Source organism: Dendronephthya gigantea, unplaced genomic scaffold, assembly GCF_004324835.1.
Source record: "Dendronephthya gigantea isolate DGI-Jeju-01 unplaced genomic scaffold, DenGig_1.0 000011F, whole genome shotgun sequence".
Lineage (NCBI taxonomy): Eukaryota > Metazoa > Cnidaria > Anthozoa > Malacalcyonacea > Nephtheidae > Dendronephthya > Dendronephthya gigantea.
In genome coordinates, this window is record NW_021163021.1 from 2,796,012 (window position 1) to 2,868,100 (window position 72,089).

The 72,089-nt window shown below is 37.3% G+C and overlaps 1 protein-coding gene and 3 pseudogenes across 1 annotated transcript; 2 read left to right on the forward strand and 2 right to left on the reverse strand.

The window, feature by feature from the left end:
• Positions 1-10,958: 10,958 nt before the first annotated feature.
• LOC114518706 lies at positions 10,959-14,676 on the forward strand. Its single transcript, XM_028538708.1, has 2 exons — positions 10,959-11,025; positions 12,575-14,676. The coding sequence occupies exons 1-2, from the start codon at positions 10,959-10,961 to the stop codon at positions 14,674-14,676; spliced, it is 2,169 nt and encodes a 722-aa protein (XP_028394509.1).
• An 856-nt stretch (positions 14,677-15,532) lies between these two features.
• Positions 15,533-26,296, forward strand: LOC114518707 (annotated as a pseudogene).
• A 17,194-nt stretch (positions 26,297-43,490) lies between these two features.
• Positions 43,491-44,908, reverse strand: LOC114518708 (annotated as a pseudogene).
• A 21,311-nt stretch (positions 44,909-66,219) lies between these two features.
• On the reverse strand, positions 66,220-67,016 carry LOC114518709 (annotated as a pseudogene).
• Positions 67,017-72,089: the final 5,073 nt, after the last annotated feature.

Consider the following 72,089-nt stretch of genomic DNA (forward strand, 5'->3'; position numbering starts at 1 on the left):
ACTAGTCAACATACTACATACATACTCATACTATCAATATTATCATTATCATACCTTTACTTTCTCTGTTGTCAATGCAGCTTCTTCGGCAGCTTTTTTAATTGCATCAGAGCAGGTTGTTGATACCATTCCTGCGTTGTAATGCCTCTCAAGAATATCAATTTGCGCTTTTGACAGTTTTGAATAATTTCTCGGTCTGTTGCTCATATCGATAGTCGATAATATTTAATGAGCTATATGCAAATTACTAAATCAAACTGACCAAGATCAGGCCTTGAAGGAATTCCCCAAAGAAATCAGAAAAGCACGCGAGACGAAACGCTGAAATAGCTCATCATTTCCCCAATATCCACTTTAGTCCATTATGTACCCTACACAGGTGACTCAAGTAACAATCTGGCATGGGTATGTCCCGCGTTCTAAAATTTAGAATACTGGCTATATACCCATTTAGAACGGGCGAAACGGGTGCTGAGTGACTGTCTAACTCTTCTGACTAATATTTCTCATTTAGTTTCAACGAAGCAAGTGATATCACGTTTGAGCCTGGTAATCTTCCAAATGAAGCTCTCGTATCAGGTATGCATTGTATACAGTGATACCATGGATGATTGAAGAACTTTAAAAGAGTGCTGATATCCTTGTTGATACAGTGTTTGATTTTATTGTAATGATTCACACTGTGGCCTTACAAATGGCTTTTCCATTTGATCTGATATTTGCTTTATAATGACTTTAAAAACCCAGGATTGTGTATGAGACTATATTTCTCTCATTTACAGTCAGTACATTTATGTTACAAAATATCAAAATATGAATGTGTGTCAGTGTAAAGATGGCTGTAAACAGCTGTGGTATACCACGCTTGTATTTATGAATACAGTAGTTCACTTTGTGATGGGGGATAATGAAAATCAATCAAACAAGCAATACAGGAATTTAATTACTTAGTTATAGAATCAATAAGAAAACATTTTTACCTTGAACTTATACCCCAATTAACATTTATTGTTTTCAGCACAAATAAATTTCTGCATTTATGTTCTTACTGGATAATCTGATATTTAATATTTATTAAGTTAAATAGAATCTTATAATTTAGATGAAAAAACTCTGCTTACCGCAGTTATTAGATGCAAGAGATTATTGGATTCTCTTGTTATTACCAAGAAAGTATATACCTGGGAAGAACAAATGACAGTTTTTCATGAAGACTGGGCCAATGCAAGACACATAATATTTAATTGTGTTATTTCTGGTGAACATTTACAACCAGAGAAATGTCCCTTTTGCCTTGTGAAAGATGCACATATACGTACAATGTCACCAGTGTGGTCTATCATTTATTCTTTGTGAAGTTTGTGATGAGAAAATACATTCTGGTTCAGCTTTTCATGACCAAGAAATTTGGAATGGGAAATTTTTTGACTTGGCCTCACCAATGGAAAAATGGGATAATTGTTCAAAGATTGAATCAGGTTTATATATGCATTCTTTCACTTTATGTGCAACCTTAACTCATCCATGATGAACACCCTTACGAAGCAGGCACTAACAGTACTGTATGACATGAATTGCTTTTACATATTGTAGTTTTATTATGTTTGTTTGTTTGTTCAGAGAGAATATTGCCTTTTGAAAATGAAAACTGCTCTTCATGTAAGACACCAGAATCTTTGATATTTACCTCCAAAAAGGAAACTGTAGCTGTCATAACCACTATATATCTTAGATATGTATGTTAACCCAAGTGGAAGTGCAAACCCTTGGCAAGTAAAATTGTCTGGTGTTAGGATGATGAAGTGGCACCAATTTCGGTAAGCTGACAGCAATCCACAATCATAGCAACATGCCGGGTCTACATTTTACCAGAATTCATTCCTAACTAGAAAATCCCTAAAACGCCTAATGATGTGAACTTTTAGCTAAACAAAGGAACCAACAACACGTTTTAGGTTCACACTCCAAGTTGCATTATAACCGACTGGATAAGGATTTAGGTAACCATTTGTTTGGAGTGTGGGATGCCAGTTTAGCCAATTAGCTGTTCATTGATAAAAAAATACTAAAAATACAAGGAGAAATACAATCGACCCAAAGACCTTTTCAGCTGAACCTATCAATAACCCACAATTTCTTACTTACTAATCGCATCTCGAGATTTTAAAGTTGCCTGAAGTTTCCAGTCCGTATATTCTTGGGTTAAGGGCAGTAAAGAAGAAAGGCGTTGATCACTGTATTAACCAATTACACTGCAGCATTCAACACTTTGGGAAGATAACATTAGGAGACTACTCGGATATGGACATGAATTAAGGTCATCTCTTTTGGAACAATAACAGCGACAATAGTGACGAAGCAGATGATGATGTAAATGATGAGGAAGTCGATTTGGTTGATGATAATATCAATGTTGATAACACGTTTATCATATGAACATTTGGATAATTTATGACTTCTATGACCTTCAAAATATATATGCAATAATATACCACTTCACAGTGGAGTCACTTCAGTTATAGCTGACGTGGGAAAAGATACAATGTAGCTATAATAACGGGCCGTCTTTAAGTGGTGGGGGGGGGGGGGTTATTTATATTGAAGTAGTTTCTATTGAAAGTGATTATTTTAACAACCTATTAACATGGATATATGAACATTAGCTGCCTACGTTCCGGCGTCCCTGTATATATTGGTTACTGAGTTTCATCTCTCATGCTAGGTTTGGTAGGTTAACAAATTTGGGATATTATTACATATATTATATATATATCAAACGACCCTAAATTTTTTTTTCCAATTTTTAATAATTATGAAGATATTTTTGAGGTAAAATTTGTTATCGTCTTCTCAGAATACAATGACCGCACTGAACATGGTGAAAAACGACCCTAAAATTGTTTTTTTTTTCAATTTTTAATGATTATGAAAATATTTTGGGGGTAAAAATGGTTGAGGGCGGGGTTGTGCTACGTTGATTCTGAGATATTTGTAGAAGCGAAATGGTTAATAGTCTAATAAAAAATAATAAAAATGCAAAAATTTCCAATTTTTGGGTCGTTTTTCACCATGTTCAGTGCAGTCATTGTAATCTGAGAAGACGATAACAAATTTTACCCCGAAAATATTTTCATAATCATTAAGAATTGAAAAAAAAATTTAGGGTTGTTTTTCACCATGTTTAGTGCGGTCATTGTAATCTGAGAAGACAATAACAAATTTTACCCCCAAAATTTTTTCATAATCATTAAAAATTAAAAAGAAAAATTCTAGGCTCGTTTTTCACCATGTTCAGTGCGGTCATTGTATTCTAAGAAGACGATGACAAATTTTACCCCCAAAATATTCTTATAATCATTGAAAATTGAAAAAAAACAATTTTAGGGTCGTTTTTCACCATGTTCAGTGCGGTCATTATATTCTGAGAAGACGATGACAAATTTTACAATTTATTTTTTTATATAAGTGCACGGATATATTTATATATGACTATATATATATCAACTTAAAATAGTAGTTTATCTTAAAGGGGGATGGCAATAAAAATATCTACTTTAAAGGAACTTCATGATATATATGTAATAATATCCCAAATTTGTTAACTTACCAAACCTAGCATGAGAGATGAAACTCAGTAACCAATATGTACAGGGACGCCGGAACGTGGGCGGCTAATGTTCATATATCCATGTTAATAGGTTGTTAAAATAATCACTTTCAATAGAAACTACTTCAATATAAATAACCCCCCCCCCACCCCTTAAAGACGGCCCGTTATTATAGCTACATTGTATCTTTTGCCACATCAGCTATAACTGAAGTGACTCCACTGTGAAGTGGCATATTATTGCATATATATTTTGAAGGTCATAGAAATCATAAATTATCCAAATGTTCATATGATAAACGTGTTATCAACATTAATATTATCATCAACCAAATCGACTATCGACTTCCTCATCATCTACATCATCATCTGCTTCGTCACTATCGTCGCTGTTATTGTTCCAAAAGAGATGACTTTAATTCATGTCCATATCCGAGTAGTCTCCCAATGTTATCTTCCCAAAGTGTTGAACGCCGCAGTGTAATTGGTTAATACAGTGATCAACGCCTTTCTTCTTTACTGCCCTTAACCCAAGAATATACGGACTGGAAACTTCAGCAACTTTAAAATCTCGAGATGCGATTAGTAAGTAAGAAATTGTGGGTTATTGATAGGTTCAGCTGAAAAGGTCTTTAGGTCGATTGTATTTCTCCTTGTATTTTTAGTAGTTTCTTATCATTGAACAGCTAATTGGCTAAACTGGCATCCCACACTCCAAACAAATGGTTACCTAAATCCTTATCCAATCGGAAATGAAAAAATGGTTCAAGTAAAGTTAGAGGTTTCCAGTGGCGATACAGTTTGTCAGGTCTGCTTGTATAAAATAAAGGAATACATCTCCAATTATGGTACAGAAAACGGTAGGAATCACAGTAACATCCAAGATGATCCACCTTTGCAGCTATCCAGAAGTAACATCCAAGATGATCCACCTTTGCAGCTAGCCAGCAATAACATCAAAAGTGACCCACCTTTGCAGCTATGCAGCAATAACATCCAAGGTGATTGACCCTCCCAGCACTAGTGAACTAGTGCCTCTACAAAACGAAAAATTAAACATGAAGCAAAGGAGCTGCTGAATGACCTGGTTATTTCGAAAGGAGATGGACAGAAACTGTTTCACGATGTTTGCGATAAAATACTCATAGGCAACAGACCAAGTAAGAGGTTGTCTGACGTCGTCGATGGTCTCGTAAAAGCGTATGAAAAAGAGCCTTCTAGACCAGCTGGAAAGACCAGAATTTTAAGTAGTGTTGCCCACTCATTCTCTAACAAAGAACTTAAAGACAAATTCTATAATGACTATAAAATAATGCAAGCACATAGACAAGCCAGTGAATATAGACCTGGGGCGACGCTACCAAAGAGCAATAAGTTTGTAACAAAATACAAAGTTTTGTTTGAAGACATTGTGTTTCCTAAACTTTATCCATTATCCTAATAATACAGAACTTTCTTCTCATAGAATGGCTTCTTGTGACAGGATTTCAGATTTGATAGGTGGAGGTAAACAACCTGTTCATTGCCTGAAGGATGGCAAACACCATCTTTATGAGAAATATAAGGAAGAATGCTCTAAGCAAGGATCCAGGCCAATAAGTGAAACTAGATTCTTGGAAGGACTCAAAGCCGGTAATTTTAAAGAAATGGTTGAAATGGCAGGACTATGCAACATCTGCGATGATGTAGGTGCTCGCAATTTCGAAAGTTTTAACACACTCCTTTTGAATATTGAAGAAGAAAAGGCATCGCTTCAAATGGCAGTCTAATGGCAGCCAAACTGGATGCAAGCAGTCTGGTTTGTAGCAGGGAACTAACATTAAAATGTAATTTTCAGGCAAATCCTTGACCATGTGGTTTGTCTTGACATTCCAAACTTTTAAGAAGTAGTTATACTCTTTAGGGTGTTCTTCTTGTAATTGCTTCTTCTTCTTTTTAGACCCCCCCAAAAAAATTAATAACCGGGCACGCCTTTCTTGTCGTTTCTTGCAGAGTTCATCAGTACTGCCCCTCGTCAGATGAATAGGTTTGCCACCACAAGGAGCTCCATTGACGCTATTTGTATACACAGTTATTGCAGATTCAAGATTCTGACACAGCTTTTCATTATTCAGTTCTCCATCAACAATGTTTAACCCATTGATTGTAGATGGTATATATACATTAGAATGTCCTAAGGCAAGACATTCATTTTGTAATTCAACCTTGTTGAGATAACTTCCACCAGCAAATCTTGTTGTTACTATAGTACAAATTATACCATGGTTAATATGTCATTCAGTCCACATAAACTGCACTTCATGGACGGATGGCCCTTCATCTGTGGCACCATCTACTCTGATACAGTCAATCATGACTTTTTAACATCTCCAAATCACTGGCATGTTGAGCTGGCTTCTTGTGATGTACTTTGTGAGCTTTGACTACTCCTATGCAAGTTTCTGGTGTAGTTTCTGTCTCGAAAAAAATAAACGATGTTGTTTGCAGAGTTGCAGTGTATTTATTTAGAAAGTCAGTCGCTGTAGTCAGCTTGGGATTTCCAGCTTCTGCAAGTATCTTGTGTTGCTTATGTGTAAAGGTAGAGTCTAATCGAAATCCAGCAGCATCATCCCTATTTAAAATTACTTTATCTCTTCCATCTTTAAGATGCAGAAAATCTAATTCTTTGTAAAATGCACAGCTCTAATGAGCATCAACATTAAGTTTCACTGAAAATCCTTTCCTTGCACGCTTCGAAACAATCCTAGCTGCACCAAAATATCGTTTTGCAGAAAGTTTTCCCTTATTCTTAACACAGCACAGTTGAACTATATAGTACCATAACCAAATTGAACCCCATACTTCTCTTGCAAGTGTGCTTGAATACGTTTGTATGTCAGCTTTGGCCCACTTTTCACATTTCCACTGAACGTCAACACACCAGTTCTTCTCCAGGAATCTGCCCCAATCCAATTCTCGCGGGCGAATTTTTCAATATCTTTTCCAATATTGGGATACTTTAAGACCGTTCTGGATACACGATTGGGAACTTTCCTCTTGAGTAAGTAACGGCGGGCAATTTCTTTAGCAATAGGGCGCTTTTTGTATTCTTTAAGAATAATTTCTTGTTTATGAATTTTATTCTGCAGTTGAGCGGAATCTGCCGTAACTTCTTCCAAATGAACCCAGTCTTCTGGGTTGTCGCTTTCTGACTCAGTGACAACTTCCTGATCTTCTCTGCTGGCTCCTTTTCTGACAGCAAGGAATGCTTGATATGATTGGTCTGCACAATTTTTCTCAATGTCAGTTAGATCACTGTTGTGAATGAATCTGATAAGACCTTCAAGAAGTTCCTTTAAACTTTCTTCAGACAGGTTGTTAATGTTAAGTTTCAATTCTTCAACAAATGAAAGCCAGTTCATTTTATTTTCTTTAAGCATTATTATCAAAGCAGATTGACGTGGTATTGTGGTTGATTGTGTAGTACTTTCTGCTTGTTCCTGCATAACATATGATGATATATTTTGCCCTTCTAAAGATTGTTTATCCTTACCAGTACTTCTTTCCACTGAATGTTCATCGCTGGCATCACCACTTATCCAAACACATGATTTGTCTTCACTACTGGTCTGTGACGAGCTAGCAGTAAAATCATACCCCATACTAACATTTTTCGCTTCCGCTATCTTATTTACAGCTCTTTTAATCTCTTGATACTCTTCTATTGCTTCATAAACCATGGCTTTTTCCTTATTTAGATCGGAAATACCTATTGCTTTTGCCTTGTTTGCTGACTTTCCTTGACCACATGCTACTCTGATTAATCTTCTATCCTTTTCATTGCTTGCTAACTCACACATTCATTGTAAACTGTCTTTGTCTACTCCAGACGACAATTTTTTTTGAGGAATATATTTAGAAACACACTGAACAAGTTTTCTAAAGTCAATATTATCAACAAATTCGCTTACAAAGAACTGATTAAATGAACGAAAAATTATAACAGGAAATTGAAGTAGACGTCAAATAGCTTTGTCTGATTTGTACACAGTTCCAAAAAACTGTCTGTATAATACTGATAGTGGAACAATGCCCTTTTTGCCTATTTCATTCGCAGCCATAACAACAGGTTTACACTTAACACAAATTCGATCACCATGAATATCGCTACAGTGTGTTTTCACTGCCATAACAAATTCAGCTAAAGACATGTCCTTAATACATGTTATATACAGATCATCGTTTACTTTTCGCCCTTCTGTGAGATTCTGCTTAACATATTTCATGTATTTTTCAAGACATTCATCTGAGTTTAGGTGACATTCATTTGTGTCCCCCAAAGCTGATAAATCTACATCTTTGGGGCTTCTGGAAAATCCTGGACAGATTCTGCACTGGTGGTTGCACTCTGTGGTGCTGCAACAGTAGAACTGTAGATCATACCAGCATTTGCGTTTTGCCTTACCAAAGGTGGAATGGAAGGGTCATTTTCAGTGCTATGACTGCTATCACTGCTAATATAAACATCTGTGCTCCCAGGTGATTCATTGGTATTTACACTAGGAACTTCATGACGCCTTTTCTTTGATATCTTCTTCTTGGATTTAGCTTTGTTGAGCTCTTTCAACTCTTTTTCAAGCATAGTTTTCTCTCGATTTTTCTCAAGGATACTTGCCAGAACCATAGACAGTTGATCTTGATGACTTCTTTACATACTGATATCCAGATACATCCACTTTCTTCCGGGCCTCTTCAAATAATTTTCCTTTATTTAACAGAAGACTTGCATCATCCTGGCATCACTAAAAAGCAGCAGCATTAACTCCTATTTGATAATTCATTGGATTGACATATGTGAAAATTTTTCCTCTTTCCTGCAACTCAGCTGAACTTAACTGAACAAGTGTTTTCCCATGCTTATTGTCTTCCTATATTAAAATTAAAAGTACAGATCTAGGAAATGTATAATAAAATTACAATTTTACATTTATACAGATATGATGATGGATATTTTCGACGAGGGGTTACAAAATTTCAAAAGTCAATGAAGAAGGGGTTATGTAGATCCCTGACCTGAAGCAGGAGAATGTACCCTATCAGAAAATATTTGGCCTCTTAGCCTTGGGAACGTACACATGATAGAACAGAATATTCTATGAATGATGAAAATTTGAAGTAAGAACTAATAAACTTTTGATTTGTCAATGGATTATGTCCCTTGGTCAAGATGGTCAAAAGCCCAATCACCACCATGGTTGGCACCAAGCTGAGAAACCCTAAAAATATAGAGCCCCTTAGCCTTGCAATATGTTGTGCACCTGTAACATGAAGATCTATTTCAGAACCATCCTTGAAAACTGTCAAACTCTGCAGTCACCCCACCCCCTCTCCCTTTTGCAAGCGAAGGAGGGTGTGCACCCCTGCATCAAAAATATATCCCAGACAGAAGATATATAAAATACTAAAAATACCCTGCAAACTGAACAAAATATTGGGTCATAGTGATTTTTGTCATAAAAAATAATAACTGGTTGAAGTGAAAGTCTCCTCGTGGCAACTCTGTATTTTTTCCTGCTCAGCTGACTCAGAGACAAAATGTGGGATAGTTCCTTCGGCACAATTCTTTAGAATTTCATCATCATCGATCTCAGTTCCGTCAGACATGCAAATTTTCACGTTTCTCACATCAGCCATCCCAAGTTTTTCTTTGCATGTTCATACAATGTTTTAAAAAAACTATGTCAACAACTAATAACATTTATTATTTATATTACACTAGTAAATAGAGCAATACAGTCATGAGGAGATGCGGTTCAATATGTATGTTTATTTATGAAAAATTATTTAAACATCATATGTATATATGTAAATTAAAATGTTGTATACTCAACGTACCTTTTTTTAATAAATCTTCCAGGCTATCAGCAACAACAGCCTTTTTCTGACTGTTGCCCCAACCTTTAAGAAATATTTCGCAAATACACAATGGATTTCGATTACTTAAAAATATACACATTGAATTCGAAGGAGAAATTTACAATAGCCTATAATAGCGATAACATGATGTAAAGGGTATAACCGCTGACCACATCTTAGAATTGAACAATAATTCCCCTGGGTATTCTCCGAGAGGAAGGGCTTGTTTGTTGTAAAAGTTGCGATTTCCCCGGTGATCAAGGGCCAATTTTGAAATCAATCCCTGTGCAAAGTCCCCTCATTTCAAGTGGTCAGCCCGAGGGCCCCCCTCCAGGGATGGCTGATGACACATGCATCACCCATATTAAAGTAATGAGCCCTTTCCTCTTGTTAAACTTTCCTCAATGGTTGACCTAAGTTTCATGAATTCAGGGTACATATGATATGAGACCCGATATAAAGTACATGGAATAGTCAAAATACAAATAACTAAATTTATATTACCTTCAATAGTCTTGTTGCAACACAAGCTATTGCCTTAGAAAAAAGTCAAATGAAACTGAATTGAAATGTAAAATTCATTTCCCTTTTGATCATTGTTCTCAGACAAAATTAGAATTTGAAAAAATTCATACTTCAGCTAATTACGAACGTTACAGAGCAAAAATTGTCACTGAACGAAATGACTCCAGGTTAAATAACCCCTAACACCTTCAACTCCAAGGATGCAGAGCAAACTGTGATATTCAAGTTGTTATTGATCACTATGCATGTGTTGAATATCTTACAAAATATGCAGCTAAAGGTGAATCATGGTCACCTTTATTGAAAACGGCATTTAATTCTATTGTGCAAAATGTAGACAGTAAGAACAAGATTATGATGCTCAGGAGACAATGCATTATTCACTCTCTTTAAAGCTTCATAGTTCATCATTTTAAGTCATTCATACCAGTTAGTTTAAATGGTTCACATAGAGTACACGCCACACTGCAAGTATTGAGAAAGGTGAATCATGCACAGATTACTCAATCCTTGATGTGTATGCTAATTGCCAACAATATAACTATTCACAAAATAAGAAGAACCTGCTGAAGAACCTTCTTGTTGTGTTTCTTTCCACACCCAGGATTTATAGTGATTGTAAAGTATATTTTATAAAACTCTATCAAAATAAAAATCATTCACAGTGCCCACTGTTCTTATTGCTGCCGCGCGCCAGCGTGGCAGCACACTATTCTTGACATGGCTTAGCGACCTGGCGAACTATATATTGTCGAAATCTCTATTTGTGTCTGTTAACATTTCGGGGGGGAGTTTTTACAGAATGAGGGGGAGCGCACTGAGTTGCCAAGCAAGATCTTGTGCCCGCGGTACATTTCATTCCATGTGCTTAGATTAGAAGTCGGAAGTCTAAATAGAAGAAAATATTTAAGAAACTGAAAAACAAAACGATATGGCTGATTTACATATTGCTGGTAATTTTCATCAAGGCAGTGAACATTTTAGTGTTCAATCTAGAGGTAAGCAATGTGCTTTCATGAGCTTATCGGCAGTTTTAACAGCAGAAAATATCCCAATTTCAGATTGGTCAATAATAACTTTAAATAATGTCTTATTGCAAGCTGACAAAATGTATTTAAAAGCTCTCAACAGTGGCTTAATTGTTTTAGACCCAGGTATCGAATTTTTGTCTGTAGATAACTTACCAAAAGTTGTTGGTGTTTCATGTTGTGGGAGCATGTTTTCATACGAAATCGAACTGCCGGTGGTAGCAGAAGATGTTAATTTACCCATTGTGGTAGAGCCCATTGAGGCACACAATAACACTCAACTACCTATGAGGGTAGAACACACAGAACTACCCATTGTGGTAGAGCCCTTTGAGGCACACAATAACACTCAACTACCTATGAGGGTAGAACACACTGAACTACCCATTGTGGTAGAGCCGTTTGAGGCACACAATAACACTCAACTACCTATGAGGGTAGAACACACTGAACTACCCATTGTAGTAGAGCCCTTTGAGGCACACAATAACACCCAACTACCTATGAGGGTAGAACACACTGAAATACCGATTGTGGTAGAAAACACTGAGCTACCCATGGTGGTAGAATCTATGGATAAAAACCTTATTTGGTTTATTAATTATGAACAGGAGCTTCAGGGTCTTGTTATAACTGACAATGTTGAGTCTCATTACTATACTCTTCATTCGGCACTTTTGAATACATTCATTAGTCATAGTTCTGCTATTTTAATTTTAGAGGGCTATATGATGGCAATAATAAAGCAATCAAACTTTTTCTATATATTTGATTCTCATGCCAGAGACAGAAATGGCATGCCTGATCCTAATGGCACTGCAGTTGTCATTAAGTTTGATAATGTTCTAGATTTGGAACAATTTTTGTATTCTCTTTCGACAAAACTACATGTCAATTTATTTGAAATAGTACCTGTGTATGTAACAAAAACTAATGTAAGCCCAAGCAAGGCTAAAGATTGTAGAAAAAGAAAACAGTCAAAAGCAATCAGGCTCAAAAAAGTGAGTGAGTCTATGAAAAGAAAGCGGTCAAAGGAAACTGACAGTGCTAAACAGATCAGGCTTGAGAAAGATAGACAAGCCAAAAAACAAAAGCGTGGAAAAAAAGTGTCACAGCCTGCAAATGAAATTGATCAAGAAAATTATTTAAAAAATTTTGACAACACAAAGTATGGTGGTATTGAAGAGCAATGTTGGGCTAAAGCTAACATCAACAAGTTTTGTAAATCTATGCAATATACTGTTTTTTAATGTACAATTTGTCAGGAGGCATGGCCCCTGAAAGCTAAACCATGGACACCTTATGTGTGTTCAAGATGCTCTAGAGATAAAAAGTATCCTAGAAAATTTTCATCTGAAAATTCCATGATACCTTCATCTGTCCCAGATGAACTGCAAAACTTGACTCAAGTTGAGGAAATGTTAATTGCTCGTGCTTTGCCAATAATGAGTGTATATTAAACCTGGTGGGCAAAGGGGGTATTAAAGGCATTGTATTAACCTGCCTCAAAATGTCACAGAACTTGCAAAATCTTTGCCAAGATATCCCAAGCATTTGGCAGTAATTATTGTCAAAGTTAAAGGCAAGGACAACACATTTCAAGATGTCAGAGTAAGAAAACAAAAAGTCTACAGTGCTTTAGTTTGGCTAGTGAATAATAATCCACATTATTCTGAAATACTAATTAATGATCACGCATTGCATTCACTGCCTGAAAATGGTGTACCACCAGAACTTATGACTGTTGAGACTAATGATGATATTGTCTCAGACAATGACAGTTTTCCAGATATGGGTCCCCCAACTGATAATCCTTCTGAGGATATTATTTACAATGAGTCAACAGAGATGAGTAGTTTTTTACCTGTTGGTGAACAACAACAACAGGAAATTGAAGCTGTTAGAAATAAGCTCTGTGGAAATGAGCCAATGTCCTGGCCTACAGTTGATAATGAACCAATAAATGAGTATCAAGTGCCTTATTTAGCAACAATGGCTTTCCCAACATTATTTCCTGATGGAAAAGGTGATTGTACCAATCAAGAACTCCTGAGAGATGTTCCTCTTCTGGAAAAAATAAAACATCTTCTAAAGTTTGCTGAAATTATTGATGGTAAATGGGTATACCGTTTTGCAAATCACCCTAGGTTTCCTTATTGGGCCTTCAATATGATTCAAAGAAAACGAATTTTGCAGCAAAGTGGGATATTCCTGAAACAAAATCCAGGTGAAGCACATCTCACTATAGATGAACTGCGTGAAATGGCTGCCAGTAACAGTGCTAATGTTTTTATGTCTAAAGTTTCCAGATATGTTGGAAATATTGCAGGTACAAATGCTTACTGGAATAAAGTGCAAGAGGAACTTAAAGCTATAATAACAAATGTTGGACCACCAACATTATTTTTTACTTTTTCCTCAGCAGATATGCATTGGCCTGAGTTGCATGCATTATTTAATGCTGATAGAGACTGTGAAAATTCTAATATTTCCAGTGAATCAAGGCGACAAAATGTCATTAACAATCCTCATCTTGTGGACTGGTTTTTCACACAGAGACTAGAAAGCTTTGTTAAACACTGGCTTTATGAAACACTTGGTGCAAAGTGGCACTTGTTCAGATATGAGTATCAAGGTAGAGGTAGTATCCATTGTCATGGTACTGCTAAATTAAATAATGACCCAGATTTGTGTCAATTAACTCAGACTGCTTTGAAAGGTTTCTTAGCACAAAAATTTAGAGAAGAAAATGATTGCTTTGACACAACAGAACTAGACCAGGATATTGAGGCTGGTCAGAAAGCTGCTGAGACAGTATGCCGGTATGTTGATTGGTTGTTATCAACTGTAAAGCCAAATCCACCAGATGAGGACATGTGGATAAGACCTGAGGTTCATCCATGTCAACGACGTCATAAAGACATCTCTGAACATGAAAAACAGTCAGATTATGTAGATCTTTTAAACATGGTTCAAAGACACACTCGTTGCAGTACAAGTTATTGTCTGAGAAAAAAGTCAAATGAAACAGATTTAAAATGTCGATTTCATTTTCCCTTTGAGCATTGTCCAAAGACAAAGCTAGAATTTGAAAAAATTCACACTAAAGATAATGATGATCATTACAGAGCTAAAGTTGTTACTGAACGAAATGATGGCAGGTTAAATAATCAACAACTGCAACTCCAAGGATGGAGAGCCAATTGCGATATTCAAGTTGTCATCGATCACTATGCTTGTGTTGAGTATCTGACAAAATATGCTGCTAAGGGTGAAATAAGATCGCTTTTATTAAACCAAGCATTCAATTCTGTTGTTCAAAATATAGATGTTAATAGCGAGTCTCATCGAGCTATTAAAAAAATAGTTATGAAGTCTCCCGGTGAAAGGGATTATGCAGCCCAGGAGACAATGCATCATTTATTGTCACTAAAACTTCATAGCTCATCATTTAATGTTATCCCAATAAGTTTAAATGGTTCACGCAGAGTACGTGAAAATGTTGAAGAAGATGAATCATGTACTGATCATTCACTTCTTGACGTATATGCTAATCGTCATGAGTATAATAATTCACGAGACGTTGTGAACATGAAATTCGTCCAGTTTGCTACGACGTAAAAAAAGTTGTAAAAAATCAACTGACAAAATTGCCAGAGAATGTCATACCAAGAATATTTCCTACGTACTCTCCAAATCCAAAAGGTAAAAATTTCGGTCTTTATTGCAAATACCAACTTTTGAGCTATAAACCTTGGAGAAGTTCTCAGAATAACGCATGGGGTGATCAAGAGGACCCTACTGACGAAACTTTTGTCAACACTTGGCAAGAATTCTTGCAATCACCTTATGGGCAACACAATGTCCCTGATTGGTTTGACAAGTTACAAGCTGTCATTCAAGTCAACAATCAGAAGCTGAATCTTCTGAACAACCAGAAACAATTCGAGAGGAGTGGATGATTCTATCAGATCTTAACACACCATTTGACACATCAGAGGAAACGCCAGAGTCAATGTATGACTGGCATGTTGACAGAGGTAATTATTCTGAACAAAAAATCCATGAAATGCCTTCATGGTTAAAAACAAACAAGAAAGAATTCAGTATGGATGAGCAATATGATGATGTTGATATTGACACTTTTAGTGAAATGCAAAAACTTGCTTACGACATTGTGAATTCTCATTTCAATAATACATCATTACATAAAGAGCCATTGTGTCTGATTATAAATGGCGTTGCAGGAACTGGTAAGAGTTATCTTATTAATGGCATTCGAAATTTGTTACAAAGGAAGTGTGCAATTACTGCTACAACTGGAAAAGCAGCGTATAATATACGAGGAATGACGGTTCATTCTTTATCGAAATTACCTGTAGGATCGCAAGGTAAAAAAGATCTAACAGGGCAAAGCTTGTGCAGATTGCAGGAGAATCTGACTGATATTGATTACATCATCATTGATGAGTATTCTATGCTTGGTCAAGTTACTTTTGGTTGGATAGACAAACGTTGCCAACAAGCAACTGGTCTTATGACAAAGTATTTGGAGGAAACTCGTTAATTTTAACTGGCGATCCAGGTCAGTTGCCACCAGTAGCAGACAAACCTCTTTATCATGCTAAACCATCCAGTGCTGTTGGTGAACAAGGTTTTCAAGCATATCAAATGTTTGAGAAAGTTGTTAAACTCACAGTAAATCAACGAGTTCAAGGTGTGACATCTGAACAAATCATTTTTAGAGAGTTATTGTTACGACTTCGCAAAGGCGAATTAACAATTGATGATTGGAAATTACTCCTAACCCGTCAACCATCAAAAGTCACAAATATAAAGAATTTGAAGACGCTACTAGACTTTCTACAGCAATGAACAAGTTGCCAACTACAATCATGAGCAACTTTCAAAACTAGTCATGATTGCCCGTGTCAATGCTCGTCATTCATCAGAAATGGCAAAAAAAATTTCATCTGATGACATGTCAGGCTTAGAACCAGTTGTTTTTCTGACAAAAGGTGCCAGAGTCATGTTAACTATGAATTTGTGGTCAAGTGTTGGGCTCTGCAATGGTGCTACTGGAATAGTTGTTGATATTATCTATCACAACAACCATCAACCACCTGACTTGCCTATTGCAGTCATTATTGAGTTTGAAAACTATAGAGGTCCTGCTTTTAATGTGGACAAACCATCTTGCATTCCAATATGTCCAATCACCGTCTCATCACAGTCAGAAACTGGTTTTCATGAACAGCAACAGTTGCCTCTAAGACTCGCCTGGGCTCTAACAATACACAAGAGCCAAGGACTTACTCTTCCAAGAGCTTGGATAGATATTGGAAAATCAGAAAGAACTGCTGGAGTTTCATATGTTGCTATAAGCAGAGTGAAATCACTTTCATCTTGCGTCATTGAACCCATGACATATGAACGATTAACAAGCTTGAAATCATCAGCTAATTTACAATACAGGCTTGAGGAGGAGGACCGCTTAGATCGTTTAGCACAGACTACCAATAGCAGTGCGTTTTAAATTGACAAAAAATATAGTTTGAAATTAGACATGGGATTCTGTTAAAGGTCCCATTACTTTCTTGTGTACTGTATATTAGCTTTATTTTCTGTTGTAAATTATTTCCATATTATTTGAAGAATGTCATTTATTGTCACTGTATGTATGAAAATATGCTCATCAACATGTTGTTTGGTAAGTTTAGTTTTTACTTTGTTTCTGTACTTCACTACACACTTCTGCGACATTCGTTGGGCTAGCTAGGGTATTGTAGTGAGTCTAGTGACTATTGTATTAAAAAAATCATGTTCTTTTCTTTTGTATAGATGCCTACTTCTGGATAAAAATAAAGAGCAACTGGATTAGCAAATACAATGGCATAACTGGACAAATATAAAAATATTGGAATATACAATATATACTGCTCAAACAATTGGATAACAGTCAATAATGAAAACATTTTGAAGCTGTCATTTATCATTTCAACATCATTCATTCAGGAAAATCAAGAAATGTCATTTTTGCAAGGGAAACTGAAAGAATAATAGAGTAACACAAGAAGAGATGTGTATGTAACAAAATTAACTTTTTAAACTCAATTAGAAGACACAATGGCATTTCTGGATTCTGGTTTTTGCCAAAAATATTGGAATTTAACCTTTTTCAACAATGTGATTGCACTGAATAAGAAGAGCACGATGAAACTGCTATAGCTACAACAATGATGTCTGCTCATGCAGAAAAGTGAAGAAACATGATTTTTCACGGAAAAAGTGTAATATAGTTATACAGAAGGAGAGGTGAACTACACTGTTACAGTGTTACCTGTGCTATCAGTGGACAACTAAACCAGGTTCATTTACTGTCATGGACCTGGTAGTTCCAAATGTCATTTAATTTGTTTTTCCAGTGTTTTGCTACAAAAATATGAATGAACAATTCATCAAGTAATCTTAAGGAACTAATGGTATAATTGTACAGCCATGTCAATATACTTAATGTCATCAGATCAATTTAGAACTGTTTTTCAAGCACTTATAGTTGAACATTGAACAAATTTCATACATACACAGTGTTGTCAGATAAATTCATGTAAATAGAGTTCTGTATTTTGCTGTGTTGTGATGTTGTGTGTCTGATATTAAATAAAATGTACTATGTGATGTGCTGTGTAGTGTTAACTAATATGTGATGTCATGTGACGTGATGTGATGTATCTGTAGTGTTGCCTTTCCAAGCCTATTAATGACTTAATGTAAAATTATACTTATTAATTTCCGTAAAATCAATTTTGACTAATTAATTATTTGTTAGACAGTGTGTCTTTGTCTATAACTTTATAGGTTCTTTTTCTTGGAAATACCGCTGTAAATACAGCTAGATTCATCCTTAAATAAACGACTGAGCAAATCAGTACAATTTTATTCAATACTGTTTATATATACAACTATTTATAAGTCTATTATTTACAATTTGCAAAAAAACCTTAGTAATTAAACTGTTAAATATTTTCAGCAACACAACAGTGACAACACTCGTCACAGTTTTCTGATAAATTCAGACAGAAGTATCTTTTGTTGAACAATCAATTTCTAGAATCCTATTATCCATATAATTTATTGCTGCAAATGTCGATTTGATGTTTTCGATGTGGGCTTGATTCACTGGTTTGATTTGACTTTTTGAATTTTGATAGAGCGCTAAACAATAACTGAAAAGTTACACATATGGTAGGTAGTATTGCGGGCGCTCCACAGCTCGTGCTTTCTTTTTTCTCTGAGTTTGGACTTGGAGTGGGTACATTTTAAATCAAAGGTAAGTAAAAAAGTTTAACTTTGTTTTCCTACGGAAGGACCATTCGAAAATCACGTATGTGAGAATGTCTCCTGAATAAAGATTGCTATCATTCAACATTTTAGAAACGATTCTCGTGGAAAACAATGCTCATTATTTAATTTTCTAATATATAATTCTGTCGATAACGTTTTGTTACTTGGAGCCGAGCACAGAACTTTTATCAGTAATCAACTTTAATACCAAGTGTACTTGGATGTACTGGTGTATAATTTTTACATTTTTCAGAAACTGATGTACTAAAGTATTTTAAATCACCACCTTTATTTAAACTATAAAGTTTCCTTTTATATTTTTTTAAGATTCAAATTTAACAAGGATGACCAGCCAAGATCAATGTAAGCAAACTATAAACAAAGCTAAGCAAATGATGACATTTAACTTAATAGTAATTTCTGGTCTCCTTTACTTTTTCTAGCTTCAGTTAAAGATGCTAATGGACTTTCTTGCTATCTCCATGCAGTCTTACCAGTAAAAGTATCTGCCTCGGGTACTTGCAAATATTTCAATATGACTTTGCAAACGTCTGATGGTTCTATGAATGCTGTGTGTTTCTCTCCTGAAAAAAGATCAGTTTTGCAGAAATTCCAAACTGAAAAAAAGTCCTGTTAAGATCACGACATTCAGAACCAGTTCAAAATATGGTAAGGAAGATGTTGTAATTGATAAAGCCACAAAGATAACACTAGCCTGCGCACAGACGTAATGTACACGTAAAATACGTTTGTGAATACTTGACCAATTGCTTGTGCGGAATAATTAGAGTAAGTATGTTATTTATGCGCGAACATTTACAAAATGGCGGACGTAACTCCCGCGCGCTAGTATTCATGAAGTTCAAAGCGATTCATGTAAATGTATGGTTAAGTAAGATCATACATTATTAATGTTATTCATAAGATGGTCTGCATATTTTGTCATAATGTAATTGAAAAAGCAAACAACCGCTTGCTTGTAGATGGAAAGGCTAAGTTTAATGTGAGATCTTCACTGGAAAAATTGCCATTTGAAGTTGAAATTGGTTCATCTCCGTACATATGTAGACCTTGCGTGGATAAACTAAAAAAACTGGAAAATCTTAAAAGGCAAGTTCAAGACAATTTAGAAACTTTGAAAAACATTCATAATTCCGGTGAGTGCGTCGCAAAAGGTTTGGGGAAATCGCAATGCCCAGAACGAACCGAAGATGTTGAACTGCTTCATCCCGATGTCGCAAAACGACCACGTATAGAAGCCCCCAATATCGTGTCGTTATCCCCAGTGTCTGGAAAAGGTGTCTGTTCGTCAACAGTTTTGCTACCAACCTTAGCTTCTCCCCTGGCCCAACCAATTGATCAATCTACGCCTAAGAAATCTTTCCCAGAATCAACAGTCCATGCTAAAACTCCAAATACAAGCACTGTTGTTACAGTAAGGGTGCAATGGGCCAGTCGAAACAGAGAACAGAGCTTACCTGAAGATCTCCAGTCACTTGGTAAAATGTTAGTACGTGGTACTTATAAGCAGATTGCAAACGCTGCTTGGAATAGCCCTATACTTCGCAAGCATCTGCAGATCCTGGCAGTGAAATGTGTAGACAATGAGTGTCATGGCTTATGTTCAAAGAAGAACCCTAGCTGTTTAAGATCACCCAGTAAAGATCAGCTTCTTGTATTCTCATTTGAAAAGCTTGAGAAAGAACTAGAGCAAAGAGCACCATTTACCAAAGCTATATTACATGCATCATGTGTCAATAGAAGAAATCATGACAAAAGGGCTCAATGGGTACCTTCCCTTGGTATGGCTGCAGCAATTTTAATGAGGATATTCTTCTATCATTCAAGCTGGTCGGTATGTCCTATATATGCATTCATTGTGATTCTCAGTTCGAATCAACTCATTTTTGAGGATGCAATTCCTGAATACCCATTGATCATATATCCCTAAGTTATAACTTTTCATCTGAAACCCTTACAAAGTAATTAAATTTTAATTTGTATCATTATCTATTTACTAGCCATTGATGCAAAGATTAAAGTACTTACGTCTGGTTGTGTCACACACTCACTTATACAAAAAGTTAGAAGAATATGGTCATGATTACAACAAATCAGTGTTAGATGTTAAGAAAGATGAATGTGATTGGCTCAACTCACAACAGTCCACCCCAAATGTATCACATGAAAAAGATGCTGAGTCTGAAGAGTCAACATCCAGTGATGACTCTTCAGCTGAAAGTGAATCCAATCAATCCGATGGATTCAAAGCTACAGCCAGCAGTAAGCAGCTTTTTGAACACACTGAACGTAGCAGTCAAAAGATTACTATTGACAACATTGATTATCGGCAGGAAGTGCATCATATGACAGAGGAACGCCAAACATTAGACAAACATTATTTGACTGTTTGTGTTACAAAGAATCGTGTCAATGGCAATCATTTAGGATCACAGCAAGATGTTGCTAATTTGAATGTTATGGAAAATGGAAAATGCATTCCAAATCATATGGAGCAAATTCAGCAAAGAGAGAACTACATTAAACTGACAGAGCGAATTGTTGTGAAAAATCTTGAATGTTTGGAACCATTCAAAGATGTTGTAGTGCATCATATCCCACATATGTATAGTAAAGAAATGAGGGAACCTACTGATTCTGTAAGTATCCTTCAAATGCAAATTGTTAAAGTGTGTTTAATGTGATGTGCTACCAGTGTTAATAAGCGTGCATGCAATGATATATGTATGCCTTATGGAAATTTAATATAGTAGTTTATTCATAATCAACAAACATTTCCTATTCAGACATTCATGGGCATCTTGTACCATAATGAAAATGATGCTGAGGGTATGACATCCATATTAAAAGAGCTCCATAAATATGTTCCATTTTCTGGGAAAGGTGTCAATCGAAGGTATGCTGATCAAGCTATAGTGGGTGACCAACTTACAGTAGAAAGAGGTGTTAACATTCATAATACTCTCAGAAATGGATTCAACCCTAAAGAGAGATTGGAAGGAATGCACTTTGAGTTTGCTGATTGGCATGGAACAAACAAAGCTTTAGGTGTAAGTTGAAGGTCTTAGAGCTCAATTATATACAATTTGCATATGCTCTATTTTGAATAGTTCTATATTGAATGCTCTATTTTGAATAGTTCTATAAAATTATCTTTAAATAAAATATCTATGTGTAGTAATAACAGTGTGGCAAAGTCTCACAGTCTACATGCAAGTTTGGCCCCAAAAACCTAATTATAAAACCCCCCAAAAATCTCCAGGTATGTAATTATCTGAACTTGGCAGCTCTGTAATATGCACTATTAACTTTATGCTTTTGCTCCAAAAGTAAACATTAACATTGAAATATTTGGTTTAGGTTGTATTTTCTCATCTCTACAGTACTGCCTCATCCAATGACAAATGCACCTTATACAGTGATAGGAACCTAATAAATAGAAGGAATGTGAAGGCAGATGTAGAATCGAATGTCAATGCCTGTCGCAGGTTTTTCCAGTTGGAAGTTGAAGCAAGATTGGTAACTGCTGCACTCATTGAACTCCAAATTGACAGTGTGCATGCAACACCAGATTCAGACAGGTTACCAGACACCAAGAACTGGTCCAAAGAAGAGAAGAGACAACTGCTGAGAAAACTGGCAACAAGTATTGTGGACAATTATGTACTTGATAAAGCTAAGTACGACGGATTCATAACTGCCTGCAATGAAATGCAAACCAAATTATCGCAACCAAGAACAGATGTGACAAGTGATGGACGTTTCAAGTGTCGACATCCTGGATGCAAGTCCAGCTTTGCTCACGATGGCCAAGCCAGGCTAAACCACGAGTCACGCCATGATCCACCGGTTGTGGTAAAGCATCAAGTGCAGTCTGAGATGTATTTTGAAGACAAGCCTGGAGAATCAGATGACATGTTAAACTATCAGAGGGCACTGATGGAATATGGGATGCTGGTTGCAAATTTGCAAGATGCTATTTGTGAAGGTAGGTACCCGTACAAATACATTTTAACAAACATATGTTAAGAGTCTGTCAAACCAAGTAAACCATTAAAAATATGCCTTCATATTTTCAATCTCAGGAGATGGATTGAGAGTGGTAAGATGTTGGAAGTTCCTCCTGTTGTATTTCAAACATGACCAAGCTAGCTCAAAATACTCCCTTGAAATACTCTACATGATGTTTCAAATCTATGCCATTTTATGCCCACGTTCAGCCCACCAACTTGTTTGGAATAGATCTGTGAAAACAAAGAGAGGTGGCAGCAATATTCCTCTTGACCTAAACCTGGAATTTATAAACCGAGTTGTCAAAGAAGCAATTAAAAAACTTGGACCAAATGCAAGCAAGCGTTCTATTGATAGAATTTGCCATAGTATGACAGTAACAAGAAATCTGATGGGAAATTTTGATGCAGCTGTCAAGTTATACAAAAGGTCTGGAAAGCATGAGGCACCATCTCACAAAAATGATTTAGAAAAAATTGTGGGTGAACTTTTGCAACAACGAGCACTAGTGAAAATGCCTGGGCGATCATATAACTATTACGGTGGTGTCAAGTCTAGTATGCTATCAGGATTTGATCTGCAAAAAATGTTTAAGTGGATAAATCAACACAAGGATTGTGTTGCAGAGGCGTGCCCGATAAATGTATGAAGAAACCATGACACAAGGCTTAATACAATTGTTACTACTAAAATCTAAAATCTATTACCAGTAACTTTGAAATGTCATCATGGAAAATGGTGCTATGTGTCCTTTGAAGCTTGTTTCACAGTATTGGTTAATTAGTCAATTAATGAAATATCTATATTTACTAATTAATTGCTAAGTTTTCGTAAAAACTACTATTATTCAATGATACTTCATCTGATTCCAGAGTCTCATCCATCAACATGCTTTCATCGTTGGAATCAATTATTGAAAATAATGATGAATCTTCATAAATTTCCTCCCAGTCCATGTCCTCAATAATTTCTGCATGAATGGATTCATCTAACTCACTGACTTCTGGGATGTCATCAATGTCACCAAATACTTCATTAATGGCTTTCAAAATCCGTACGGCATGAGAATGGCGCCATACCTCTACATATTTCATTATGTCGGAGATTGAAAATATTCTATGACAGTTTTGTAGTATACCTAATACTTGCAGCCTTCCAAATTCAAGGAGAGAAGTGGGCAACACTACTGCATTATATACCTTTTCCATATGTTCCTGTATCAATTCATCTTGGAAGGATTTAAGTTTCACTTTCAAACAATCTTTTTGCTCCTGATTCACTAGTCTTGTTTGCTGACAGGAATCATTGGGGTCAGTTTTTGTTTCAGGTATCTTGATACCTGACTTTTTACAATCTTCTTCACCACAATTACACTGTTCAGCACATTTGTCACAGCATGAATGCTTACCTGTTATTTGGGTATCAACTGAATATCCAAATGATTTCATCATCAACACCCTTCTGCAGCCTGTTTCTGTGTGAAGAAGTTCCTTCATATCTTGGGTGCAATGGCATGATAAAAGAGCATTAAAAAGAACGATACACTCACTATGAGTTCCAGCACGTCCACTCTCCTGAATGTAACTTTCAATGTTTTTTGATAGACCAAAGTGAATTATTCTCTTGACTTGCTTACAATCAATGCCCATCCCAAATGCTATAGTAGCTATAAGAACTCTTATATGACCTTTGCCATCAGACATGTTCTTTGAAATATGCTTTTTGACTGTCTTGGGTGTTCCAGCATGATACATTTCCACTAGTCGATTTTTGCAATTTGGCAAAGCATCCTTGTAGAAGGATTGTTGCAGGTTTGTCTCAAACACTCTATACAAAATTCCACATTGCTTACGTGTTTGGCAATAAATAACTGTTCGCTCAGCAGATTCTTGTTGACTTTTGACGTTCTCGATGACTTCAGAAAAAATTGTTCCTAATGGAATATCTTTATCCATGTATTGCATGTAATACTTCAAGTTTGCTCGATCTGGAGACTTGGCCACCACCAATGTACCACTACTTAACTTCAAACAGTTGTAAATTATGCTTTTAGTTGCTTTGCTGGCTGATGCAGTGGCCACAAATAATTTCACATCATCTGGGATAAGCGATCTTAACTCTCCAAGATTACCATACCATTTTCAAAATGGCAGATCACACATATTCCCACCAGGAATTCCCCTTGAGAAAAAAACAAATAATACAATAGGAAACCTGCACAAGAATAAGAAATGAAAAATGCAGTGGCAAAGGCAGCCTTACTATTTATCCCTGCTTTGTTAATTTATAATGATATACACATTTCAATAACAAATTATTCCTAAAGATTTGAATGTGTTAAAGAATTAGCATAGCCGGACTAAAATAGTTGGGCTGGCTGCGCCACTGGAAAAATTGGTGTTAATATTACATACCACTGACTAATGCAGTGCGCTTCATCTACAGCCACACACACCAAAGAAGACCTGAACTTCTTACTTGCGAACAACCCTCTCCATGTTGTTGAGAGGAAGCACTCGGGTGAACCATAAAACATGGGTATATCTGCCATCAATTATATCGGTGACTACTTTATTGTTATGCTCTGTAGTTAAACTGATCGCAGGAACGTTCATGTCGTTGAGATAACGAATTTGATCATCCATGAACGATTTCAGCGGTGAAATAACCACAACAATACTGGTCCCTTTACTTCTTCGAAGCAAGACATCAGCTACTATTGGAACGGACTGGAAGATAAGAGACTTGCCATACGAAGTGGGAAGGTTCACAAATACATCTCGGATAGAAAAGAACTTTTTCAAAGCATCAATTTGTTCTTCATACAATGAATTTAAATTAAAAACGTTTAAAACACTCTGAATAGCTTTATCCCAAATTTCTTCTCCGTAAGCCGCCATGTTTTCATTGATTGTCATCCAATCAAAGACAGTTTTATAAGGTTGTATGATAATAGCCAATGGGAGTTCGTTATAGGAAATTGAAATAACACTGACTTCACTGAACATGATTAGTTAAAAGTATTCACAGACGTATTTTACGTGTACATTACGTCTGTGCGCAGGCTAAGATAACACCAGTTGAAAAAAACATTGGATTTGAACATAGAGATCTGGCTCCTTCGTTTGTTACATCTCTGGCATCATTAAACCAAGTTTCAGCAGAACAATTGGTCACAGTGAAGGCAAAGGTTGCGAAAGTAAGCGGAAGCAAAAAAATTTCAAGCCAAAGGATTTCCAGTGGCCACCTGAAAAAACAAGAAATTGTGATTGCTGACCCAACCACCTCGATGAAACTTATCTTGTGGGAGCAGTTTATCGACTGCCTCGAAGCCGACCAAACATACATGTTAAAGAATCTTCGATTAAAACAAAATGGTACAACCAAGTATTTGAACACTCCCAAATCAGATACATTTTCTTTTGAGAAGGTCGAAGAATTTACCGAACCTGTCATTGAATATGTCCAAACATTGTCCACCATCGACGTCTGTGTCAGCTTATTAGGAGTAGAGTCCATTTCCGCCTACTATGCTTGTCGTAAATGTGGAAAAAAGACTTCTTCAAAAAACGAAGGTGTGCTCCAATGTGAGACCTGTCATATGGTTCAAAAAAGTGGTTTTGCCAGTAAGCTATGGTTTTTGCGACTTCTCTTCGAGAATGTGAAAAAACCAAGCGATACCATCAGCTTGTCAATTTTCAATGATAACTTGACAAGAATTGTTGACTACCTGCCAGAGGAGGTGGATTTAACTACAATTTCCCCTGAACAATTGTCTAATGCTCTACTTTCTATGCAGCAAGTTCAAATCACATATGATATTGTAACAAGAAAGGTTATTGATGTCAAAGAAATTAACATTTAATTAACATTTTGATAGACATCATTATCTTGTTTTGAACATTTTATTGTTAATATTTGCTATTGACATTTAATTGTCAGTTGTTTTAGTTGCGTGAGGGACAACCTTGTTGTTAGTGGCAATATAAAATATTACATTGTCAGTTGTTTTAGTTGCGTGAGGGACAACCTTGTTGCTAGTGGCAATATAAAATATTACATTGTCAGTTGTTTTAGTTCCGTGAGGGACAACCTTGTTGTAAGTGGCAATATAAAATATTACATTGTCAGTTCTTTTAGTTGCATGAGGGACAACCTTGTTGTTAGTGGCAATATAAAATATTACATTGTCAGTTGTTTTAGTAGTTTGCATTAAATTTTATTGGTTAAGATTTGCGCAAGCAGTGTTGTGATGTTGTGAAATGCGAGGCAGCATTTTCTTGCGATAGTAACTTCTAGTAGCTAACCATAATTTTACATGCTAAATATGTTAAATATGCTAAATCATTACAACTTCCTTTAAAAAACAAAAAAAAAACTCATTGATTCCTGAAGTTCTACGGTTCTAATTTTTTTTTAATATATTTTAAGTTATCTAATTCAGACTATGTGTTATTAAAGTTATTCAGTATAACATATGTATGAAGTTAAACTTTTATTCATCAGGAGGTTTTTAATCTTGATGGTCTCTTTATTATTCTTCCTCTTGATGTTCTTCTAACTCGGGATTTGTGCACACTTAAGATTGGATTTGATCAGGATTTACTTGTACGTCAACATTTTCCAAGTTTTCAGGGAGGAGGGTGTTTCATTGGTGAGGGAATTTCATTGCCTAAACTGTCCTCTGCTACAGGATCAGGTTCTTCTGACTTCAGAAGTTTTCTCCTATATTCACCAGCATCATCAGTCCGGACACTATACGATCTCGGTGTGTCTTCCTCATAAGTAACTACACCAGGTTTCCATAAAGTCTGATTTGTCCCAAGTAAATAGATCTGTTGCCACCACTTCTCAAGGCACGGTTGGTTGGTATGGGCTCTTTAGTATTTTCCTTTCTATGCTCCAGGCATATGGTACACTTTGATACCATTTCAGCTATTTGCTTGCTGATCAAAGGCCAATAAAGAGCCTCTTGAGCTCTTCGCTTCGATTTCTCGATTCCCATGTGACCATAAATGTATTCTCTGTAACATTTCTTTTCTCATCACTAATGGTACAACTATGCGGTTTTCTTTGAATATAATCCCATTCATTACCGACAGTTCATCACGAATGTTCCAATAGGGTAGTACTAACAACAGTACTCTCTCTCTCTGATCTGGCTATCCATTTTGAACAACATCCATTAGTACTCTCAATTCTTAATAATTTTTCATTGCTTCTCTTATTTCTTCTAGTTTGCTTACTGAAGCTGGTAGGGTTGAACTTACGAGATGTAAGTGAAGATTGATTTCTTTCTCCATTTCTTTGTCAGTTTCAGGTAATGGAGCTCTCAGCAACATATCTGGTAGTGCCATTTCTTTAGCTGGTTTATATACAATAGTGTAGTTGTACCTCTGTATTCTTAGGAGTAATCTCTGCAAACGGGGCGGGGCTGATGCCAACAATTTCTTAGCTATCATCTCCAGAGGCTTATGATTCGACTCAACTATGACATCTTTTCCATAGACATATTGATGGAATCGATCAAGACTAAATTGCATGGCCAGAAGTTCTTTCTCTATCTGGGCGTATCTTGATTCACTGGATAGCCTTCCTGCAACAACACTGCACCCAAGCCTGTCGGTGACGTGTCGCAGCTAATGATACATCAAAAAACTTTAGTACTGGACCTTCATTTGTAGTGAGAGTGTCCTTAATTTCCTGTAAGGCTTTCTGTTGCTCGAAGGACCACTTGAATTCATTCTCTTTCTTCAACAACAATCCAATTCGTTTAGTAAGGATTGCTAAATTTGGAATAAACTTTCCTATGTAGTTCACAGTTTCAAGAAGCCTCTCAGAACAATTACTCAGAACAACAAATCCATAAAATGCCAACATGGATTAAAACAATAAAAGAAGAGTACACTGTTGATGAGTAGTATGATGTTGTAGACATAAATAGTTTTAGTGAAATGCAAAAACTTGCTTTTGACATTGTTAAGTCTCATTTTGATGATATATCACTTGAAAAAGAGCCATTATGTCTTATTATAAATGGTGTTTCACGAACTGGTAAAAGTTATCTTATCAATGCTATTAGAAATCTTTTGCAAAGTAAATGTGCTGTAACTGCTACTACAGGTAAAGCAGCTTATAACATTAAAGGTATATAACAGTGCACTCCCTCTTAAAGTTACCTGTAGGTACAACTTCAGAAAGGTGAGTCAACAGTCAATGACTGGAAATTACTTCTGACATGCCAACCATCCAATATCACCAATTTATCCAACTTTGAAGATGCTACTAGACTTTTTTATTGTAATGAACAAGTTGCAAATTACAATAACAAACAATTAACAAAACTTGAGCTTCCAATTGCTGATCTTAATGTTCACCATTTCTCTGCATTCACCAAAAAGCTGTCTTCAGTTGATATGTCTGGTTTAGAACTTCTTGTATTTTTAGCAAAAGGTGCTGGGGTCATGTTAACCATGAATTTGTGGTAAAATATTGGCCTCTGTAATGGAGCTACTGGAACAGTTGTTGATATCGTCTATCAAAACAATCATCAACCACCTGACTTGCCTATTGCCATCATTATTGATTTTAAGGGGCTGATTACATGGGTCATTTTCAACCCCTGGGTTGAATTCAGCCCTGTTGACCGGGATGAAATTTCAGCCCTGCAAAACTATTAATATCCTATAAAATACAATGCGCGATTACATGACAAATTTTCAGCCCCGGGGTTAAATTCAGCCCTGGGGTTGAAATTTCATCCCTGCCTGAGCTACCCGAGCTGAAATCTCAACCCTGGGGTGAAACTAGCCCCGGGGCTAAAAATTTGTCATGTAATTGTTTCAACCCAGGGCTGATGTTATTCGAACATGCGTAGTAGTGCCATTTACGCACGTGACTGAAACAAAATGGAGTCAACCATACATGACGATTTAATCAAAGCAGACGAAGCTGAACAAGAAAAAGAAACAGAAAGCGTCATTGTTTCTTGCGGAAAGAGGTTTCGTTGGGATAACAATAAAGTTGATACGCTAATACGATGCTTGGCGAATTATAAAACTCAAATGGAGTTCAAGAATTGTGATTTCAACGCCGATAAAGTTAAACAATACGAAGCTGTAAGATTTGAGATGGCTACGATTTATAACAGTGATCCTTCACAATTTGGTCCGCCATCGGCTGTTACTAGCCCATTAATCAATCAAAGTGATGATTCACTTAGTCAAGACGAAAAATTGGAGAAACTAAAGCTACGAAAGCAGCAGGAGCAAGAAAAGAAACTCATAAAGAAGGGGTACCAACGCATTTATGAAAAGTTAAAAGAGATTCGACAGAATTTCTCTGTTGCAGTGACAACTGGACATCGTAGTGGTAGCGGCAAGATCATACTTGAATTCTATGATCAGCTGGTACAGATATGGGGTGGTCCTTCTGCCACTCAACCATTGTCTTTTGGAACATGCAACGAGGAAGTGAACATCTCTGAAAACCTGCTTGATGAACAGGATTTTTTTAACGATCATAACAATGACCCTGTATCCGATTCTGTTACTCCTCTTTCACACAGTGTAGATGCTGGGATGGCCACAGCAGACCAAATTGAGCGAAACGATACAGCCAATTGTTCTAAACTGAAGCGAAGAACTTTATATTTGAGTTTATGTTATGCTGCATTGCATATGTTACATTATGTTATATAACTTATGTTACATTGCTATTTTTTTATAATGCTCACAAGGAAGGATAAAATTTTACAACACAAATATATATTGTGTATTTAAACTAATGTAAACTAGTTTGGTAAAACAGTCTTTTCTGTGATGGGTACAGTCTGTATTTACATTATTATATGAATGTGAGCTTAAACCTTTTAAACATGTTAAACTCTGATTGGTCAAATATCCCTAATTTAGACTGAGAGTTTGTGTATAAAAAGTCAGGACATTTTGTGTTGGCATGCCTAAGCAGTGTCTGGATTGATTGTTGTTGATTTCAATGAGATTGACCTTCAATGCTTAATTTTTTCAGTAATAATTATCTGGTAAATTGTGTGTAATATATTCTGTTACAATTGTTCGAACAAGTTCCCCTTCCAAGTTATTGTACAAATACACTTGATCTGGCATATTTGGCACTTCATCATGCACATGTTGTTGCATCTGAGAGTGAATTTCATCCTGATCCAACAAATCACCTTTATTCCTTTCACAGTAATTGTGTAAAACGAAGCAACTATATATAACAGTTGGTATGGAATCAAATTTCAAATCCACTTTTCGACTTAAAAATCCCCAGCGGGCCTTCAACCTCCCAAAGGCACATTCGATCGGGTTCCTGGCTGATCGAAGCATGTTATTAAATATCACTTGACCATTATTCGAGCAAGACTGATACTCCTTCAAACAGAATTGAGTGAGGGGGTATGCAGGGTTTCCAATAAGGTAGTTAGGTACACCATTCTGAGGTGTGAGGTTTGTGGTAGTTAGCTGTCCACTATTAAGTTTTTTGCAAACAGATGAGTTCACAAAAACTTTTGCATCATGCACCGAGCCTGGCCATCTGCATTCCACGTCCATGAAATTACTGTTGCTGTCACACACAGCTTGGACATTCAGAGAAAAAAATTGTTTATAGTTGAAGAAATCTTGCAAATTTTGCGGTGGGCGTTTGAGTGCAATATGCGTCCCGTCAATGGCGCCGAAAGCCTGTATCATGCCAAATTTCAGTTCGAATTCTGAAGCCTTTTGCCTCATTTCATCCTTATTCCTCGGTAAATAGATATATTTCAGTCCCAACACCCTGTTTATGGCTGAACATACCTCTGTTATCACTTTTGTAACCGTACATTGGTGGATACCAAATGTATTTGCCGTCATCCACAATGAGCCCGTGTCTTTAAGGTAGTACAAAGTGACCGCTACTTTTTTATCAGTTGGAAGGAATCTGTAGTTTGGGGTGTTTGGCCTAATCACTGGGTCCAATTCGGTTACTAATTTGAAAAAGCATTCTTTGCTCATTCTAAACATTTTTTCCAAGTTCCGGGTGGGATATTTTCACCTGCTAAATTTTTCCACCACTGGTCTGTTTTTTTCCATTTACCACCCATGTCGTTCTCGGTTTCCGATGTAGTCTACGAAGCATGAGATGCTTCCTCCTTGCAACCCATTTATTTTTCTTTGAGCACAAATAAGCGCTAAGCAGCAACGTCCACTTCTGTTGTAAACGCTTATACGCTATGATCATAGCATAACATTGCAATATCAACGTTATCATTACCCCAAATTGAAAAAAACAAGCATCACGATTCTTCTAAAATTTTCACTGGCCATGTTTACGAATTTCCCACGGTTTTTTATTATTCGCGGGCATTTTCAAACCCAAGGCTGAAGTTTTCAGCCCCGGGGTTGAAATTATTCATGTAATCCAAAAAATTTTCATCTCAGTCAACAAGGCTGAATTCATCCCCAGGGTTGAAAATGACCCATGTAATCAGCCCCTAAGAACTATAGAGGTCTCTTTTTAATGTGAACAAACCATCTTGTGTTCCAATATGTCCAATCACAGTCACGTCTCAGTCAGAAACTGCTTTTCATGAGCGGCTACAGTTGCCTCTAAGACTTACATGGGCTCTAACAATACACAAGAGCCAAGGACTAACTCTTCCAAAAGCTTGGATAGATATTGGCAAATCAGAAGGAACAACTGGAGTTTTTTATGTTGGTATAAGCAGAGTAAAGTCGCTTTCATCTTGTGTCATTGAGCTTATGACATATGAACATATAACGAGCTTGAAGTCATCATCTAATTTACAATACAGGCTTGAGGAAGAAAACCGCCTAGATCATTTAGCACAGACTACCAATAGCAGTGCATTATAAATTGGCAAAGTATAGTTTAATGGGATTCTGGTATAGTCCCATTTCACTTTATCCGCTGAGCTAAAATTTTATCCTGTATGTGTATCTTGAATATATTAATTGTATATTATTTTATCAAAAACATATTTATTGTATGTCAAAAAAATCATCAACATGGTAAGTTATTCTTTATCTTCTTTCTGTGCTCCTACCTCCCCTACCACATTCTATGACCTAGGACTATTGTGGTGTGTTCCAAAAATTATGTTATTTTGTCTTGTAGGTTTCTAGTGTTGAATATAAAACAGAGCAGCTGACTCAGCAAACACAATGAATTGCTGGAGAATGCTCTTCATCACAATAACATTGGAATTTCACCTGTTCAAAAAATTGGATTACAGTCAATAATGAAAATACTGAATGAACCTGCCACAGAACTATGATGAGCAGTCATGTTTGGAAAATAACTCCTTCCATAAAGTGGAGTTTTTTAAACCATGATTTTGGGCTAAAAAAGTAAAGTAATACAGGAAGAGACAGCTACAGTACACTGCTACCTTTTGGTATTGACTAGTGCACTACTGAACCAACTGACTACTGAGTCCTATAAGTAAAATCGTATATCAAGTACAATAATTATAAAGTAGACTCTCAGGTCCAAGCTATCAAAGTAAATCAAGTCCTCAATAAATCAGACTGGATGGGAATGAGATAACCATTTGCACAAGTGTTCATCTTTATCTCTCTCTAATTGTTCCTTTAGGAGTTCAAGACGATGTTCTGCCTTGTCTTGTTGTTCGGCATATCTAGCAGGGTTTGCTTCCAGGGTAATGCTATTTTGTAATTTACCCTTTCTAGTCTGGCAAAGCAACTCATGATATACAAGGAGTGTTGGTCTTCTCATGACAAAGTGGGCAAATTGCAGTAGTTTCAAGATTGCTCTTCTAAGCTGGTGTCTTCTGTACTCATTAAGTTGGTAGTGTGTGGTGTGGTACATGATTTCCCAAGTGGAACATTAATGACCCATCCAAAATTGTTCTGGTTCCATACAGGCCGCCATCTTGACTCCTAATTTTGATCGGTTCTAGCACGTTGTGAGTAACCCAACCTCAACATCTATTTTATCCAACTAGAAGTTCAATAAATGTGCCCACTGAGATGCATGGTTTCTTGTTGTCACAGGCAACTCTAGCGTTGAGAATACTGTCCTTATGGATATGTGGTTCTCATTTCGTAAATCGGAGAGTTCCAGTCTCACAATAGAGCTTTGTGTTTTGCTGTTTGCTTTTCCCAGGGTTGTCAACGAAAGGTTCTTCGGCTCACCTTCAATATTTAGCTATTTTATTAGATTTTCTGAGCAGAATGAGATATTGGATCCTCCAGTGAGAAACACATATGTCTGAACGACTTTATCGCTTCCGGCTGCTCTGACCTTTACTGGTACGATTATCAGTCCAATAGGAATCTTGTGGCGATGCCGCTTTGCTTTGGTGTTTACAGGACTATTTTATTCTGAATCTCTAACCCCCCTTTCTGACTCTTCATTCTTTCGCATTGTGCATTCTGCTTCCTGGTTGTTTGAGCCCTTGTAGAAGTGTGGAATATACTTCCATGCAACTGTTTACTTTGTTGCTGTGAAATTACTTCTTTTATTGTCTGTGTCTTGGGCGATTTTGCTGGTTGCTTCATTTTGATTCTTTGGGATCATCGCTAAAGCTACTGAAAATTGGATGAGCAGCTGCTCTAGCTATATTTGCAATGAGACTGGATATGTCATCAATTGCTATTTCTCTTTCTTTGTTCTCTTTCTAATTTTCCTAATTATCATTCCTAATAATTTTTGAAAGTATCGGATTGGTTTTGATACCACCTTCACAGCAGAGTCAATTTCCTCCGCCTCCGGAAAAGTGGTACGAAATGTATCAGATTGCACATCGCACATACTTAACACAGGTAGTACAGCTGTTTCCCCAACGTTTTTTACAGCGCCCTCATAGACTTATTCGAAAAAGAGCAGGAGGCCCTTTGCAAGTTACACAGAAACAAGGCTAAGTCTGATTTTATCCTGTAAAATTTCAAAATTATTTGGGGTTTTTAAATTTTGGTTGTACCTGTTAGACCCCAGAGGCAAAAATTTGGAGCCATTTTCAATTCGAAGTTACGCAAATAAACATGAATTTCAGTAGAATATTTTCTTGCTATGATGATTGGCATCACAAATTTTATGCAAATTCAAATAGAGATCTTTATGCTTTAACCACATATTTTTTTGTCAGAGAAGGCTGCTCGCAAAAAAATTGACAACAACAAACCTTGTTAGCAAATAAAAAAGGCTACATACAAACTCTTTGACACACTCTAACGAAAAGGCTGTACTTCGCTATCCTTCCAAAAAGTATCTTTCTCATTGGTTTTGTTTTGTTGGTGGCCATTTTGAACAAGAGAGCAGCCTCTAAGTGAATCCTTGCCAATCCCGTACCCTGTGAACAAAGCACATTTTTGACACTGGATTTGATACAAAATCCAATATGAAATGTATCCGGTACAGTGTGAAAGACACCTTTATTTGTATTTTTTAAGATATACGCACTGGTGCCAGGCCTTTGATGCATCACACATAGTTCGGACGACTATATTGGTGCTTTCCCGCCCATGTTTTACAGTGCCCAGGTCTATATAGACCAAGAAGACAGCCATCAATTGTAATCATGTTTCAATTTGTTTTGTCCCTACTTGTTCATCAAACAAAAAGGAGAACCGAATCATTTCTCATAGGTTTCTTAGGTATTATACCTAAGTAAAAGGTCTATATTCTTCTGTTATAATTTTCTTATTACTCCGATAATGGAGTTCGGTAATAATTAGCCTACTTTTTGCATATGTTTAAGGTGGCTCCCTAGAGTTTTGTAAAAATTCTAGATAGTAGGTTTGTTGTGGCAAATTAAGCACCAATATTGCAGACTAAAGATCAATAATACTTTTGATTATATTGTGGAATACGTTAGAGATGAGAATCTGTTGACAGATTAACTATGAAGGCTGTTGCTATGGAAACAATGAGGTTTCAGCATGGGCGCTAATTATAATTTAATTGCAATTATTTTGTGAATCCTTCGGTGATTTTTTTTATTTTACACCGAATGCTTTGCAGGTCATTTAGTAAATGACCGGACAATTTTAAAAGAAAGTTATTGATAGGATATTTTTTTAATTGCGTAAGACCATATTTTCCCCCTTTAATTTTTTTTGTATCAATAACTTTTTCTTAAAATTGTCCTGTCAATTACTAACCATCTGGAAAAATGTTCAGTGGAAAAAGAAGACATTTCACCGAAGAGTTTGTGAAATAATCGTAATTTAATGATAATTGGTGGCCATATTGAAACGTCATTGTTCCCATGGCAACAGCTTCTATAATTGGCCAATCAATATTTTCTTATTTCAAACATGGTACTCAATACGTTAAAGCTAATTTTAATCTATAGTTTACAATGTTGGTTCTTAATTCTGCATCATCAAACCTGCACTTAAAAAATTCTCAAAACCCTAAGGAGTCACCTTAAGTATGTGTTATTTCTCAAAATATCCTGTTTAATTAGTGTACAACTAAATACACTCAATAAGGAATGATGAACAAGTTACTGTTGCTGCACATAGCAGTGATCCACCAAGCATTATCTGCGATGAAAACCTGGAAACTCATTCAGATTATTCAGACAGGTAAAATTCTTTAACTGTTGTTTTTTGTCATCATCTAAAGTGGACACTTAGTCAAACATTGACTGTAACGTAAGTTCAGTTGTTGATCAATTATACATTATCGAATATGTAATTATATCTTTTTCATACTTCTCTAATGTGTTTACTATGCAGGTGTGATTGCAACAATCCTGTAACAACTCCAAGAATTCCAAAAACCAATCATGAGATGATGTGCACTTGACATTCTGGACAAAAATACAGTAACAGAAGGGAAGACGTCAGAGGTATTTGTTTCAAGGGCCACGCTTTTTGATGACGCCAAGAAAGACTAGGATGAAAGAAACATTGTCCGAGTTATTGAAACAGGAAATGGGTTTACACAGTGCTGAAGGGCAAAGGAAACAGGGATTCCCTGATGCTAAGTGGACAGCCAGATGTGACAAACTGACTGCTGATGATTCGCATTTTCTTCTAGAGTTTGACAAATTAAAAAGCAGGCGTTGGACTTGTTCTAGGAGATGCAGATTTTGTTATACACCCATTCCAAGTTATATGTCCTATTTGTGCGCAGATAATTGTGCTCAGTACAATGAACCAGCTAAGAGCATTGATTCAACATTTACAAGAGAAACACTGTGCTATAGCAGCAGATATCATATTACACTTGAAAGCCTGGATGAATAACCACTTTGTCAGTCACTAGCTAATGGAAAAACAGGCCAAATTGTCATCCAGCATTATCTCGCCAGCAACAGTCTTGTCAAATTCACGGTCAGGGCCGCAGTTCTGACCCGTGACATTCTCCAAGGGCATTTACATAATTAGACTGATGATGAAAGCATACACTAATATACTTCGATTAGTATTTAAATTATGGTTTATCTCAATATTTTTATGAAACTAAAAATGGTTGCTTGCATGTTTTTAGCTGTTGTCATTTTGTCGCCCTGCTCATACGATTAAAGAGAAAATATTCCTATGAGAAATATAATGTACTAGCTACAACACTTAAAACATTAGTCATAAATTGTTGTTCATATTTGTTATTATATGCTGTGTTTTCCTCTGTTAACCTGGGCCTTCATCAGTGCTATTATTTTTTTGAACAATAACTTTTTTGTAACAGTTTGTGTTAACACAGAAAACACGCTAAGTGGGCACGTTATCGTTCGCCAAAATGGTTGCAAGTTTAAAATCTTTTTAAAACCTTTCGCACTTATGAAGACCTGGGTTATAGGACCGAAAACTCCGCACCAATAAATATAGGGGGCTTTTCTACAAATTGATGTTTTATACATGCTGATGTTTTATATAGCTGTTGCAAAAATTCATAGATTCCTAAAAATTTGTAAAAAAAACCTAACTTAAAAATAGGCAAGCAACGCACGTTTCAAAACATGGTGACTCTTCTCCTATCTTCATATGAGGCCTGTTTCATACGTGGAAAACAGAGTTTAATTGTGTATTAAATTTGTTGTCTGTTGTTCAACCTTATAATGGTTTCGTTTCAAAAGACAAATTTAATTAATGCAATTTATTTTGAGGTTCGTAGTCATAGACGACCTTAAAGTAAAAATGATGTTGTATAAAACAAAGATGCACTATAAACATTGTATTCATCTGACGATGTTGAATAAAATCATTGGTTAGCCCTAATCCAAAATCTAAATCTACCTAATCTAATCTGAAGGAAATAAATTCATTTTTACCATTTACTGTATAAACAAGGAGGTGTTTACTCCTTTGTATTGGTTTAAGTTAGGAATGCATCTTTTAAGACCTGGTTTTCATATGTCATAATTCATTGGCAATGACTTTTGTCAGTACTCATTGATGCCTAAAATGCTTTCTCTATCAAAGAAAATTATATACTTCATTGATCATCAACAATAGATTGTAGAGCATTGCTGATGAATTACCACATATGAAAACCAGGCTTAAAGGAAATTAGAGAGGTTAGGGTAACTTGAGAGAATAAAGTGCAAAGCCACTTCTGCTTACTTCAAGCAAATTACCATAACTTTAGGCATTTAAGGCCACTTTAGGTGATTTAAGGTGACTTTAGGCAACTTTAGAACCCGGAGTAGGTCTGAAGAAGACAATAAAGAACAGGAGATAAATGCATGTATATATATTATACAGACATTTACTTGTATAGTGAAAATGTTAGTTTACGTTTAAAGATAGAAAGTACTTTTTTTATAGTTTTTTTAAGTACCATATAATCGCATTTTTTATATTGTGTGGGAAGATTATTCCAAAAATCAATTCCCTTAATTCCTGTAGCTTGTTCTATATAGCATTTTTTTTGTACTTATATCTTTACTATTCAAGAAATAACTTGTGAAAATTTGTGGTAAATTTTGCACATGGAAATATCTCACCATGAAAAGACTTGTTAAATAACATTTAATATGTATATATTCAAAATTTGTAATTTTTGGAAAACTGGTTTGGTGTGTTCAAAATAACTTTTAAAAGTCATTAGCCGTAATATCTTTTTTTTTGAATCTTCATTAATTTTCGAATACTCAATTTTTAGGTGTGACCCCAAATGAGGTTTTCATAAGTTTGATATGGATAAACTAGTGAATAATAAATTAGCTTTAGGAAATTCAGTAATGTAAAATTTTTGAAATCATAGCAGTGCATTTCACCATTTTCTTTCTTACCAAAAGGTTAGAAACTTGTCAATGATAACTCCAAGAAATGTAGTGTTTTTTCTTGTTTTTTTTTGCATTGATAGATAGTTTATTGACATTTAGCAAATATGTAATTTTGTCCAGTTCTGCCTGGATGATCTAACTAAGAGTTTTTATACAAGTATGGCCATAAAGTATGTTACTGTCAAATAATATAATTGAAATGAATTCACTGCAATTTTCAATATCATTAATACATAACAGAAACAATAATGGCCCTAATACACAATGGCCCTAATACCCCCTTAAGCACAGATCCACAAGGCTTTGCTTAAGCCGAACTTCTTGAGGGCCATGTTTTAGCAACACCACTAAAGTGTAATGTTCAAGTTTGCATATCAGAATCTTGTGATTAATTGTATCAAAAGCCTTTGACAAGTCAAGAAAAATGCCAACAGTAAATTTTTCTTCTTCAATTTCTTTAGTAATTTATCAGTAAAGTCAAGTATTGCTTTAGTAATTTTATTAGTAAAGTCAAGTCAAGTAATATATTGTTCTTATTAATAAATTTCATTAATCTTACAATTAGGTTTTTAAGTAATTTATCAAAACAATTTAGTACAGATATTGGTCTGTAGTTTTCAAATCTGTTTTCTTCATTGCTCTTAAAAATTGGGGTTACTAATGTGATAACTCATCTGGGATAATACCATTTGAAAACTTTAGGTTAAAGGGAAATGGCAATATATATATTTTTTACTTCAAAATAAAGCCCACCCTATAACATATTAAAAATCAGTAAAAGTTTAGTCTTCAGACAATTGCATCTTCAGAAAATCGCGATTGTTTATACTGGTGTAATGCGCCCTCATCCGCCATCTTTGATTAAATTTCGAACAAATTAGAGTTATTCTGAAGTGTCTGTGTGACGTCACAACCTGGGTTGTTGTTTTCGCCTAATATATACGTTTCAATATGGCTAGTAAAGAAAGCGTCAAAACTACTGAAATAAAAGACAGCAAAGTGCAGATTATTGAACCGTACATATTTGAGTCGAATAAAGGGGATGAAGGCATGGATAGTGACGTTTCGAGTGAAGATTCTGTGTCAGAAGAGGATGAATTTGACAAAGAATTCAAAGCGGCCAATGCTTGGCGTTGTACTACCCTCGACTGGTGTAAGTGCGGTAAATGTACGATAATGGAGAAGACTATTGAAAGCTTCTGCTGCCACAAGAAAGTATTGGAGTACAATGAATACGACGATAAACATACAACGGCACAAAATAAAGAATTAAGTTGTATAACAAGCCTGTCTTCGTTTGTGCAAAATATGCTATTGAAGGACGTCCTTGATATTAATGTGTTGCAATATTTAGAAGAGAATTGGCCGCTTGGCGATGATCAGTTGGAACAAACGCATAAACTATATTGTCTTGTTTCTTACAGAAGGTGCTCGAGATGGGTTTTTACTATTTTGGGAAAAAAGGTGCGCAGAGTTTTCCCATTGCGTGTGTATATACTTGCGTCCGAAAAGAATTTGCTTCCCTGACTGGTTTACACACTCACTTCAAGTTCGCAAAGTAAATACTGACCGTGGTCATGCAAGTTAGATTATTCTATGTTACAACAGGTTACATGGATACCTTTATATACAATATCTACATGTTTGAACAGATGTCTGTTTTACATTGGCAACCTGGCGAACATTTGCTCCCAAGTGCTTTACAAGCACACCTCACAGTAGCACATTTTCCAGAACATCTGCAGACGGATTAATTTTCAACTCGATACGCTGGTTTGGAAAATCTGCTATACCTCCTGGCAACAACAGATGCCTTGGATTCTGCTTCATTACCACACAGGTATTTGTCTACTAGGGTCATGGGTTCTTTAGGTAAAACAGCATCAGCATGCTTTTGTGCTGCCTTTATGGTGCGGTATTTTTCTCGCAGTTTGAGAGTTTCAAGCTGGACTGCTTCTATATATTCTAATTAAATAACATTTAGAACAGAAACTTATGAGTGAAATAGATGTACTGTTGGATGTTGTGACAAACACTCACTGCAGTATATACTGTAATATAATTTTTTATTTTGTTATCATTAATAAAACTTACTGTATGTTGCTTCTTCTTTTATTTTTCTGGCAATTGATTTTTCCCCTTTGTGAACCTTTGGGTAAATGACTGCCCACCGGTCTTCCCCCTGTTGTGTCTTGGCCTGTTTCCTTTGTGAATTTTCGTTGTAATGCATATTGGAACAAAACAACCTGAAATAAAATAAAATGATCCACTTATTGTGATTTACTATTCACACAAAGTACATACTGTATGTCCACCGGTCTTCCCCCTGTTGTGTCTTGGCCTGTTTCCTTTGTGAATTTTCGTTGTAATGCATATTGGAACAAAACAACCTGAAATAAAATAAAATGATCCACTTATTGTGATTTACTATTCACACAAAGTACATACAGTATGTCTTCTTGAAATTGGCACATTGGTTGTCCAGTGCATGTTTTGCTTCCAATGAGGATGTTTGGTGGTAGTCTGAAAGCTTTCGAATTGCAGTTACCAGTCTGGGTCAGGTTAAAATTTCTTTTAATTTTTTGTGTGCTGCAGAACCTAAAAAATAGTAATTTTGGAAGTGGGCATATACGAATGAGCCTGTGTACAAAGTCATGTTAATTATACAGGGGCCGGTTGTATCAACGGCGTTTAAGCTAAACGGTGTTTAGCTGCTATCCAGCGTATAAATTTGTTATCCGGCGGATAGTTAAACGGTGCATAAAATTGCGTTGTACAAAGCCCGTTTAGCGTCGTGTTTAACTATCCGCTGGATAAATCAGATATAACCAGAGTAAACCGGTTTTTTCCGCCCGTAGTAAGGGCGGGAAAAACGGAAAATGGACAGCAAACGCGCAAGAAAGCCAAATTTTTCTTCGGCTGAATGTGCATTAATTTTGCAATTGGCCGAAGAAAATATAGGAACAATTCGTGAAAAATTCTCGTCAACCCTAACGAATCAAAGAAAGAAAGCCGTTTGGCAAAACATTTCCGACAAGGTCAATTCTCTTGGCGTAGCGAAAAGGAGCTCGTCCGACGTATGGGAGAAATGGAGGGCTATGAGAAATGAGGCGCGAAAAGATTTTTGCCGAGACAAAAATGCTATGGAAAGACCGGGGAGGAAGGCCGCCAGCCCCGCCGAAAGCAACGAGTTTGCGAATCCAAGACCTTTTTGGGGACGAACCTGGGTTCTCAGGGATTGTAGGTGGCATTGAGTCAGGTAAGTGCCAGTGTCATGCGCAAAAAAAATTCTGTAAATATTTTAAAATAAATATGGCAACAGATTTCGCGACTCGCAAGCCATATCGTCGATTCGTCGTTGTTTTTTTTGTGCTTTATGGCTTTGTTTCATATTAAATTGTTTTCAAAGTAGTGATACCTGACCTTATGGAAATTACATAGTTACAATGGAACCATATCCTTTGTTTGGCAGGCTGACAGGCTACTTAATATAAATACACAATACAATACTATTTGAAAGATAAGTATATTAACGCTTCAGTTAATAAAATAGTTGTTGCGGTTTTCTTCACTAATATTGCAACATTCAGGCAGTGCTTAGTGGGTTCTTTCTAAAGATTGTCATCATTCAGTCATACTTTCATGTAATCTCAAATACTTCAAAATGTATAAAAAGCACAAAGTATTTTGTTGCAAAATGTTTCGTTCAGTTTATCACCCTTGTAATGTTTGTATTAATACTAGTAAGCTTAGCTGACACCCTGGGATGATTGCATTTACAACATTTAAATGCTTAGCCTTTTGCCTTATACCACTGATGCAGCCCTAAACAGCTTAATATTTGCATTTTAACTGAAAAATTATACACTAATATTGAAGACTATGCAACCTAAAACTTACAGTATATGTATTTTATAGAAACTTGTGTTACAACATCCCAGCCTGAATGTGCAATGAGCCATTCTGTTATTGAGTCCGATAGTATAATATCTGACTCAATAACGGAAATACTTGAAGCAACAGCACAGCCAACAACATCAGAGCTGTCTGAGCCATCGCAAGAGATATGTGATTTATCTCCTCCACCCAAACCAGTGAAACCACCGGCTGCAAAGAAACGCAAGGTTTCTACACAGGACATCCAGCAAATGCAACTGGAGGTCCTGACCATAGAGAAGAAGAAAATTGAGATGGAGGTAGAGAACATGCAACTCATGAATCAGAAGTTAAGGCTTGAGATTCAAGAGCTTTTGGCAAGGAGTCGACCTGTTATTACCATTGTTGACAACAATTAGAATATTGCACAGCACTACTTTCTGTTGTCTTCGAAATTTTTAGAGTATAGTGACTGGCCTAACATTTTTTTGGGGGAGCAAACCTTGCCCAGATAAGGAAACAATTGTAAACATTACCATGCAAACAACAGAAAGTGGTGCTTTATTTCATTTGAACTATTCTTTGTAAAAAATAATTTCATTTTAATATTTTAAGTTTACAATGTATGTAAAATTGTATAAAATATGTACATATAATGTTGAAACATGTGATACAACTTTTGCCAAAAATGGCAAAGTTTGCAAACTGAAAGGTTTTGGTTCATGGCAGCCTGCAAGATAAGACTAACTTAATTCTTGACATTTTGAGCTAATTAGGCCCTTCATAGGGATCGAGCTGCCTTAGCTGGAAATGTCAAGAAGTTTGTTTTATCTTGCAGGTTGCCATGAACCAAAACCTTTCAGTTTGTATAAATAACACATGAAAATAAATAACAGTATTTCATATAATTAATGTAAATGCAAATTGTTCAATATTTTAAATTATTAATTGTTGCAATTCATTCAAAGTAAGTGTGTGCAATGTGTTCTCTCACTGCTTGCCCTGTCTCGATCCCCACGAATTCATCATCCTCATCTTCATTCCAGTGCCTGTCATCCTCAACTTCAGGCAATGGCTCATTGTGGTCGATAGCAATGTTGTGCAGAATACAACACGCAGCAACAATGGTACACACCCTTTCTGGACTCATTCGAACTTCCGAATGCAGAACATGAAAACGTCGTTTTAGAATACCAAACACTCGTTCAATGAGGGATCTGGTTACTTTTAATGCTCGGTTGAATCTTCTTTGGGGTTGGGTTTGAGGTTCGGCGTAGGGGGTCATAAGGTATGGTAGGCAAGCATACCCACTGTCTCCAATCAAGACACCATTTTCAAAATTTGTGCCCTCTAACCGATGGTGGATGTTAGATGACCGGAAGATGTGGCTATCATGTGTCGATCCTGGCCATTTTGCAACAATGTTGGTGAATTTCCCTATTAAAATTAAAAAAAATAGTTAGCATTAAGCTGTTAATTAATTGAGCAGTAATGATATAAGCGTGTTGTCCATTGAAGATTTTTCCTTGACGTATAATATTTTAATGTGACCATGCAATGACTGATTTGATTCATTTCATGTCATGATAACAATATAACATGATTTTCCCTGATTATTTCCTGCACGTATATACACCCGGAACAAACACCCGGCTTACTTTAATATTCTATTATATTTATTGACAATAACAAAGCTATTGAGCATGCGTGGCCTATTAATATTTACGCTTGCGGCCTGCGGCATTTTTAAAATTATGGTGATAAAAGAGTGTAAAAGTTTTACGTAGATGTAGTACCTTTGTGGTCACAAATTCCTTGTACATTTATGCTGTGATATTGTTTGCGATTCACGAAATCCCACTCGTTGACTGTTGGCGCAATGATTCGGATATGGGACGCATCAATGACACCGATTGCACACGGAAAGTTTGCGATCTCGTACAGACCCTGCTTCACGATGTCTCGTTGTTATTGGGTCTCTGGAAACTTCACAAACTCGTGAAGCCTCCGAGAAAGAGCCACCGTCACTCGCCGGATAATTCTACACACTGTAGATTTATCCAAGCCTGCTAGCGTGTCTCCGGTAACTTGTTGGAAGCTACCACATGCCAAGAATCGTAGTGTTATTAGCACCTGATTTATCGCGGAAACTAACTGGCTACGGTTTGTTGTTGGACGTATTTCGTCTTCAACTAGATGAGTAATGTACCTAATGGTTTGTCGACCGAAGCGATAGCGTCGCTGTAACTCGTTGTCGCTGTAGTACATCAACACATCGTCTATTTCACGCCTGAAAATTCTATCGGCTCGTCTATTAACTCTTGGAAGAGCATAAAAATGAACGCCAGGTAACCTGTACGCCATTTTGTTAAGAAAATAACTATTTATCCGCCGTATAACGACTTAAACGGTCTCAAGAGACCGTTTAAGTTTACACGGTGGATAGGCAAAATTTAACGGACGGATAGTGCTAAACGGGCTTCGTACAACGCGATTTCTCGAGCGTTTAAATTTTATACGGTGGATAGCAATTTAAACGGTGGTTAGCGACTTAAACGCCTTTGATACAACCGGCCCCAGATCAATATATAGGCATCATACCTTGCTTGAGCCAATCACGATCCAATACTTCATGAGTGCATTTTTTAAAAATTTTGAAATTATCATGAACATATGTACATTAGTTATATGATTTGTATACCTTGTATACTCGTTAACTCTTGTCTCTTGAAGCACAAAATGTTTAATGACTCCAAAAATCTCATTATTTTGTTCAACCCCATTCCAGTGGTTAGAATACTAGAAGCCAAAAGTAGGTTAAAAGCAGGTAATCTATTTATAAGGGGGCCTGTTGTCCATGATATATCATGTGCTGCTGAAGAGAACATGTGATCAAAATTGTACAATAGCTTCCAATGATACTCTTCACTGAAACAGAGCAGTGACTTCCACATTTAAAGCAAACACCAAAGGTTGTGGCAATGGACTCTTCACACATAACAAATTTTAATTGGTCCTTGACAGATTTTTCAGTTGTAAGTATTATTGTTTCTTCCCCTTCTTCATCTTGCATCTCTTCTTCATCACATTCTTCAGTTTCATTTTCTGCATCTGGGATCACCATATATTCTTTGTCATGACTGTCCTAACCATCTGACTCATTCTCTGACTGTTCTAGATCCAACTCTTCGGCACTACTACTAACCTCTAATGCAGCCTCTGTCATGCTCACACCTTCATATTGTCTCTCACTTTTGCAAATGTTGACAGTTTTTTCAGGTTCAATAGCTATGTCCATGTTGGTTGGATCAGTTTGGACACTGGTTGCAACCATCTTAGGCTTTGACAGGTACTTAGATAACAAGTCACTGGTGATGCGAGTTTGTGTTCCTTTTGTGACCATGGTTTTACTCTCTTTGGTTTGTGTACCTTGACTCCTCCCAAAATATTCAAATGGCAAAGAATGGGTTTAATGAGCTGACATCTTGACAGGCAACCTCTTGTTTGCACATTTCACTACTTGTCATTGCTTCTGCCATTTTGGTGGTATTTGGCACTTTTACACATTTTTCTGCTTGGAAAATCAAGTGCTCAACCTCCTAAGAAAATCAATAAAACCTTAAATTTATTTACATCGTTTATATATATATATATATATATATATATATATATATATATTGAATTACATACATGTAGATGATCTACATACCCATGTTGTCTGCTTTGGCTCTTTATGTTTATATTTCTATTCATATTAAATACATACTCATTAACATAATACACATTAACATACACTTACTTTCTTCCTTGACAGAATTCCCCATATGCCTCTTCTTTGATTCTAAAGGCTTGTCTGTTGCATCAAGTGCTTTATTTATAGTCGGAACAGCGTCGGGTTTAAGTATTAATTTGCATTTACCAGAAACGTTTATTGACTCCAAAAAGTATGGGGAATGCGATGGAATATATGCATCTTGGCTGAAGTGTATTGAACATAAACACATGCATTTGGACAGAACGAAGTTTTTTCGTTTGCAAAATTCAATCAAGAATCAGCCCTCGAAATTACCGGCGGCAAAAGGCAATTGCCGCCGATATTGCCTCCGAACTCGCCTTTACAGGCGGCATTTTTTTGCCGCCGACGGTATTTTTGTTGCAATTGTGGTAAATGATCTATTTTTGTGAAATCTTCCCACTTTTTTGGCTTGTTGAACCTCAACGGTCTCCGGTGGCCGGTCTTGCCGGGACGAGTTTTGAAGAATTCACTAGTTCTTTGGCGTCGTAATTGTGGTATGTTTTATCACATGTGACGTGAAGTATCACGCCTACACGCTGCTACCGCTGCACATGTGTCCCGCCACATCACCTCCTGGCTACTTCGCGTCAATTAAAAGATTCGAAACTTTTCTAGTTTTTTGTGTTTCACTGAATAAAGGTACGTTTAGTTTTTGCTTTTTTCAGTCTTTCTTGTAAATGGTTAATGCTTCTTTGCTTCAATCTTCTGTCTGGTCTTCGTTTGTAGCTGTACGGACAGTACGTTTCCAGTTTCCGTCACGTTTGTAGACTAGTTAAAACAGTATTGTAATTATTTAAATAAACAACGTATTAAAATAATAAAAGATTCATTTCATACGTAAACTTTACACTTTGCTGTCACCTAGTATCTAATTTAGTTTTCTACTTTTGTTAAAAAACATTTCTTTATACTATCTTTGTTGAGCAACTTACTTAAAAACTTCTATAGATGGTTAAAACACACTGAGAACTCAGAACAGTTAGATGTTAATATTATATAAAAAAAATAGGCACACGGTGTGTGCACGTGTCCGTGCCCAAGGAATACCAGTGTCCAGTGATGTCAACAAACAACAAATAAGTTTAACAGCCAAAAGTAGCAGCCTGCAGCCCAAAATTTCGGGCTGTGGCCCAAAACTCTGATAGACCCAAAACGCTTGTTTTTAATTGTTTTCAAGTTGTTTGCTTCCTGGCGTCACGTTGATCGCTGTGTTAACATAGGCTGTCTGGGTGGTGGTGGTGTCAAAATTTGTAGCAGGCTGCTCCTTACCAAACTAAATTATGGCAGGCTGCTCCTTACCAAACTAAGTAGCCATGTGCATATTATATATATAATAATCTAGTATTATATAAAGCATGCAATAAAGTTTGTAATTTTCTTAAACACAGAATCCTATATGTGCTTTGCTTCGTGGAAATGGTTAAACTGAAAACTGTTGAAGGCTGGGGCTTCACTTGTCTGGGGTATGAGACAAATGGACATGGCGATGTCACGAAAATGTTCTGTAGAACATGTCGGGAATTTTACTCTTCGAACAATGAACAAAATAAGTTGTCTGAAAAATTCACAGGATCTGGAAAATTCCTAGAGCAATCAAATGCATACGTAAAAGGCACGCAAATTATAAAGAAGGCAAACTTTGAAAAGCATCTAACCATTGAGAACCACAGGCAAGCAGCTCTCAGGCTTAGAGAAAAGGAACTAATGTCTGCAGCTGGTCCGTCAAGCAGTGGCGAAAGTAGTGATACTCATGCCCCTTGTGGAACAAGTTCTATTGGACATGGAGGTCCAAAGCAAACATTGCTTCGACCAATGATTCAAAAGTTGAACGCTACCCAACGACAGCAACTTGGTAGAAATTTCAACTTGCCCATTTCACCTGCTCAAATTCGAAGTCATTCAAGTCTTATGCAGATTTTGCGGCATTTGAAAAAACGTACCACAATGTTGATCTTGGCAATGGTTACTTGACCGACAAAGCTGGAGCAGAAATCATGAAGTATATCAGCATTAATCAGCGCATGACTAATATCACGAGGCCATTGAACAATAATGTTTTACATTATTACAGTGTTCTCTTTGATGGAGCCAGCAGCGCGAAATGTGTTGACGAAAAAGAACTGTTCGTTATCAAAACTTGCGTGGAGGGACAACCAACATTTAATGTCATGTCTTTAGAGGAACCTGAAGAATGTAACGCACAAGGAATCAAAGAAGCAATGGAGAAATCCCTATCTAAAATGAACTTTAACTTTGAACGTAAGAACAAGGAGATAGGAATGTGTAGTGATGGTGCAGCAGTTAACCGCGCAGTTTACAATTTGTTAGCTGAGGAATTTGGGGATCATTATCTCATTATGCTCTGTCCCTCACATAAGTTTGAGCTTGCTATCAATGATGCATTTGGTTCTTCCCGCTTGCATAACGGGAGAAGGATTACACTGAGGTGTACTCTCTGTTCAAAAAGGCAAAGTCTTTTTATGGGTATTCCCTTGAAAAGGTACAAGAGGCTAAGTGGGACTAGGTGGACTGAGCATCGTGTTGCCGCCTTAGATTCCCACCTTCATAACATGCCTGTACTTCTAGGGTTTTGTGACCAGCAAATAAATTCACCTCATAATGATACCATTAAGAAACTTATTCCGACCATCCAGGGGATAAGAAAGTGCGTGTCTAACACGACGTCTTTGATTTTTAACGCAGTAAAACTCGACATTCTCGCAATGCTGCGTCCAATGAGCATGATATTACAGAATACTGCGCTGTTATCACCGCAGTTCTTGACTACTTGTCAAATGACTGTTGATAATGTCAACCGAATGCATACTTTGCTCACTGATCACGAAGGGGCTTGAATGTGATTTACTGAAGGATGAAGAACTCTTTCCTCGCACGATTAAACTTCTCGCTTCACTTGAAGAAGAGGATACCGAGATCATACCAGAGCGTCGTACGCGGATGGACGCTGCTAACAACCCTGATAATTCGCATTCTTTGTTTCATGGCTACCTAATGTCAGGCACCGTTGATAAGTCGTTGAAACTGGTCACTAATCAGTTAGCAGAGATTCTTGACCGACTCGCGAAATCGCTAGGTCAACGTTATGCACCTATTATACAGGACGAGTTTTTCACTGCCACGGCAAAATTTTTGGATACCGAGTCCTACAGTAACACAGATTTTGAAGCGTTGTTTAAGACTGTGTTGACTATCAAGGATCGGTACCATGCCCTTCTGTTAGCAAACGGTTCTGATCTCACTCGATTGAAAGCCGAATTCAGAATTCTGTATACGCATGTCCAGAAGTTCTTGTCCGAATGTTCGCCGGCCAATGCTGGCCGCAGTTGTTCAAGCTCAGGGATGGGCTTTGTTTAAGAAATACTGCATATTGCCGAAATCTGCATTGCAATCCACTGTCAAACGCTGAAAGTGAACGAGTCTTTTCTTATCTGTGGAGACAACTCTCAAAAGAACGAATGTCCCTGAATCATGAAACATTGGAACGAATTCTTCAACTTCGATGCTCAAAGCAAGATTATTCGCTTGAATCCTATGACGAGGCAATCGATTTATTTTTGACGGAGTATCCGGATGGCACTGTCCGAAAGCGAGGTCGACATGTGGGTGGCCATGCATATCCTGATCATCAACACAAACGGAAGAAAAGAAATGACGGGAACTCCAACATTACGACACCATCACTTGAACGGATCAACGAATTGTTAAACGAAGCAAAATCTATTAAAGATATCGACCCAGATTTAGTAGCGCTTTCAGATTTGGAGTCAGAATCAGAATCTGAATCAGACAGTGAAAGTGATAATTAATTCATAATATTAAAACTAACAGTATTGCGCTTTCTGAAACAATATTGCCATTTTTTAAAGTTTGCTTATGTTGCAAAATTCAATGTTTACTTAAATATTGGTTAATAAAAGAGTAGAGATGATTGCTAGTCACGATCAGTCAATGAAAATGACAAATTGTTTATCCAAATCAAACGGTTGCAGTTGTCATCAATTTACCATTCTAAATCACTGAGAAATCACATGTGAGCGCCTATGCCATGTTAAAAATCGCTGATATGTGCAAATTTGGAGAGGGATTGGCGATTTAGCGACACAAATAAATTGCCGCCAAACATGGACGTATCGGCGGCAATATTTTGCCGCCGAGAATTTTTCCAAATTTCGAGGGCTGAAGAATTTGCATCGTTTTTGTTCTTTCTTATTAACCGGCTTTAAGAATGAGAAAAAATGTAATTTCTTTTCAATGTTCTTTTTGCTGTCGCTATTGCACCCCTAGACGGGACAATACATCGTGATTTAACTCCCGGATAATATTTGCATTTCGCGCTATAATCTTCAACCCAGGTTGTGACGTCAGACATGGCAAACTCTACATAAATTAGCATAAGAGAATTCCTTTTAAGATGGCGGACGAAGACGCAGTACACAAGTATAAACAATTGCGATTTTCTGAAGATGCAATTGTCTGAAGACTAAACTTTTACTGTTTTTTAATATGTTATAGGGTAAAGTTTTTTTTAAAGTCAAAAAAATATATATTGCCATTTCCCTTTAAAGATGTGTGTTAGAAGTTTAGAAATTTCTTTAGTAACTATTTTCAATATATTTGGAGTAATACTATCATATCCACAACTTTTGTTTGAATTCATGCTTTTCAATTTTAGTTTAAGCTCGTTTTCTGTGATTGGATTAATATTTTAATAATTACCTGTAGGGTATTTATCAAAGCTATTATTATCAAGTTGTTTGATTTTATTTGCTAGATTTGGCCCCACATTTACAAACTAATCATTAAATTTATTAGCTATTTGTCTCAGATTATCTATCATACATGATAAAATAGTTTGAAAAAAACTTTTCGATATTTTTGTATATGTCTTATGTTTGTTAACTTTTTCATTGAGGGTTTTCCACACCATTCAGGAAGTTTGCTTGTGTTTAATTAATATGTTTTGATAATATATTTTCTTTGCTATTTTAATGATATGGTTTAGTTTATTTTTATATTTTTTTATAGATTTGCTCTTTTTATTGGTTGAATTTATTAGATAGGTTTTATATAATAATATTCTTGTATGTTTGCATGGTGACAATCGATAAGTATTTAAGAGGCTGTGTCTGTAAAATCCTCCCACTGACTTTTGGTTGAAATATAAACCTCCCCTGATTTTTTAACAAATTATCACGGTTTGTAAGCATACTTTAAAAATGCATTCAGATTTTTTATTTATATTTTTTTTCCCGAGATTTTAGCCTTTTTAATTTTAGCAATTAATATTGAGAAAAGGCAATTTCCGGAAAGACAAAAACGGCGATTTTTAGACGGCCATCACAAACTCGCCATTTCGCCTGCAGATCTAATTGTTAAAAATAATGAAAGGCTAGCCTTTATGCTATCAATTATTATAAAAGTGAGAAAGAAATCCTATTTTTTTTCTCGGTACGCTCAGTTGAACGACCTTCTCTACAGACCCTTTAACTCCATTACTCGAAGCACGCGATCTCAAAACCCGTTTTTTAAAAAAGTGGCACTTACTCAGAATTCAATCTATCTTCGAAATTAAAGTACTAAAGTGAAATATTCTCTGGATTAAATAATATTTTTGGGCTAATAAATCGGTGATGGAATAATTTTATCCGAAAATATGCTAATTTTAGCTTTTTGCTTTATAAGCGCCATGAATGATATTTAACAAAATACAGTGCAAAATTTACTCCATCGCCGTGAAATGAATACATACTTAATATAATGCAATACTTGACATTTCACAAATAAAATTCTCAAGAATAGAACGCCAAATGACAGCAGAAACGCAGTGACAGTGATTATACATTAGTCAATGATAAATACATACCGGGATGTATGGCTGGATTCATGCTGTCAACAGATTATCTACCCTCATAATTTTCCCACAGATCTGTCCGTCTACTGATCACATGGTTAGTTTTCGAGATTGAAGACTTTTCCCGTTTGTTTACGTAGTTTCAATCCAAGCGACGGAACTGTCGTAGTTTAGGAGTTGTTTTTAAAGCGTGAGGCTGAGCCACTTCCGGTGCTATTAATTGGCTGTAAAACTTGTCGATTTCAAATCACCCTTTCTTGCAAATTGTTTTATATTTACAGTTGTATTTCTTTATATAAAAATCTAAATGCTTTACTATAAGAAAATAAAACAATATTTATTTGCATATTTACATACCATGAAATATTTTTGATACTTATTAATAATTAACTTTAAAATATATTTACTTTTAAATGTCATTATTATTGTTATGCGTTTTCGACACTCAACACATTAAATTTCAAAGTTCCGTTTGCAAAGCAGTTATTTAGTTATTCTAAATAAGAAATTTCATTTAATTGATATAAACCTAACTATGGAGTCCGTGGGCTGCTTTCTCAAAAGCCATCGCAAAAAGGAAGAAATCGTGAGGCTTGTAGAATGCAATGATGACGTTTCTGGTCATCTTGCTTGTTGCCACTTATCCAAAGAGTCTTTATCGGAATCTCAATTAATTCTTGCTCGTTCCGGGCTCTACGATGTATCCGAAAATCAAATTTTGCAAATGAAGATATGTCCCAAACATCGAAATCAAATGGGGAAATTTTGGCGACCTTTACGAACATGTCAATATCCTGGTCACGAAGGCAAGGCTTCGCATAATGTCAAGGGTAATCGCGTAATTAATCTCGAAATCGCAAAGGATATCCTGCGGTTGTTCAACCGAACCGTGCCTATTGGATCGCGTAAGCATTTATTGCTATATAAACTATATATGTATATTGAAATTATAGGGAAATATATGGTATACCAAACCAGCAAAATTACTGCAGCGTGGAACTATGCACGTATATGTATATAATTAAAACAGACATGTCTTTTTATAAAAAAAGCATCTATTCGCGTAGAATGCTATGCTATTGTAATTCTGCAAAGCTCTATAAGTAAGTGAAACTACATGTAGAATCTATACATATTAAGCGAATCTAATTTCAGCTATTTGAACAAAATGTCGCAAGGCACATATCCTAAGGTTGAAAACCGCCTCAGTGTGGATTAGGTTTTCCGAAGAGGTTCCAGAAGAAAACGACTCAGTGAATGAAACGACAGAAAGGTAAACATTTAAAATGCCATTTCAATTTTTTGTAACTTAGTTCAGATTGCCATTTGACGAAGGTCCAAATGTGAAGGTCCAAATGTTCATTGTCTCCAGGATGGCAAAGGTGAATTTGATGTCTTCAAGCACTCATTCTGAAACTTCTCCACGTAATGCGGTGGAAACACCAGTGCATAGGAGGAAAGAAACCTTATGGACACCCAGCCTTAGGTGTGACAGTGACTCACAAAGTTCTAGTGAAGATGAGCAAGTAAATTCCATACAAGTTTTTAACAAACAATGCAAACTCTTTCTATATGTTCCAGCGAGAATAAAATGACCGAGCCGTTAACTTTTCAGTTGACTAGTTCCTGGGATTCCATCTCCAAAGAAGAACAAGAAATTTGCATTGAAAAGGCAACAGAGACTTGCAAAGTAATTTGCGAAGTGATTGCACCCAACGCAAGCAACAAACTCTTTGAAGCGATGAAATGGGCCGAACCTGAAATTTCGGAGGAACTTGAAGGGCTTATGATTGCTTATCAAAATGCAAAAACGAGAAACCTGAAACTACAAATTTTAAGTCTCTATGCCCATAGATATCCAAAAAAAAAGCTCAAAATAATTCACGAACCCTACGGAAAAATCACCACCTGGCAAATAAAAATGGCCAGACAACACGCCAGTAAACATGGACCTGCAAATATTGTCCAAAAGACTGCACAGCATAGAATTCGTTTAGACATGGGAAAAGTGGACCACTTTATTGAATTTGCAAATCGCCCGTACTTCTATCACGACGTCGCCTTTGGTACAAGGAAGATAACGTTGGACAGTGGTTCCAAGATAACGATGCCAAATGTCGTGAGGAATGTCACCAAATCGACCATAATTGCACAGTACCTGAAATACTGCACAGAAGAGGAAGTGGAGCCATTGAGCCGCAGGACAATGTTTAGAATTTTGGATGTCAGAGAGGCAAGTCAGAGAAAGTCGCTTCAAGGTATTGACAACATTGCAGCAGACGGATCGCTTGGATTTGAAAGAATAAAACGCATTGTGGCTGAAAAAGATTGGACCGACAATATTCTGAAGAAACTTCGCCGTGCCACTTTGTATTTGACAACTGATTATGCAGTACATTGTAACGAGGAAACGCCATGCCCAGACCACTGTAGGAAATTTGCCTAAAGTGACCCTGCAGATAAGTCGTTTCAGGAATTGTGTTCACATGATCATTCGTTATTTTGTGAAAGATGTGAGGATTTGAAAGCCGCTCTCTTTGATATTGAAAATAAGATCCATTCCTTTTCAAGTCACATGTACTCTGAAGCCCAAAAAGGGGATTTTCTTTATGACTTCAACAAAGCACAGACTGATATATTTCGTTGGAAATGTCATATAATGAGATCTTGCAACCAAGAACGTGGAAAACAAGACGCTTTGCAAATGCTCGATAACTGTTCTGCATTGGTAGTAATGTACTGGGCCATGAAATTTCTGCAACTTCGGCACAGAGAAAAGCAAACAGAATGGTATGGGAAACGAGGTATAAGCTGGCATGTCAGCAGTCTCATTTTTAAGAATCCAAAAGAAAATGAGAAAGTTTCAGTTTCAACCTTTGCACATTTGATTGATGCGTGCACACAAGATTGGTTTGCCATTTGCTCTGTATTTGAGGATCTTTTGATAACCATTCAAAAAAAGTATCCTCATATTAAGAAAGTATACCTCAGATCTGACGAAGCTGGTTGTTACCACAACAACATGTTGCTTGCTGCCCTGAAAGATGTAGGAAAGAGGACTCAAATTGATGTCATTCAGTATGATTATTCTGAACCACAATTTGGAAAGGATATTTGTGATCGCATATTGTGCCCAATGAAACTGGCCATTAGAAATTACTGTAACAAGGGTCAGGACATTTTAAGAGCAGAAGACATGAGAGAAGCACTCATAAACCATCCGGTTAAAGGTACAACTTGCTCAGTGAATCAGATTGATGAAACAGCTCAGTCGATTAAAGTTAAAAACATTACACAGTTCAACAATTTTCAATTCGAAGAGGATGGAATTAGAGTATGGAGAGCGTATGGAATCGGTACCGGCAAACTTCTCCATTATTCGAGCATAGTGGTGCATCCCCAAAATTCAACAAATGCCAAAACCCTTCAGCATTTTTTTCCTTTCGAAAGTAGGACAATGGTCGCTGAAAACAACAAGGAAACCGAACAGCAAGTTTTTGAATGCACAATTCCAGGCTGCGGAAGAGTTTTTAAACGCCACGAGAATTTGAATCTACATTTGGAAACCGGAAAGCACTACAACAATCTGGAAAATGAAACTGTGTATGACAAAATACGGAGAGATTGGGTAGAAAAGTTCATGACAATTGACATACGACCTAAAGGAAAACAAAAAAAGCAAACAAAAGTAGCAGTGGCAGAAGTTGCCCACGAAACATTGGCTACAAGCGCATCACAGAGTACAGCTGCAGAGTACAAAATTATGTGGGCTTTAAAAAAAAATGTAGCCTCAGCAAGATTCAGCGAGAAGGTCCGCAAATACCTTATAGCTAAATTTGAAGCAGGTGAGAAGAGTGGACGGTTTACTCGTGAAGAATGGTTAACGTCGTCGCAAATCAAAAGCTTTTTCTTGCGTCTTGCTGCAGCCAGGAGAAAAGCTGGAAACGTGCAAACATTGGAATCTGCATCAGAACTAATAGATGAAAATCTCGTAAATGAAATAACAGCTGAAGGAGAGGAAGAAAACCGAAAAGAAGTCTTGGATGAAATCGCCGAAAGCCTACAGGTGCAACATCCCATCATATATGACGTGTACGATCTATGTGAGTTGAATAAAGAGAAGAAACTCCAAATGTTTAATATGAACATGATGAAAACAATCTGTTCGTATTTTGAAATACCGTTCAAGTCCAGAGATCGCAAAGCAGAACTGCTAAAAACAACTAATGATATCTGAGTGCAGCTGTATTCGTGATTGATGTATACGGAAGTGTTATACACCACCAAAAGACAACATCGCGTTATACATCAAGCGCGTTCGCGAGTATACCGATAAATGCAGGAAGGAGGTATAAGCTCAGGTATATGGGTAACATTGCATCGCTTTTCCTTGTAACAGAAATGCGTTACGTTTTAACTTTTGTTTATACTATCGCAAGAGTTTTGTGAAGACAATGCTATAATATAAGAAGTTGATAGCTAATACACAAAAGCGTGACGACGATATGAAAATATTTAGCATGTATCAGTCTTTATATGATACGACTTCGGACTTTTGGAAAATTGATATTTAGGGTAAAAAAGTACAGTTTTTAACAACTTATTTGTTATAGATTCGCGCAACACAGCGCGTCATCACGTATACTTTAATCCATGGAATTTTTTAGTAAAGAAATATTACCATGTCCATGTACTGTAATTGCCTTTGCAGGAAAGGTTGCAGCATGTAAATGATTTAATTTTGCGTTTGTTTACTTTTAAAATCGACAACTTTTGTAGTACAATTACACAGTTAAGGTAGTTTTATTTAATAATTAGTATGTTTTATGTAATTAATACTAAAAGCTAACTTCATAGCACATTAGCACCGAAATTGGCCCAAGCTTTAAAAACAACTGCTAAACTACGACAGTTCCGTCGCGTGGTTTGAAAATAGGTAAACAAACGGGAAAAGTCCTCAATCTCGAAAAACTAGCCATGTGATCAGTAGACGGACAGATCTATTAGAAAATTATGAGAATAGATAATCTGCTGACAGCATGAATCCAGCCATACATCCCGGTATGTATTTATCATTGACTAATGTATAATCACTGTCACTGCGTTTCTGCTATCATTTGGCGTTCTAATCTTGAGAAATTTTATTTGTGAAATGTCAAGTATTGCATTATATTAAGTATGTATTCATTTCACGGCGATGGAGTAAATTTTGCACTGTATTTTGTTAAATATCATTCATGGCGCTTATAAAGCAAAAAGCTAAAATTAGCATATTTTCGGATAAAATTATTCCATCACCGATTTATTAGCCCAAAAATATTATTTAATCCAGAGAATATTTCACTTTAGTACTTTAATTTCGAAGATAGATTGAATTCTGAGTAAGTGCCACTTTTTTAAAAAACTGGTTTTGAGATCGCGTGCTTCGAGTAATGGAGTTAAAGGGTCTGTAGAGAAGGTCGTTCAACTGAGCGTACCGGGGGAAAAAATAAGATTTCTTTCTCACTTTTATAATAATTAATAGTATAAAGGCTAGCCTTTCATTATTTTTAACAATTAGATCTGCAGGCGAAATGGCGAGTTTGTGATGGCCGACTAAAAATCGCCGTTTTTGTCTTTCCGGAAATTGCCTTTTCTCAATATTAATTGCTAAAATTAAAAAGGCTAAAATCTCGGGAAAAAAAATATAAATAAAAAATCTGAATGCATTTTTAAAGTATGCTTACAAACCGTGATATTTTGTTAAAAAATCAGGGGAGGTTTATATTTCAACCAAAAGTCAGTGGCAGGGTTTTACAGACACAGCCTCTTAAGCTTGTAGGTACACCACATAAGTATATTATACTGCAAAGCTTTTAGTCTGTTAACCCGGGCCTTCATCAGTGCAATTACCTGAATACACATTTACCTTTCGGGAGAAAGGCTAGACCTTTTAGAGACCACATATCATCTGAGATTACACATCTCATCTATCGCCACATTAGTAAAATTAACTACATGGTGTTCACTTAGACCAACAACTGGTTTTAAAATTCCTAGCAAGGTGTTTAGCAAGATTATAAGTCAGTGAACCTTGAGATGCAACTATAGGTACACCTGATTCGTGTATTTGGGTAAAACCAAATTAGGACACACACTATATGAAGGTCTCATGTAGTCATGAAGCTTTTGAGACAAAATACCTGATTTTCTAAGTTCAGATAGTTTAGAATATACTTTACGTTCAATATTGGCTGTAGGATTTCGTTTTAGCTCTTTATATGTTGGAGTTTCAAGAAGAGCACAGATTTTATTTTCATATTCTAAGCAATTTAATAAAACTGTGGTGTTTCCCTTATCAACCTTTAAAATATGTATAGACTTATCAGCCCTTAGGTTCTTTACTGCATCCTTCTGCTCCATGGAAAGATTAGATTTTGGTAAAGTTGTATGTCGCAAAACCTCGATTATTTCAACGCGAATATTGGATGCGATAGCATCACTGAGACGATCCAACTTTGGTTCTAGATGTTTAACAATTTCTTCTTTAGGGATCTTGTATTGTACAACTGCCTAATTTAAACCCAATGCCAAGACTTCTTCTTCAACTGGCTAAAGTTTTGTGCACTTTGGTTAACAACAGTGCATCTTAGAGTGCCATTAGCTAAATCTTCTTGTTTTCTTTTATCTTTTGATCTTCTGGAGGTCAATCTTGTGTATTTGGCGATCTGTATGGAGTGTGCTTGGTTAAAGGAGCTGTGTCACCTCGTGTACATCTTTTCTGCGCATAACAAAAATTAACAAAGAAAAGAGACGTTATACGGGAACTGGATACAAAGATTGCCGCAGAAATAAAAGATCCTACAGAACTTTAAAATGAAATATTTGAATCCGACAAGATGATCTATGAGCTAGAAGAGAACATCAGCTATATACGTAAGTACATTGAAACATTCTCCTTAACAGGTCATGCACAAGTCATGCCCAAACTCTTCTCCTACACCCAGTACCTCGACAGATGAACCCCCGCAGCCAAACACAACGCAAGAACTTACACAGCAAAACACATTGATGATAGAACCCACACAAGAGAACACAACACAAGATGCCCCACAAGACGGCCTAGAAGATGCCCCACAAGAACACACCCCAAATAACCTTCACATGTCCCAACAACTTCCTACAACTGTCAATCCAAACGCATCTCCATTTATTCCGGAAAGTCAAACGAACTCCTCATCTACCAATGCACCTCTGTTTATCCCACAAGCACCCATGACCAGCAATCCATCGTCATTACAAAATACTTGTAAACTTTTAAAACGTCTACCAGTATTTTCAGGAAATCCCCTTCATTGGCAAACCTTCTGGGATTCATTTGACAGTGCTGTACACAGCAACCATTCCCTAAATGGCGTACAACGTTTTAACTACCTAAAAGCCCAACCTAAAGGAGATGTGTCACATGTTATAACTGGATTCTCTCTCACCAATAGTAACTATGAATAGGCAGTTAACTTTCTTAAAACAAGATTTGGGCAACAACATAAAATAGTAAATGCGCATATGCAAGCCCTTCTAGAAATCTCGACACCAAATGAACAACTAGACAGTATCCAAGAGTTTTACGACACATTAGAAACACACATCAGAGGACATGCCTCAATTGGAAAAAGTCACGATTCATATGGTGACCTTTTAGTACCCATCATACTCGGAACAATACCCAGTGAATTTTGCAGAAATTTAGCACGGGACCATGGAAAGTTAAATTGGACAATCAATCAACTACGAACTGCCATCCAGAAGGAACAAACAATCTTAGAAACCGGGAGTTTGTTAACCCCCAATCTAAAGATCATCAGCAACTAAATTCTACTATTACATCTTTCCACACCCAATCACACAACCTGCCACCTAAATTCCAAAAGATCCCTTGAAATTCACCCAATGGTAAAAGCGATCTGTCCTGCCTGTACTGCAATGGAAAACACCATCCAACATCATAAAAAGTTATAATTGATCTCCAAAAACATTATGATACTGTAAAGAAAGAAAACCGCTGCTTTAATTGTCTGGGACGCCATCGAGTAGCTCTTTGGAAATCGGTGAATCGCTGTCAAAATTGCAAACAAAAACATCACACAAGTCTGTGTAACGTGAAATCCAATGATGAACACCAGAAAAAGAACGATAATGAAAAGAGACAGGATGACACAACAAATGACCACTCAAAAGGAAACCAAACAATTCACACCACAGTCACACCTATCACCCCAGCGACCATCAACTCAACCAACATCAATTTGGGTTGCGGTACAACCTGTTTACTAAAGACAGCAGTTGCAACAGTAAGTGATCCAAAATTCAAAGCAGATGCAAACATTCTATTTGACGAAGGGGTACAACAACGATCCTTCATACAGCAGGATCATGTGAAACAACTCCAGTTAAAACCAATAAGAACAGAAACCATTCACCTATCAGCGTTTGGAGCAGCTACCCACGCCATACGGCAGCTAGATGTTGTCACCATTCACCTAATGACAGATTCTGAAGAAGAAATAGCGTTGGATGTCTTAGTTGTTCCTGACATAGCCACACCAATCCAAAACCACCTGCCCTCCATTGTACCCAAATTGGAATACCTCAAGGGCGTTAAACTTGCCCACCCAGTCTCCCTTGAACAACGGTTTGAGATCACTCTGCTCATCGGTGTACACTACTATTAGAGAATTGTCAATCTTCAAGTATACCCTCAACTCGAATCCTGAACGTGATCATTAACCACAACGAAGACATGTTTGACCTGTCGGAATTACATCCCCTATCAGTAACAATGACCCAGCAAACCAGCTTCACGAGTACCAAAGCACATCAATAACACATGATAAAGACGGTGCTTACACTGCCGCATTCCTGTGGAAGAAAAACCATCCTCCACTTCCTACGAACTAAAGGTTTGTGAACATTGAACCAGATCGTCAGCCCATCGTCTATCCCAGCCTGATCTTCTCAAAACGTACGGCGAGATAATTACAGATCAAGAGAAACGCGGATTCATTGAGCAAGTCCAATCACAACAACATGGACAAAACCTGCACTACATACCACACCACCCCGTCATTAAGAATTCTCAAACAACGCCAATACAAATGGTCTACAATTGTAGTTGTTGACAGTCGTCTAATGCACCAAGCTTGAGCGATTGCCTACGGATGGGACCTCCGCTATTGACCGATATATGTTCCATCCTTCTACGTTTCCGCACACACCACTACGGTTTCTCTACTGACATCAAGAAAGCATTCCTTCACATACGTCTTAACGAACAGAACCGAGATTTTACTCATTTTCTCTGGTTGTCAAATCCAAGTGATCCAGAAAGCCACCTCATCACATATCATTTCAGGGTTTACTTGTTTAGCTCTGTTAGCTCTCTCTTCATGCTTAATGCCACCTTACACCAACATTTGGACAACCACAAGACACCTGTTACCCAAGACATGGAAGAAAATCTTTACATTGATAACCTGGCCTCTGGTTCCGATACCGAAAGCAATGTTATCAACTATTACAAAGAAGCAAGTTTCACAATGAATCAAGGAAACTTCAACCTTCATTCCTGGGCCAGCAACAGCCCCTCACTGCAAGCACAAGCAGCTGACGAAGTAATGGGAGAGAGAAGTAAAGAAGTAAATGTCCTTGGGCTTAAATGGCAACCGGCGGAGGACAAACTCACCTTAGTCAAAAGCGGTAACACACTAAATCCAAATGATTTAATAACAAAACGTAAGATCCTACAACAATCTGCAAAAGTTTACAATCCACATGGCCTCCTATCCCCAGTTACAGTAAGAGCCCGAATTCTATTACAAGACCTATGGCGGAGAAAAGTACCTTGGGACACGCCCGTTGATCAAAACCTAGCGCAAATGTGGTCCACAATCTCCACAGACATTGAAAAGACAATCACCGAACACGCCACCCTACCAAGAAGATACTTCCCAGAAGCAATACAACCAGAATATGAAATCCATTTACACATGTTCTGCAATGCCAGCACAGCAGCGTATGGTGCAGTGGCATTCCTTCAAGGAAACAACCACACCTTGTTTGTTATGGCAAAAACTTGAGTTGCCCCACTCAAGACACGGACACTCCCTCAACTGGAGCTCATGGCTGCCCTGATCGGCGCAAAATTTGGTTTTTTCATTCAAGATGTGCTACGAAAAAAATTCAGCCGACTCAGTGTTTATTTGTTGTCGGACAGCCAAATTATTCTTCACTGGCTAGCAACCAGGAAATCACTACCACAGTTTGTAGAAAATCGCGTGAAGGAGATTAACCAACTTTATCCTTCTCCACATTGGCATTACTGTCCTACATCTGACAACCCAGCCGATCTGCTAACAAGGGAAATCACACATGTTCAATTTCACTCCTCAACCACTTGGTTCCATGGTCCACCCTGGCTAACATCCAAAATCCAATGGCCAACATGGACCCCTAAAAAGAGTCAACCTTGCTCGCATCAGAAATGCTATTCTCGACCACCCTTGAGCTTGCAAACACCGATGATGAGTGTCTTCCACCACACCACCATGGTTTACATCATATCATTGAGGTATCCAAAGATACCGAATTATCCAAACTCATCCGTTGCACAGCCTACGTAATGCATACTGTCAATATCTTCACCAAAAGAAATCCACCCCAATCTGGGCCCCTCAACACTCATGAGTTGCAAGAAGCAGAATGCAAGTGGTCAGAATGTCCAAGAGCTCACCTATGCCAAGGAAATCGTAAATCTCTGTTCCAAGCAAGGCAGTCACTTAACACTTGTTCGCCAGCTCTGACTTTTCCTTGATACCAACAGTCTTCTTCGCTGGGGTGGGAGGATTCACAACGCCCCTCTCAGCGAGCTAACCAAATTCCCTTATCGTCTACCTGCCAAACATCCCTTTACAGAATTGGTTATCAAGGACGCTCACCAAAACCAATTACACGCAGGCATGACTTCCACTGTCACAGCCTTGCGCCACAAGTTCTGGATACCTGCAGCCCGCCAATCAGTAAAGAAAGTACTACGCAGCTGTGTTACCTGTCGAACCGTCTAAACTCCACCCATTTTCCTCAATAGGTGGAAGAGATGGACAATTGACAGGGTATGATTTATCACGCATACATATGTAGTTTGCACGTACAATGTGGGGTAATAATGCAGCCCGAGTTGGTGGTAACATTTCTCCCTCTAAATTTTTGGAACGAAACAGTGCCCACCATAGCGCTGGCAAAGTTTTGGGACCTTTCGAACAGTATACACGGCACACGAATTGCTCCAAATCCTTAAACTGTGTTGGTAATTAATTGTCAACTAATTCAGTTGGGATAACACCTTCACCAAGTTCCCGAAAGCAGTTGATGGAAGGATCATCTTCATCAAGCTCCATGTAAGCACCAATCCAGGTCTTCTTGGTAATACCCACAAATTTTCCACCCCAGTCAGCGCCAGAGAAATTGTGGAGTCCAATAAGTCCTTGGCATTTATGACTTCCAACGACTCGTACTCGTTCAACCACATCGATTTCTCTGTACTTCATGCCTTTGCCAGTTAAAAACTTAAGGCGATTGTTAGTTCCAAGGCGTCCACGGGAGACCAGGTCGATAAGAAGTACAAAATACGTCAGTGTCTGGTGACCAAACACATATTTCTCGGCAATGACTGTCAGCTATAGTAGCCAGGACTTGGTGCGGAATTAATGTATCTGCTTCTTCGTGTGAATGGTCTTCTTCAAAATCTTGCCCTTTGATCTTAGTGCCATACACCACGACTAATTTGCATGCACTGTTGTTGGAAAAGTGTTCTAGCAAGCCCTGAGCAAACATCGATGTCAGGCTACTCTTGGTCTTTGATGAAGACAAAATCTCCTTGAGAGGCACGGTGAGCTTCATCTCTGGATGGATCTGGAATTCTATGGACGTTGCTGCTCTCTTCTGACGGGTCTTGTTTTTCAGCGATTGATCTAGATAACGGTCAAAGACCACTCGACATTCATCATAGCAAACAACCATCCCCTTGATACGCTTGATGAACGCTTCTTGTAGGTTAGAAAGATTCTTCATGGTCGGTGTTTTCTTCATACTCTGAACCACAGCCATGGCGTCAACAATTAGAACTCGCAGTAAGCGGCCTGTTACTGGTGCTATATCGAGAGGAGTGGCAGATTCAAGTGGCGAGTCAGCTTTGACTTCTTCAAAAGCATGCATCAGACTCGCTTTGTTAGTGGGAATATATAGAGACCCATCCACAGCGCACAGCGAGCGTGGAACCACTGACATCTCATATTTTCCAATAGTTTCCTCCAGTTTGGGAACAAGCTCCGGGCGGCTTCGTTGGATAATAAGAAATCTGCCGAGTAATTCACGTTCCTCACGTAATTTGAACACCTTGTCACCGACGCGGACCTTAGCTTTTGCCATCCAGTTGGAGAAATTCTTTAGTTTGAATTTCTTCATTTTGTCCCAATCGGAGAGTTTTGATGTTGGCAGCAATCTTTCACAGACAAACTCTTCAAAGCGTTTCTGACCTTTCTTACCAAAGTGCAGAATATCGTCTTTTGCATCCTCTGGCACAAGAACTGATGAAACCAAGCTCTTCAAAGAAGATCTTTCTTTAAACGGGTTTCCAGCACAATGCAATTCGATGGAGTGACGGAGCTTTAGAGCGTTTTCTCTGGACCGTATAGAAACAGATCCCGAAAGCTGATAGTGTTCATTGCGCTGAGAAGAACTGGATTCTTTAGGAAAACTGTTGAGGTACTGCTTAACGATCCGAGCGAGATGAGGTGTGGTGGTAACTAGTCGGTCCAGACCAGTTTCATCTTGACTTAATCCTACCATTCCGCCATGACGTTTTAGTCCTTTGATCTTTTGTTCAAGGGTCTGGTCGGTGAAAAGGCAGGTGAAGGGAATCTCTGATTTTGCAACAACAAACTCTCCTGCCTTTAACGCTTGCCATGTCACTGGATTGTTCTGCTCCAGAGCGTTCATCTGTGCAAGGTGGACAGGCATAAGGCGTGCATAGTTTAGGAGATCATGGGCGAAGAAGTACTTGATGTTGTTTTCTAACACTGTTAAGTAACCTTCCCAATCACCTGAGCGGCAAGCATTGATAATGTGTAAGAGACTGTCCACCTGCTCAAGGTACTGCATGAGAAACTGGGCAAGATCTCCGTTGTCTTCTTTAGCTTCATGTGGTTTTATATTTGCAGAGTACCATGACTGGATGTGGTCGTAGACCTCTATCATTTCTGGACTGCGTTGGTGGAGAGCCTTCTTTAACGCACGACATTGGACACGAATATTTTCGGGTAGATGTGCCGAAAAAATTGTTTCAAACCTCATCATCATGATCGCCAAGCTAGTTGTAATGTGGTACTCAACACCTCGTTTGTAAGCCTTGCCACTGTATATCCTGCGAAGAGCTGCAGATGTGTATATACCACATTCAATAGCACAGGTGTTGATGCCACTACCGTCGATGGTTTTACCAAGGGCATGCAGTGCAGCGAACACAATGTGAAGAACGCCTGCTCGAAGGATCCAGTTAGTGTTACCCACTGTCTGTTGAATCTGGAGGGCACGGTTATAAACTTCTAGGTCAAGTGTTATCAGAGTTTTCCTCTCAGGACCAACCACATGAGCAGATATTCCCTGTGTCAACATCAACACAGTGTGCAGAGTTGTATAATCTGTGGGAGAGGTCTTGAAAAGTGGAGAAATCACTTCTGAATTGGTCAAGATGCATTTTTGGGAGGCATGGGATAGCAGAAGTGATTTAGTAGCAGCCCAAGTTGGCATAACGTCTTCCTTTGCTAACTTCTTTCTCTTACGGATTGGATCATTCACAGACAGAATAGAATCACTTAAATTTCTTGCCATTTCACTATCGACTTCACGTTCTTGATCTTCAATCTCCCGTCCATCTTCAATCTCCTGTCCCTCTTCAATCTCCCATCCATCTTCAATCTCCACATGTCAATTGTCCGTGATTTCATCGTCATCAGTACCAAAATAGTTCGCAAGCGCCCAAGTATGGTAGAAGTCATTCGAAATTATATCCTTTCGCTTACCAAACAAGCTGGCCTCAAATTGACAAGGCTTAGGTTTGATTATTTGCTCTTGCAGATAATTGATGTGAAAGGATTGTGTCGGCGAAGGAAGCTTGTCTGGGATAACAAGCGGTGGGTTGACAGGTTCTCCATCTTCCGCCTGCTGATTGATTACGATCACCGTGCCATGGAATGTATTCTGGCCAGTTGGCGTGTCTTCTAAAAGGTCAATGTTATCTACCTTTGTTAACTCCTTTCTTGACAAAATCAGGCAGGCAAAATCCACCAGTCTCCTTTATCCAGTGCAGAACACTTTGCTCAACGCGCTTTTCGAGGTCGAGTACCTTCTTGTAGTTACTCCCAATGTACACCTCTGATAAGTTGTTGATAAGGCTCTTATCGCGCACTCTAGAATGAATTACAAGAGGCAGACCAATCGAGAGGGGCGTCTGAGTAGTCTGCAGAAAACCAGTGTTTTCCTTCAGCTGATGTTTCACTTGGCGATCACTTCAATAGCAAGGACCGAAGTTCTATTCCTTTGCTAACTGCTTTTGGAAGAACGATTCTATCAGGCTCATTTTTGCGCAGAGATTTAACAAACTGTACACTTGGTAGGCGTTCAGCAAGTAGCTTTTTCAGATACTTACGGTAGTTTGCCGTCTCAGAAATCTGTACACGATACCTGTTCAAAATCGATATGTACGTACTATTAACCTCGGCCATACTGATGAATAGGTGTCCAATAGGTGAGAAATTTAGCATGTAAGATATCACTCAAAAACTCAGAATGTTTGTTGTGGTTAGGGAAATAATTAATGAGATTGTACTGTGCATATAGTATAGTAATTGATTTATGGTCCTAACGAAAACCCCGCCATGGTAGCTATAAATATTTAAGAAGTGCAATCATAGTGCTACTGTATTACTGCTCAAAAACATTCATTGTAGTTTTACAAGTGTTTATTTACTACAGGTGTACCACTCATTGTTACGGCAAGTGTTAAAACTTGCAACCATGGAAACTGATTCTGAATCCAAAGAAAATATTAGAATATTCTGGAGACTTCTCAATGCCGCCTTGGCCGAGCTGTCCGGGAGTGAAGGCTACAGATTTAATCCAAAGGGAGTGATGATTGATGAAGGAGGTGGATGGTGGGCTTCCATACCCTGTGAGCTTCCTGAAGGCATCCTGGACCGAACTATCAGCTGTGAGAAGCATTGGAAGTTTACAGTGAAAAGAATTGTTACAGCCATCCAGGCTGCGTATGGAACAGATGTGGGCCAGGAGTTTGTAAACATCACAGATGGTATTATGTACCATTAATGATATCCTATAGATAGATTAAAGAGTTATCAGTCACATCTAAGATTCTAAGTAATACAGTATTACGGTATTGACTGATACAGTACATCAGTTTACATACATATCAAATATTGTGCTTGACGTGATACAAACACGGAACTTGGTATACAGTGATAACAAACACTCAGGGCCATCACCCCTCCCCCTGAAATCATCTTTCCTGACAGGCTGAAAAATTGCATTTATTACCCCATCATAACTGACAAAGAATCAGAAATTGAAAAAAAAAGATTGTGAAGTCGTTACGAGGAACAAAAAACAATACCTCTTAGTATGTTTTTACGCTTTTGGCACCTTATCAAATAACGTTGTTACTCATATAACAACTCTTTGCACAAGATGGGGTAATTGCAGGTTCTCGTTTTAGAAAAAATACGGAAAATTTTGGTATGATCACATCCATTTTATCGGCAAATTCAGTCGATCACGCCTCCGAGGGAACGAGGTTGACGCCTTTCCTGCCTACTGTACCCGACTTTCAATCCACAGTGTGGTTAGTTATTATTGCAGTACTAGTGAACAATGCATACCGACCCTTCTTTAGGTATCCTAAAAGCAGCTACTCCAAACATGTTCCAGGTCTCCAGAAATCAATTAGAGGTGTTTCAACAAACGTATCCTCTTAAGGAACTTGGCAACTGGTGGGCATGGTGGGAAAAAAGGAAAAGTCATGTTTTCCGTGCATTTAGACCCTCACTAAATGCGCCCCAAGCTAACCTTGCAGAGTGTGGCCATTCATCTTGGAAAAATAGTGGCTTAGTACACCTTGATCTACTGGATGCTGCCAGACAGGATGTGGCAGAAAACTTGCAGTTGCATGCCAATATTCAAGGGTATGAACATGGTACATACCGTGGAGGGAAAGGGCCGGACAGAAATATTCTTAGCAAAAGGAGCTACGCAGAACAAGAGAAAAAAGCCCAGCAATTCAGTAATGAGCTTCTTCAGTACATGGAAACCAGTGAAAACACGCCTCAGCCCAAGGCATTTGAGACATTTATTGAGGAAGGCGCTTTTCACAGGCACGATCCGCCTCCACGATCACTTCAGCCGCAAACATCACTCAAGCCATCGAGACGACCGTGTCCACTACGTAAGTCCAGAAGCAAAAACTTCACGAGAGTGCTTGATTTAGCAACGAAGATGAAGTCTTTGGCAATAACCAGTGAGGTTATCATCAACAAATATGAGAGACATTTCTGCCTTACAACGACATCTGGAGAAAGCTACAATGTTGAAGTAAAAAACACCCCAAATTGCTCATGTAGGTACTGCAATGAAAGGGATATCTGTAGCCACATTGTGTGGCTGTTGTTGAATCGTTTCAAGATCTCCACTGAAGATCACCTCCTGCAACAGAGGGGATACACAAGCCACGAAATTCAGCGAATGTTTGATGACGATCTGCAAAAACCGGAACATCCACTTCAGCAAAATCAAGTGAGAGGAGTGCGTCACCGTCTTGGTCCGTGACCAAACATGTGCTGAAAACAAAGCCTAAATGTCCCTCTTGTCATAAAGTGATTAAAGAAGGTGACTTGAAAATAACTTGTGCGGCCAGGTGGTCACCCCCACACAAAACCAGCGAAGGGAAGACTTTTACAGTGCCACGAACATTTCACTTTTGCCCCAAACTGGAATGCGTTTGCTCAAATCCTCCAAGAGACAGCAGCATAACAAGCCCTCCAATGTCCTTTCATGTTGACTTATCGGTAGAATTTTGTCCTGATGAATGGGAACACATTACATCTTTAAACATCCCATTGTTGTTTGACTGATATTATGTGAGACGTACTATGCCATTCGTGTTTTTTTTTCTGTAAATTTGCAAACTTGCATGTATTAGAAAAGTTGTGTTATAAATACTAGTTACTTAAAAGTTTGATTTGTCCAACTTGTATCAAATTGTAAAGAGATAAGAAGCAGATTCTAAAAATAATTACTTTATTAAGAACAGGATCTTCTAGCTACTGTAAACATTATACTGCAAACTGTACTGTAAACATTAGAACTGATGTCAGAAATCTTATGGTTGATATTATACATGTTTGTAATAGTTGTGGGTTCTTATGCGCTCGCTCCGGGTTTAATGATTGCAATTGTATCGTCAAATGTATCAGACCCTGCTTTTTTCGCCTGTACAAATGAAGTACGTTTGTATTAGCCTTACAAAAAGTTGAAATTAAAAAGTTACAAACTACTAGCCAATTGCATAACGTATCGTCTCTTCATAGAGAAAACCTTTAATAGGGGAATGTGTTCGGATCTAAGACCCTGAAGCACAAAATTATTATTATTATTATTATTATCATTATTATTCTTGTTGTTGTAATTATTACTATTATTATTATTATAATTATTAATATTATATTTGCCACATTTAACGTGTGACAGCGGACAACCGCACGGCAAAAGCCCAATTGTCCCCTTACAAAACATACAAAGACAACAATAAAACAAAAGGGTGGTGTAAAATGTCATTTTCCTTTTTTTATAACAATGCGCTAGTGATTTACACTGACTCGGTCACTTGACTCAGACTCGGTCTTGACTTGGACTCGGACTTGACTCGGTCAACCGACAAACTCACTCGCAATATCTGCAATTTCACGTGCTATTTTTCTCAAAACTTCATGTGTCATGATTTGTTGGATAGCAACATGTGCATTACTGCAACTCACTTGCTACCCAACAAATCAAGCTGAATGCAATGTGAGCATGGTTGGGTCTTCATGTAGCTCAATCAACTCATTGGTTGCTGCTTGCGATATCCGAAACAATTTTAGATTCAATTTTAACGATTGTATAACCCAATACCTGGCATTGACCAAAAATGTACCTAATTTCATACATTTACTCATACATATGAAAGAAACACAAATATGACAGCGAAATAAACTGCTAGCTTTTTCAAGAAGGGATTTTACTATACTGGTATATTAATAGTAGTCCTGGAATTAAATGCTTTGTATTAACTATACTTTTTGGGCATATTCTCTGTACTCCAAATCAGGAATACCCTAGATAGAAACTAGCAACACAGGCTCATCCATTGATCAAGTTGTAATATATTTTTCAACAGAGGGAGCCATCCCTACAAAACCCATCCCACCATTGAGTATGGAATGGGCAAGAATTTTCCCAAATAAATGAAAGAGACCACTATTCAACAATGAACTACAGTGGGTTGGAACAATGTGATCTGATGCTCCCTTAAAGAGTGAAATGCCAATACCTGGATCCCCATCCCAGTTTTGTCAACACCAGATGAAAGAATTCTTTAGTTAAACCACCACCATCAATTTTCATTTTATGGTTGAAATCAATGTCTGGGGTTGACTTGAGATTGAAGCCATGTCTCTTGTATATTCAAATTACATCACATAGTAAATTTGGGGACTGGGATCTGCAGCTTTTACAAATTCAAATCTGTAGGGAGGTAAATAATCACATGTGGGTAACGGTTGAAGGGGTTTATGTATATATACTAATTAATTTTTATATGCTTATTACAGTTCACAGAGTCGAGATTTTGATTTGTTTGGGGGGCTTTCAAATATTTTTAATAAAAATAAGTAAGTTAAAAGAATTAAAACAATATTATATGCGGCTGACAAGATCAACTGACAAAGAGTCAAAAATTAACATTCAAATCGAAATAGTTTATACGTGTTCACCCTGCAAAACTTTCGAGAATAACTGAGAGAAACCTTGCTTTGAGTTCCTCATAATTCCATTCTTTCTCGATAAAAAACGCACATACTACAAGGTTTTGCAATCTGAAAAAACTTTTTTTTCTCTCCTCGGCACAGTCGACCATGTAGGACTAGGCAGGGGAACACATTTTTCAAGTATTTGGAGTTTTTATCGTTTGATTGGGTTGGCATACGCTTTCTTAACTGTGTGGCAGTTTGTCTAACAACTTGACGTTTTCTCTGCGGCTGATTAACTGAGTAATTTTGCCAAAAATTTAAGTTATGGCAATACACCTTTCTTCATTTGGTACAAAGTCTGCGGACCGTGTGTTATTTAAATTACTCTAGGTCGATGGCATATTTTCTCGCGGAATTACACAGGGTATACATAACCTGCTGTTTAATTCTTGATCAATGCTCTTGAATCTCTTGCCCATGTTTGAAGAAACAGTTTCCAGAGGCAGGTTCTGCTCCTGAGACATTAGATCTGGGACTATTGTTCATACTAAGCACTGGAGATTGCCTGAAGTTTGTTTGTTCCACTATTTTGCAAACTATATACAATAAGTGCACCAAAAAATAGATTATAACAATTATGCATACTTATGCATGGCAATTTTTTCAAGTTGAAATACGATAATTTATTTTGATCAGTTAATTGCGATTCAACTCCAGTTTTAGTAATTCAACTTCAATTTTAATAAATTGACTTCGATTTTGCAGTTTTGGTAATTTCGA

What these genes read in the sequence shown, in the direction of transcription:
- LOC114518706 (XM_028538708.1), top strand. Translation starts at nt 10,959, where the DNA reads ATGGCTGATTTACATATTGCTGGTAATTTTCATCAAGGCAGTGAACAT. An exon ending in TTTTAGTGTTCAATCTAGAG is followed by an intron (nt 11,026 to 12,574) that starts GTAAGCAATGTG and finishes AAAATGTCACAG; the next exon opens with AACTTGCAAAATCTTTGCCA.